General features: G+C 45.2%; 1 long non-coding RNA gene across 2 annotated transcripts; it reads right to left on the bottom strand.

Moving 5' to 3' along the window:
• Nucleotides 1-46,382: 46,382 nt before the first annotated feature.
• LOC115946302 (uncharacterized) lies at nucleotides 46,383-59,959 on the bottom strand. 2 transcript variants are annotated; one of them, XR_004080403.2, is made up of 4 exons: nucleotides 59,838-59,959; nucleotides 47,515-47,611; nucleotides 46,649-47,108; nucleotides 46,383-46,525 (listed from the first exon to the last, which is right to left on the bottom strand). It is a non-coding gene; the product is annotated as an uncharacterized lncRNA (long non-coding RNA). The 2 variants fall into 2 exon arrangements; XR_004080404.2 differs by lacking the exon at nucleotides 59,838-59,959 and adding an exon at nucleotides 54,085-54,185.
• Between the last annotated feature and the right edge of the window lie 12,130 nt (nucleotides 59,960-72,089).

Below are 72,089 nucleotides of genomic sequence, written 5' to 3'. Positions count from 1 at the left end.
CTGGGTGTCAAAAGTGGCTTTGGCAGCAAAACTGATGTGAAACCAGTGCAAGTGAGGAAGGAATCGATAGGGGCTTTAATTGCCCTGGTTATACTGTTGACAGAATGCTTCCCATGTCTGCACCTTCAGTGAGGTAAGGTGAGCGCTCTGTTAGCTCTCCGATAAAGCCTCTGTGTGTTTCGTGTCCTTTGAGTTATCAGGGAGATAAGCCCTGACTGACGAGGTTACAAATATTGGGAAATGCACAAACTGTATTGTAAGTGCTGCTGGAAGGGGGAGGATGAAGACTTGGCAGCGCTGCAGGTTGTTTGGAAAGAGCAGAACGGATTCTCTTCCTCTTTGGAAGACCTGGAATTGGCTGCAGGTACCCGGAGGGGGGGGGGATCTCCTCATTACCGAGTTCATCATACAATTCATCAGTTATTCACTAACAGTAAAGGAGTTGTAAAGTCACCATCCATTCATAAAAATCCACAATAAGCATCTTTTGCCCCCCTCTCCTCCTCCCTCCCCCCCACCCCCCCCGACTTTCTGTGTTTTGTTTTAATTTTCAAAGAAAGATTCTGTACTGAATATTGCATTTTCCACCCTAAAAAGGGTTGAAAAGAAACCAGATTAAACACAGAAGGGTTAAAGCTCCATTCCTGGGAATGTTAATCTTCCACGCACTAACACGATTCCCTTTGAACCAGGACCTTTCGCAGAAAGGAAAGCCTCTCTTCCAGAGTTTTCCTGCTCTCCCCAACCCCATCCTAAGAACACAAGCAGCCCAGAGTCCCCAGGAACACACAAACATTGGCCATGACAATCACCTCTGGATCATCTCTCCAGCACAGCTGGATCTCTGCATGCCAGACCTCAGCATTGGCCAGCACTTTGTACATCATTAACCTTCCTGATGTTGCAACTTCAAGGCAGTTCAATCTGACTGCTGGCAGTAAAACACCCCGAATCTGCTGACACCAACACATTACAGGGTGAAGAAAGCTTCGGGATTTTCGGATCGGCAACAAAGGGTGATTCTTTTCTTCCACCCACACTTTGGAATTCGGATGATGCTGTTGACTCAGTTGCGTTATTCCTGCCCATCCAAGGAGGCTCACACAGGGAGCGTTTCCCGAGGTGCCTTCCCTAAGCAAGCAGGTGCACTGAGAACTTCACAAAGCAAACACAATAGGTAGAAGGTTGAGGCTCAGGTTCTCAGCCCTCTGCTAGGAGTGGCTTCCTATAGATCTTTTCCAACACTCAGCAGCCAGAAAGCCGAGCAACACGAGTGCAATTTGGCATCACCGCCAGGATTCCTAGGACTGAGTCAGCAAAACGGTTTGTGGCAACAAGAAGAACTTGTGTGTTACAGCTCACGCTGCTCTTCTGATCCTTGAGGAAAGGCAAGGCAGGAGAGGAGCGCACGCATGTATGTACGTGTGAGAAAGAGAAAACCTCCTTGACAGCGGTTGCTGTAATTAAGCTGGGGTTTGTTTTACCATGGCACCCCCACCTGCTACCCCTCGGCCACCCAAGTTGCAAGCAGTTTTGTTGACTTGAGGCGTTTCCACTTTGTTTTCATAAGCAGGCTAAATTACAGAGGAATTTTCATAGGAAAATCTTGCATTTGAAGGCATTTCCAGCACCGCAGGGACAGGGGAGTTTGGTGTCTATGAGCAGAACATGGGAACACGTGTGATTTTGAGGGCATATACAGGGTGTTGTTCTGTATGTGTAAGTGGGGGCAATAGACATTTAGGGGACAAAAGCAAGGCAGGAAATTGCATGGCCCACTGGGACTACTCAGACTGCAAGTGTGTTAATTTACATTTCCAGCTCTTTGAAGCATATTCATTTTACATCCAAGACTAAGGAACTGGCACGGATGCAAAGGAGTGGTGCTGCCTCTGTGTTATTTCCTCACGAGCATCCTGAGGCCTCACCGTGGCATCCTTTAGCAGCAGTACTTTCTCCCCAGTGTTATGGCACGATGGAAATGACAGGCCAAAAAGCTCTCATCAAGGGTTCCTAGGATTATCTGATCAAAATTTTCCTATCAAATGAGGGACTTTGCCCTGGCCTTTCTGATACTCCTCCAGCCCTGGATCAGGAGTTGAATTAACGTCACCACACCATAGATGCCCTTGCCCGTCCTCTTTTAATCAGCAATTAAAATCAATCTCAGCTAAGACAGAGGTATCAGGATACCGGTTTTTGCAGCAGCTCTAACTAAACACCCAGATACCTGGAAATACCACAGTGCCATTAAGATCCATCCTTTGGCACACGTCAGATTCAGGACACATGTGCTGCACCTCCAACAGAGCCATCTTAACTGTGTTTACTATGCACACTCCCTTACACAACTGCCTATATGATTGTGTCAGGAAACCCAGGCAGATATACACAAGCACTGGGGTTTATCACTGCTATTCCCAGTGACTTAGTGCAGATGGATCAGGATATTTCAGGCAATTCCAACATGGGAATTCACCTGCTGGCAGCTGGTTTCCAAACTTATGCTCAAGGAAGGACATATCTTGCAAAAACACACACAGACACACGCTCCCTATTGCACAACCTGAACCCTGTACTACACTGTCAACATGATCTGTGTCTTCTTTGGGAATAAGGTATCAACATTTCCAGCAAAACAGCTTTCATTTAAGCTTGTTTACCAGGTGATGCCCGCTCCTTCCTTAAACTTCTGAGAAAACTACACGTAAACAGGAGGAGAATAGAACTGATTTACTGCAGCTTCACTCCATTACCCATGTAACCCTCCAACTCAGGATTCAACACCTCCTAACACATGGGACATGGTAGATCTTGTAAAAATCATGGGCTCAGAGAAAGATGCCAGAGGCAGTTGTTCTATCTCTGTTTACGTGATGTACTTGTTCTGGGGTGTCCTTTCTCTACCTTGGCACCGAAATAGGTAATTTCAAAGCCTTTTGGATTACAGGATGCCCTGCTTCTCCAGATGTTTGAGTATACTATGGCCATGCTGGTTCATGTCATTAAAAATAGCAACCCGCACCCAGCCTGGGAACAACTTCTTTAACTACCAATGCAACTGAGCTTAGGCTAAGGGCAAGGGTGGTCTCAAGGTTTTCCCCTTTGCCTGGGTACCCAAAAGCTCATCACCCCTCTGTTGAGGAGAGCAGCCCATGCTTAGAACACAGCAAGTTTGATCTGAGCACAGGTTTGGATCTGCACACAGGGAATTGCTTGAAAGAGTCCAGCGCAGAGCCACAAAGATGATGAAGGGAGTGGAACACCTCCCTTATGAGGAGAGGCTGAGGGAGCTGGGTCTCTTTAGCTTGGAGAAGAGAAGACTGAGGGGTGACCTCATCAGTGTTTACAGATATGTAAAGGGTGGGTGTCAGGGTCATAGAATCATAGAATCATAGAATAGTTAGGATTGGAAAGGACCTCAAGATCATCTAGTTCCAACCCCCATGCCATGGGCAGGGACACCTCACACTAATCCATATCACCCAAGGCTTCATCCAACCTGGTCTTGAACACTGCCAGGGATAAGACACTGAAGGTTGTCTTGTTTGTAGAAGACAAGAAAAGATAATCTTGTAACAAGCTCATCACAGGAAAGGTAATCTTGCCTGGGAATAAAATTAAAAATAAAGGGAAGAGAGATTTTGAGGTGTAATGTACTTTCATACAATATGGCATTTTCTTCCCAAGTCTCATGAAAAGTGACAATAAATTTCCATCTAATGTGTAATTTATATGCCAAAGGTTAGAGCAATAACATCTGCAAAGAAAATTCCTGCTGAAACACAGTAACTAGTTATTTCCTCAGAGCAGAAAAAATGTATTCGCTTGTCCAAAAATCTCGGCATCAGCTTTATTTCTATACACCCAAAAATGCTATCAACAAAATATTTGAAACACCATCAGAATACAGATTTCAATTCTAATCTTTCCTAATAGTCATAACTATAACTGCAGATAATGACCAAAGTTCACAACACATCACTCAAGGGGTCAGGCCCCATATCTGAGGGGCTCCTTCAGCACCTTGACGGTCCCTAGTTCAACTAACACTGCCTGACCACACAGCGGATGATGGAGCTAGTTTTTTTTCAGTGATATCCAGTGATAGGACAAGGGGCAATGGGTGTAAACTGGAGCATAGGAGGTTCCACGTTAACATCAGGAAGAACTTCTTTACTGTAAGAGTGACAGAGCACTGGAACGGGTTGCCCAGGGAGGTTGTGGAGTCTCCTACGTTGGAGATATTCAAGGCCCGCCTGGACAAGTTCCTGTGTGAGGTACTCTAGGTTACCCTGCTCTTGCAGGGGGGCTGGACTGGATGATCTTTCGAGGTCCCTTCCAACCCTTGTGATTCTGTGTATCCCAAGAGTGACTGGACAGATTTAACACTGTGAAACACCCCCAGCGATATCATTTCATGCAGGTGAATGGTCTGAACATGGGTAATAACTGCAAGGTAGATCCTTACCGCCCCTCAGTTTCTTCTGCTTCATCACCTGATGCTTAGAACCAGGCTTACATGGGTGAGCCTCTCCACGTGAACCACTACATAGTAGTAGCTTGAAGATCAAATCCAAATCTCACCTCTTAGGACCATGGCCATCTGCCTATACCCAACTGCATCCACCTGAGCAAGGCATGGGGTTGCCCTCCAGCCCCAGCTCTTGAAACTGAGCAACGGGTGCTGTTGGATGGAGGCAGAAGCACAAGCAGCATAAGCCAATGGCCATGGTGGCAGGCTGCCTGCATTCATACCATGCCTCTCCCCGGTGCCATGCCAAAACCAGCAGGATCTCTCTCTACAGAGGAGCTATGCCAGAGAAACTCCTCTGTATGTGTAAGATAATGAACAGTTTCAGAGCTCTCAACCCTCAAGACAGGTGTCTGGTGAAAATGGCACACCTCCTGCCATCATAAATGGCAGGCTCCAGCTTCTGGATTTGCTCCTTTTGCTTAGGAAGCCCGGGAAGGGCAAACAGCAGCAGCTCACAATCCCAGCTAACTTGCCTGCACTACCAGTGCACCAAAGGGGTACCTTTCCCATAGGATACATATGATATTGTAAAGGTTTGGAAATAGGCAATAGCAGAGAAAACTGCAAGGAGAAGGTTAACAGACTGCATTCATGCAATCCTTTGCTTGGGAAACTCCATCCCTTCCGCACAGAAGGAGGAACAAACATACAACAAAACACCTTAAAAAGCTGAGACCCAGGATTACCTTGGTTTTATCTTGTTCCAAGTGGGGCTCAGCAGCATCCAAGACACTGCCCAGCATATGTGCTATCAGAGAGAGCTCTTTAGAACTGATCTAGAAGCTCCCTAAAAAGCAAGCTGGTTCAAGAGCATGTTACTTGACAAGCTGTCTTCATGAGCAGCTTTCAACATCAGAAATACTCAACAGCAAACATGAAAAGGCCCTCAGTGTTTCAGGGCTGCTCTTCCATCAGGAACAGAGGGATCCAACACCAGGATTGCAGGGAAGGTTGCTTACAGGGAGTTATTTTCCTCCTGGGCTCCAACAGACCAGAAAACAGTGGAGAGAACCAGCACAAAGTCCTCTTCCATTGGATGAGGACATGAACTACACCTGCCTGCAAGAGATCCCCAACGGGTAAACCCCTTCAAACCATCACTGGGATAAGGCTCGGAGAAAGCAAAGATAATACAAGAATAGAAGGCAAAGCGAAGGCTGCTGCTAGAATAAGCCTGGGGGACCAGCATCCCTGGTGTAAAGCTCAGCTTAAGGACAGGATTAGGTGGGTTCATCCCCTCAAGAACTTTTAAAGACTGATTTTCCCCTCCTGTGGTCAGGGAGGAGGATGCACATGCAGGCTCCCAAGCTGGAGGTATGATACACTGCTCCCACACCATACCCATCTGCACAGGAGAACCTCACCTAGTGGAAAGCATTAGGCCCCCAGACTGAATGATCTGCAAAGGGTGACCAGGCAAAATGCTGCCAACCTTTCTCAAGGGGTAGATCAGAGGCAAAGTGGCTCTTCTGTCCTGGCTGGCAGACATCCCTGGGCCTCTTGAGGCTCCCAGAATAGGCCACAGGTCTAAATCTGGAGTGTTAGTTCAATTCCAGAGATTTTTAGCTGGATAAGGACTGAAGACAAAGCAGCACAAAGGCTCCAAGCTGATGAACTACACTGGGATGCTCCAGCTCAGTTGAGCAGTAGGGTGGAGGCAGCAGGGCCAAGAACCATCTCTGCCCTGACCTTCTGCTCTCATCAGCCTTTTCCACCTCTGTCCCTATGCTAGGAAACAGCCAAGTGACCCTTTTGAGGGATAAACCCCTGGGTTTTATGTCTGAAGGACCATTTCTTTTTCTTTCCCTGCAGTTCCCTCCCACTTCCTCTGTCCTCCCTGACAGATAAATGACTTTGCTGGAGGAAAGGGTGAAATTTCATCCCGGATCAAGCCCCATGAGCAGAATACCCATGTGACGGCTCGCAGAATGTGTTTTGCATGCAAATATCATACATGCAAAGTGAAAATGAGTCATTTCACAGCACCTCTGGCTCTAGGCACTGAGTGACTTCTCCTCTGTGACTCCTACACTTGTCTGCTTCCCCTCATTCACCAGCCCCAGCTCCTGTGGTTTCCTCGCCATGTTTGCCTGCTCCAGTCACTTTAGCTAGGATATTAGCTAGGAAGGAAGGAGGCAGAGGTTTCTTTTTCCCCTGCTTAGATTTGTTTTACGTTCTGGTTTTTACAGCATTGAGGTTTTTGCTCACTGCTTTTGCCATTGGCTTCAGTCACTGTGTGTTGGCTCCCAGAATCCAGAGAGGCCAGCAGTTTCCAAAACACAGCAGTGGTATTTGTATTGGCTTCTGAACTTGCTTGGGCATGGACGTGGCTTGGCTTGCTCTCCCTGCATACATGAGCTGTTTTCTTTCATTATGGCTGTTAATTGTTTGCTTTTGAGATCAAGACATGGGGGCAAATCCATTTTACAGTAGAAGTGATCAAGAAACAGGAGGAAAAGTTCAATTCAGCACCAGGATCTTGAGCTGATCACAAAAGCTCAGAGATCAAGAGCAGAATGAAGCCTCTGCACTCCCAGTAAGCAAGCGATGGAGAGGGGAAGCTGGAGGTTTTGGCTGCTTGGATGGAAAAACAAATACCCTCCCACAAATGAGCTATTCTCACAGCTTTGAACTAGTGCTGGCAAAAACCCCCTAGGAGCAGCCTCACTGAAAGCAATGGGTCTGAAGAGATCAGAGCAAATCTTAATACCTTGAAGACAACCCCTTTGCAGCCGTGGCTGGGCTAAGATGTGCAAGAGCCATAGAGGACAGTGAGAAGGACAACGATGAAGATAAAACACCCCTTTCCCCCCCAAACCAAACCCACATCTTATTTCTCTTAAATCAAACAGTAGCAAAAGGCAACCCAGCTTTCACTTTGAAAAGCAGAACTTTAATATTATGGGGCCATTTTCCCCTGGCAGCGCTGCAAACCCCAAAGCCAGTAAATAGCAGAAGGAATAAAACCCAACTGTAAAAGGGAGCGGCAAGCCTTAGCTCTCACGCAGGCGTCCAGCCTGGCTGAACACAGGGAGAGGTTCCGAGCAGCCATTGCCTTCAACCAAAGAGCTGAAACTATTTGTGTGCTGTTCATCTCCCACCCCATGTGCTCCCCCCTTGCTCCTCCGCACCGATGCCTCCCTACAACTGACCTCCTCCTCCTCATCGCCAATCAGCCAAGCCTGCCAGCATAGGGGTTACAGCATGACATAATTGCAACATGAATAAACAACATTTGCCATTAAGGGATACTTTTAATGAGAAACAGAGCTGCGAAGGGGAAGCATCAAAGTGGCTCACGGAAGGAAACCGCCTGGAACAAAATCCTACTTGATGCCCCAATTAATATGTTCCCTAATTCTATTTCCTGCACTTGTGGTCCCGCAGCCTCCTTGCTTTAATTTCTTTGGGAGAATGGAGAGGAAGGAACCTGGAAATGCAGCGTCTTCATGGCTGACTTGATGTGCAGGCAATGCTCATATTAGAACAAATTAGAGAATTAAAAACTAACCGACGACAGACTGAGGAAATGTCATCCCCAGGATAATAGTATTAATTGAGACCTGGGTTTTGCAGGCCAGGCCAGCTTAAATACAAAACAAAGCTGAAAGCTGGAGTAATAAGACTGGATTAATTACACGGGGAGGTTTTTTACTCCACCCGTGTTCTGCCCAGCTTCGATCTTCAAACTCGGTGACACTGCTGTGTGTTAGCAGCATCTCCTCAGCACAGCAAAGGCAGATGTTTGATCAGCTCAGAGAGGACCACAGAGTTTCTGTGCTGAAGGATGAGCAGGACGGTTGATCCAGACTAGAGCCTACACAAATGCAAGTGCATCCTAAGTGACTTCTCCTGCAGATCTATCTTGTTGTGAATGAAGTGCAGCTGAGCACCTTATGTTCCCCTGACCTTGAGTTTGACTCCAAAGAGAAGAGTCTACTGTTTGCGTTAGTGTTTAACACATGTAGGTTGTATATGGCTGGCAGACTCTACATTCAGAATCTAACCTGGTCCATGCATCAGCTGTCACTCAGGCAGGTCTGTCCAACGATTCCCTGAACCCAGGTGGAGTCACAGAGATATATTCATAATAAATGAAATGAAAACAGCTCATATTGATCAAATACTCCAAAGCTGAGCATGGAAGGAGAGAAAGAAACAACCTTAGGAGAGACAGTTTGGAAGATGAACCATCTGGTGAACATCTCTGTTTAACCTTCACCAACAACTTGAAGCTAAACAGAGGCAAAAGATCAGAAATGATGTAAGCTTCTTTTTGCTTGGATTCCTATGGAGACAAGACTGGTGTGATCAGAGCCTGTCCACCCACAGTTACCTCACCATCTTCGAGTCACACGTCTTTATTTAGTTGAAATACTAACATTTCCAACAGACTAAAGGTCTCCGTTGCATAGCTCAGACAAGCATTGTACTGCAAGAAAGCCAGGCAGAAAAGCATTCCCATAGCAGTCCAAAAGTGGGAAAACCCAAACTCTGTGCAGCCAACAGAGAATCCTACGAGGTGGGAAAAAAATAAAATCACAGCAATTCAGGCCTAATTTGCCCATTAAACAATTTCTTTTAGGAAAACTCTTCCTTTCTTTATGAGTCCAGGCTATTAGTTAGATGAGAGCACCCAAAATTATCCCAAAGACAATTGTTGCCTTTGAAATGCTGGCAAAAAAGGGATGGAAAACTGTGAAATCTCACCCAAACGCTTGCTTTCTGCAAAACCTCAGTCCCCACAAGAGGTACAAAGAGCCTGAATGACTTCAGCTAAAATCCCTAATTATCATCACAGAAATAAGGAATACCTTCTTCCACCTGGGAAACACTGCCTGAATGACAACCAGTTTACAGGATATCCACAAATCTATGTGGCCATCATCACTGGTCAGTGCAGGCTGGGAGAGAAAGCAAGTTGCTTAAGCGCTACTTAAGCATCAATCCTCATGTGCATTTCCAAGGCTTTGGTGCCAGCACTGCAAGTAAGAACATAGGGGGATATTGCCCCCCACATTCCAGGGATACCATCAGCTTGGGTTCAGGCTGAAAGAGGGGAAGAAAAAAAGAAAAGTAATACAGACTGAAGAGGTCAAGGAGCAAAACTCTCCTGGTTTCCAGCTGTTGAGATGTTCCAACAAGGTGCTAAAAGCTCTGCTTATACACTACACTCCTCATTGTCCTCCCCAAGTGAGTGCTTCAGCACAGCTATTGCAAATGAACCTGCTATGGTATGGTCTTGACAGGCTTAAAACACCCATCATAGAATAAGAGAGTCAGAATAGTTTGGGTTGGAAAGGACCTTAAGATCATCCAGTTGCAACCCCCTGCCATGGGCAGGGATACCTCACACTAAACTCTGGCACCCAAGGCTCTGTCCAACACTGCCAGGATGGAGCATTCACAACCTCCCTGGGCAAACCATTCCAGTACCTCACCACCCTTATATCCAATCTAAACTTCCCCTGTTTAAGTTTTAACCCATTACCCCTTATCCTGTCACTACAGTCCCTATTGAAGAGTCCCTCCTCAGCATTATTACAGGCCCCCTTCAGATCTGGAAGGCTGCTCTGATGTCTCCACGCAGCTTTCTCTTCTCCAGGCTGAACAACTCTAACTTTCTCAGCCTGTCTTCATACGGGAGGTGCTCCAGTCCCTGATCATCCCTGTGGCCCTCCTCTGGACTTGTTCCAACAGCTCCATCACCCTGTTCCATCTCCTCTCCTCCTGGATTTTATGAATGGGGATTGACTTCTGCTCCCAAGTGCTCTCACCAGCAGTGTGGACACTGAGGCTTGGGCTGCTCTCCTTCCATCCACTCTAAGGATTTCACAGGAACAGCCCCACATCCACGTCACACTGACTGCGGATGGCACATGCACTGCAGCCACACCAGCCCTTGCTTTCCCCATTCTCATTTTGCTCAGTTGAGATTTGTTAGGGAGACCAAGGCTTTTGTTTATGGATACAAAAAGACAATGACAGCTGGCTTCAATTCTTGGCATGAGAAGTGTTTTATGTTGAAAGCAGCCATTTCCTTTTCAACCCCCAAATTTTTAGCCAGATTTCTCCCTTTACCATCAGCCTTTCATAAAGTTGGTTGGGTCCTTGCAGAATAATTCATCAATATTTTCACTGAACTTCCCCACACTGTTTGCAAACCACCAATGTCTGTTTGCCCCCTTCCCACCGCTGCTGTTCTCAGAAAGCAAAGCTTGCTGCAATCAAAGCTACAGTGGCTGATTTGGGAAATGAGTTTGCTAAAGAGATTAAAACTGGATCTTGCTTTTAGAACGTTTTCAAACCCTCTAAAGCAGAAACAAGCTGAAATGACAGCTTTGGAAATCTTTCTGATGAAATCTGTCACCAGCTCCCACTGCAATTTGTTTTGTTACTGAGGAAAATCCTTCTCCTTGTGGAGTTGCACATTTTAATCTTTTCCACATTGAAAATTGATGGAAATTAAATTTCAAAGTACATTTTACAATCTGGGCTTGAGCCTTTGCAGGGAATCTCAGAACATAACACAGCATTAGATGGAAAAAAAAGTAGTTTCTGAACTCTCGCAAGCTCTGCTATCCAGAAATAATTTCATAATGGCTTTATTAAATATCACGTTCACTAGAAACACTGGATTTCCCACTTACTGAGAAAATATTTAACAGATGGGAAACGATTACAATGGTACACGATAAAGTAAGAATCTGGGCAAGATTTGCCTTTGGTTTAGGTGGAGATGAGGACTATTAAAAGGTGCAACTTCCAGCTGGGCATTGGATGACAGGTCAATCTTAGCCATGTGTATGATGCTCCCCAGGGAGATCACCTGCACCAAAGGTTTGGTACTGCAAAGCTTTCTACAACACCTTGACTTAAGATGCTTCCAGTCCTTGTCAGTCTGCTAGCACTGAAGTCAGCTCCCTGAGGACAGTCAGAACAGTCATCTATCGCTGGCCAGGTCAGCTCAAACACCGTTAGAGTGAGTCTGGAATTGTGCTAGACTCAGTTTTGGAAGAAGATCTGGCCCACCTAAGAAAACCACCACTGGTTTTCACTATGGTTTCCAGATAAACACAAAACTAACAGTCGTTCAACAGGTTCTGTCACTATATAGACCCAAGCAGGGGTAAAACTCACTACTTCTAAGTAAAACTTGAAGTTACTTAGGGGAGTTGAAAACATAATTCACTTTAGGATGAGACACATTTCAACACTTTTTAGACCGGATCTGCTGTTGTTCTGTCAGTCCCCAAACCCTCTCATTCACCTGAGGAGAAACATCAGCAAGTTAAAAGCTTTGGGTATAGAAAAACAGATCAGGAAGGAGGATAAAAAACCCCATAGATGCTTCCACTGCTACATCAGCATTTTCCTTCAGTGATTTTCCCCTACCTTGCCTATTGCTTGACACATCATTACCTGGTAATAGGTCTCTCAGCTCTGGGTGGGAATGGGAGTGCTGGGAACTTAAGTATCATGGCAAACCGTGTGCTTAATAAAACCAGAGATGCATGTCTGGAAAAGGTAGAGCAGACATATAGAATTGCAAAAGAGGCCCTTGCTCACCCGATCTGGGGCTCAGCCCTGCAGAACTGTGCAATACCTCCTGCAAGCAGTGGGAGTGAAAGGTGCTCGCATGGCGTTCCTGGAGCAGCCGCTCATTCATTACTTGACTCCTGGTTTTACTATTCTCCTTAATGGACTCCACTTCCTCTCTTCCCCCCCCCCCCCCCCCCCCCCCCCCCCCCCCTTATGTTTGCATTAAAAGGCTCGGCCCTCCACATGTGCTGACTCTCAATTGAGAAACACCCCATATAATCACAGGGAACTTTATCTCATCTGCAGCCTGCGACACCTTCCCACAAAGGATGTGCTTTGTACTGTCCAGCCTGGCTAACAAAAATCTTGCAAAACACAACAGAAAAAAACCAAAGAGACAATCATTTTCCTTGTTTAGATTTCACTGGAGCTGCCAGAAAATCCAGCTGCTTGAAGCAGACTCAGTGTTTGGGAACTATTTTCCTTCAAGTTGTCTTCTGTGAAGACCTGGGAATGTTTCTGTTACTGCCTTTCCCCAAAATAAACCCAACCCAACAAGACTTCAGAGGGGTTTTGCAGTTGTTTCTCTCTTTCTAAACCTCAGGAAAGTAAAGATCCAAAGCTTTGAACAACTTATGGTTTCATTCCTCACATAGATCTGTGTTTTGACTGATGGGTCAGGGTCTTTTTACAGGTTTTCCTTCTTTAGATTAGTAAAACTTGAATGACAACCTTCAACCAAGTATTGAACTAATGAACTAGTTTATCTGGGTTGCAACCTTCCAAGGCACCAAAGTCACAGCTGAAAACTGGATTGATCTATCCTAACTGAGTTAGGCCACATGGAGAGAAATGGACCACTTGAGATATAAGCAGAGGAATCGCCCTCTTGAGCCACATTCTTCTCTCCATTGGTGCTTGTAGGAGATGACATTGTCTGGGTGACACTTAGCTGTCAACTACTAGTGAATGGAAGTGGGTCAATCCCATTAAACACTCCTGGCACACAGAGAACTCAATATTCAACAGCTGAACAGCTTGCCTTGTTCTTTCTTTACCTCAAGACAGAAAATAGCCACATGGGGTTTCTTCACTTCTTTCCACAGCCCCCAGAAACCTCAGAGGCAAATTTCCAACCTCATAAACTCAGACTTGAGGAGTCACTTCCACAAACCTCCCCCATGTTATCAGCTGCAGGAGCTGTCATCACAGCCTGATTTCACCCAGCAGGCAGCCACACCACCAGTTAAGATTGCTTGTTGCTTTAAGGATCAAATTGACCCTCAAAGAGCACCAAAACTTCACCTTCTCCAAGTGAAGCGCTGCATGCTTCAAGCTTGCTGGGCTGAAGCAGGGATCCATGCTCTCCTCCTTAGTCAGTGTTAATGTGGCTTCATAGAAAGCATTAATATTACAAACAGTGATCCCACAGAATATGGGTATTCAAGTCCAACCGGTTTAATTTGGCAAAGCATCAAGAAGATCCAGGTTATCAGACGCTACTACATCTGGAGTGCAGCAACTCCTTTTGTGCAAGCTTAGCATTTCTAACCCAGCCCCAGTGATATGCGGTGCCCCCTCTTCAATCCCCCCACCCAACAGTTTGTTTATAGTCCATGTATAAGGCAAAAGCTTATTTCAGATGTATGTTTTTAGAAGCCATTTCACCTGTAAGATCTCTGCTGTTCTGTTATGCTAAGAGCTTTGCATGATCAGAAGACCACGGACTTGGGTAGGCTTGGCAAGTGATTGAAAGCATGTTTCTTGAAACAATAGCCCAACTCAACCTCCTTCTGCACTTGAAAGTAATGCAACTCATACAAACTTCCTCCCCAATGCCCATCAAAATCACTCCCAAGTAATAGTGCCATGCCTGGAGATGCTAACAGCTCTTTGAATTTCCACTGTTTCAAACTTGATCCTCCTTTTGGGTGGCCCTCATCACTCACGTGCACTTCAACTGCCAGCTGTTGGAGGCAAAGAGCTGGAACGTGGCCACCCCCTAAAAACTTGCAGGTGATCTAACCACAGTCTGTGCATCTGTGAAGAAGTGAATCACAAATAATAACGGGAAATGAAACATCTCAGCCCTATGTGACTCAGTTTTCCGATCTGAGATCACTTTCTTCGTCCTTTATCCTTTACCAGTTTATAAGACCACACTGGGAACAAGAAAGAGGGATTTGAAGATGGGAGGTTCTGTGTATTCATGCTTTATGGTCACTTGGTGTGTGATGGAGCTGAAAGACCCTTATTCTATCAGCCACACAAGCCAAGCCTCACTGGCTGGAGCCACCATGGGGTGGAAGGCCCCTGCCACCACCCCAGGGCACCTGGCCAGACCCCATCACCACTCAGGAACTTGGCTCCCAAATGGGTTCATTAGATGTGAATGGCTTTCGCATTAGCAGCTATCAGGCCTGCTCCTCCACCCCCCCTCACCCCATGTACCACCCCTGTCACTTCCGTATGCAGCAGCACAAGCCTGGCTTCAAACCTCCAATTTGTCTGTTTAGTGTCTTCATAAAGGAGGTAGATAATGAAAGAAAGAGGCTGGGGGAAGGGGATGGGATGACTAAAGCAGTAACTTGTCTCTTTAATTTCTCTGCCCCCCCCTTCCCATATATCCCCTGGGGACACAGGCTTCAAAGGGAGCTACAAATATTTACTAATTCCATTAACAGGATACAAATTGTTTTCAGGGGAGCATCAACCACACAAAGCCATGTCACCCCCCCCCACCCCCCCGACACAGCCACATGCACTATATAGGCAACGAGTCCTTCCCGCCTCCCCAATTTTTCCCTAAGTTCAAGATGAGTTGAAGGGTCAAAAAGGCAAAGGGTGTTTCAGAAGTTGAGCAGACAGCATTTGGTAACGGGAAGGCAGTGGGAGGGGGTTGGGGGGGAGAGAAGAGAGAAGGAATCTGGCATGCATTAGGCTGAACAGTTCCAAACATCCATCCTCCACAGACTTGTTACTTTCTTTCTTTCTCACAGGATTTTTCTCCTTTTTTGTAATTTGTGGCTTATTTAAGTTTTCAGGGGGTTTTCGTATCGGCCAACAACTGTATTTTAATCTCCTTCCCTCACCCTCCTGTGTTGCCTGCTTGCCCCCAAAAGCACACGCTCACTTGTGATATTCAGGCTGAAGCACTCGGACATATCCTACATCCTTTGCCAAGTAGCTGCTGCAAGGAGCTTGCAATAGTTGCTGGAAGCTTAAAAGGTGAATAAAATGCTCCATCACGAACAAGAAAGGAGTGAGATGGAGTGAGATGCTCCATTCCCCACCAAAACATGGCAGAGAAGGAATGATGCTCACTGGCATGGGCTTGTGTTCCAACATGTAGCCTGCTGCTTAGATGCAACAGGAATGGTGAGCAAAGGGAATAAGGTTGCAGTCAAAGGCCACAGTTGCTGCTGTACAGTTCGATGGAGTATAATTAGAGTTAATACCAGCTAAGCCTTCGGCTCCACGAAGTCTTCCAGGATGTAATTTTCCACAGGACTTAAATGTTGACCCATATCTCGTTATGTTTTATGAGCCCAAAGTAAGAACAGCACAGGCTACATATTTAGAAGAAATAATACTTCCCAAATGTCCAGCTACCTAAAGCAAATCCATCTGGCTGACTGGACACATAACCAAAGCCAACACAGGTATGTCAACATGACATCAGTTGGAACTGTGGGCATAAAGCAGGATGGATCTCACTTCTGCGCTCTACATCCTCAACCTGGAAGGGTCTGGAAAACTCAAAGCCAGGCAAGATAGTGCCGTAGGACAACAGCATGGGAAATGACTTGTAGCAGGTATGTCCCTTTGCTGTCACCAGCTTGTCAGGTGTGACATGAAGAAGATTGTTCTCTCACATCGAAGTGATCTCATGGTGAGGAAAAGGCTGTGCACCACTTCCTTTGTTAACCTTTTCTGGCATGCCAAATATTTCCACTTTTGTTCTCTGTCAAGGAGTACTAAAGATGGAGCAGAGTGTTCAGCACATTGTGGAGGAGCTGTTGAAGAGGACCTGCCTTCTGCCAACCAGATGTTGAGAGCTGAAAGCCGTGGTACGTGGTGATTAAAAGAGAACAAACAACCTGGCCAAAGATCCCCTCAATCTCAGCTACAAATCTTGTTTCTTTCCTTCTCATAGGATATAACCCTGCTGGTCCTCCAGAATCCTCTTTCACCACTAGGAAACAAGAAAAGAGAAATATCCAGCCCCAATCCAACCACCCCCTACTTTTGGGGCAGAGATGGAAGGGCACATGAACACAAAAGCCACAAGTAGAGAGACCAGATGAGAACAGGGAGAGCATTGCACCCTGTTGCATGTCACCTAGCTTCAGGTAGTTCTCTCAGACACACGTATTAGAAGTCACATTGCCCCCCTCTCATCCATGAAAGAAATAGGCACCTCCAGAGGGCAATTTAAATCTCAGGTGGATTAAAGTGCCCTTTGGCATGAAGCAGTTCAATAGTGCCTGAAATTAGCCAGGATGAATCCAGGCCTTAATCAGCAAATGGACTTTTCATTCCATGGGAAGTGTCAAGATTGCAAATTATTTTTCATTCCAAATGAGGACCTAAAAAACCAACCCACCCACCAACATTTCATGTGCCCTGTGATTTATTTTTAAGTTCATTTGAGTTAATCAAAACATATATTTTCAGGCCCTTCAAAATATTCCCATTTCATTTTACACAGCTTTAATTTCTCTAAATATCAACTGCATTTTGGAAATTAAAACTCCCCCCCCGCCCAAGAATAAACTCCTTTGGTTTGCAGCTACTCCAACCTCTGACATTATTTCCCTCTTAAATGATTTAAAACAAAGATTCCTGAAAATGCATCCCATTTGCACATCGAAAACTCATCAGTTTTCATCAAGGTGATGACATTTCCTTAGAAGTAACCAGTCCTGTGGTGTTTTCTGAACCACTTAGGGCTGGCATGACTTAACTACCCTATGGAGAAAGATAAGTCAAGGGCTGGACAGGGCTTTGGCAAGTGACAACTCATCCCAGGGTCCAGAGAAGCTGAACACTGTTTGCTTTTACTCACAGCAAATGATAAGGTACCCGTCTTCGTCTTACTACGTGCTATTGTGTTTGACTCTTGCCTGAATAATGGGTCTCTGTTAGGAATATCAATGTACAGCAAGAGGCTCCTAATGCAGAGTTCAAGAGGGAAGGAAGGAGGAGAGGAAATAAAAAAGCCCACCACCAAATGAGTTCTCTGATAGTTTTCAAATGTTTGGAATGTCAATCTCCTGGCAACATCTGCACGTGGCACATAGACCTTGGCTTTCTGGAGTCCCTGCAGCATCTTTTCAAGTCATCTACAGGAGAATGGAAGGATTTGGCCTTGGAAAAAAAACCCTCTAAGTGCATAAACAGCTGTGGCCACATTTCCTACATCTGACATCTCAAGGTTGCTGCAAGAGGGGAGAATCGGGACAAATCAGGCTCTCCAAAGGAAAGTATTTGCCATGTTTTAGTTACTCATTAAAGTGTTCTGCAAGCAAATGTCTGCAAAGATTTTAGTTGCTTTCTGGTAGCTGCTTTTTGCAACAGCAGAGGTGTAGAGGGTTTCTGTGCTGCCTATCTACAAGTACCTGTGGCTATCTGAGTACACACTATATAGATGTTTGACTAGATAAAGTTATAGATGTGGTAAAATACAAACAACATTACTCATACAAGTGCACTTACGAGGATGATGAGCATTAAACAAAGTGACCACAACAGTCAAAACCATTACTGAAGCGTGGGCATCATGCTGATAGAAGATAATATTGAGGGTAATCGACAGCAGTTTCAGTTACTGCCATAGCTACACCATGTGTAACACTGGTATCACACCAGTATGACTGAGGAAAAACAGTTCCAAACTGGGAATGAAGCATCACTTCTCCTGAGCAGATCTGATGACACCTATGAAACAGTGCAATGAATCCAAGTGGCTGGTGTAGCCATTAGTGCTTTCTGGTTAGCTCATTGTAACACAGCAGACCTGTACAATGCATGCTAGTACTGAATCAAGTCTGCACGAGGGGCTCATCCTAGACCAGGAGTGATCTCCAAAACAAAAGCAATAAGGCCAAGCAGAACACCCTCAGTCCGGAGGGAGCAGAAGGACTGGAGTTCCAGTCTGTGCTTCCTCCATGCCTGGCTGGAGGGGGAAGTGAGAACCATCTATCCACACATCCAACATCCACAGACACTGAGACCTCCAGCCTCCACTGTGGCCTCAGTCAATCCTCAGGCAGCAGAGGAGAGGGAAGCATGGGGAACACATCAGACCGCATTGACCTCCAAGGAGTTGTTGAAGTGAAGGCTCATTCCTTCCCACAGGCTGCAGGGAAGGACAGTGGCAGGCTGGCGGGGAGGGCACCAGAACCAGTGCCTTGAGCTGACACAGCATCTGCCTCCTGAAGGATGAGCTTGGACTGATCGCGTGTGTACCAGTGCAATTGCTCTTCTAATCTGCCTTGCTGCACCCTGCAGAAATCCAAGCTCTGATTTACTCCTTGTGTTCTATGTGACTAAACCCCACACTCCTCACACTCTTAAACCCAGAGATAATATTGGATCTGGGATGCATCTCCTAAGTACAAATGCAAACAAGTCATTTTAATAGAGACAACTTTGAATGCTGTTTGCTGAGCACTTCATCAGGGAGCAGAAGAGCTGCTGTGGCAGGTGAAGCCAGCTGTTGTGGAAAATGAGCAGAGAGCAAGAGGCTGAGTCTCCATCTATTCCCCTTGCTGGGCTCAACTCTCCATAATCCTTAAAAAGGGAGGAAGCAAAACAAAATAAAGCCTCTCTGCATCAGCCTGTTTTGGCCATATATCCTCCCTTACTGCAATGGCACTCAGACCATCACAGCAACCCAATGAAGTGTTGCTGTAATTAAGGTTTAATGGAGCTGCAAGACTGTGTCATAGCAAAGAGCCTTATAACAGAGGTGGAATGCAATTTACTACCCACCAGGTATAGAGCAATAAATCTGCAATATTTATTGGCAAGAGAGAGAAATGTGATCCAGAATTCCATATGCTGGGTTGGGGGAGGAGATGAACATCACTTCCAAGGGGAAAAACTTCCTCTGGCTGCTCTTACCCTCTTACTGTTGTGTCCTGGGATAGTATATCCGTATTCCTGCTGGCAGCCCTTCCCAAGGACCCCACAGCACCTTCCAAGCTGCAGGCAGACAGCACTGAGGGCAGGGAGCAGCAGCTGGTACCCTGTCACTTCAGGAGGGAAGGGGATGCTGTAGCTAGCACATCTGGCCAACCCTGCATTCTTGCAACATGAGCCCCAGGATAATGTGAACACAAAACCTTGGGGCCAGCTCTTACAGCTGGTGCAAGCTAGCAAAGGCATACTGATTTGCACCCACTGACTAGCTGGCTTTGGGGTTTTCTCTCTCCCTTTTCACTTGAAGCTTGCGGGCAGGCAGTAAGCTGAATGTTATTGGATTTATTGCCCTCTGAAGGGGGAAAGGCTGAGCAGAGTGTGTGGAGTTGAGCCCGTTGGTCTTGAGGAATGGAGGCATTCCTAGCCTGCTGCTAGAGCCCATTAAACTCTCCCTTCTGCTGCTGAGACAAGCTGCAGGGAAGCATCTGTTGCACTTCAGTGCACTGGCAAATTTGGATCAGAAAACAACATCACCACACTTCAGTGGTGCATTGAGGACAGTGATGCTGTGGAATTAACGGTGAGAAGATGCCACTGACCAGTCCTCAAGGCACGGAAGTGGTAACTAGAGAAGACTCATCTTTCTGCAAGGCTTTAACCTGCACAAACAGTACCATCAGAAAGCAAGTGTGCACACAGAAAGGAGACCTGCATCCAGCACAAGCAACAGATGGCTTCCTCTATTCATTTTTAAGCTGAGAAGGGATACATGTGTGGGAATGGGGCATACCATATTTTTCACTGTCCTGAGGTGGATGGCCACATGTCAATGTCTGAGAAACCCTACCATTAGATAAAAGCAAAATAAAGAACTACTACTGAGTGGAAAAACCACCAGAGAAAAGCCATAGTGCCCCACTCCAGGAAGGTGCTGAGTACCTGTGCTGGTGACTGTGAGAATGACAAATGGCTAGTCCTCCCCAAGGGACTGGATTAGTTGTTTCCTATGTGTCTAACAGGCATTTTCTCTTCGAGCAAAACAACTATAGCAGGTGGCTAGTCCTGCCTTTCGAATGGGCTGTGGCAGATGCTGAGCTGTGCTGAAGGGGAAGCTAAGGTTTCACATCCTTTAATTCCCTGCTAGCTAACTGGGTTGTCGGAGGGTCACTGAGATCTGTTTGTGTGCATGTGCAAGTGTCAGAGACCAAGCAAGGAACAAGAGGGAGTTTTTCCAGCAAGATTAATCCTCTACCAGAGCTGGCTCTGTCCCAAGAGTGACTCTCAGAAATGCTGGCATAAATCTACAATTAATGCTGTTTGCTTCAATGGAGTTGCTTGGGAAGTAATAGACAGCAATGTTTGGCCCACTTGGTGCTGATCCCATGGCTTATGCTCTCATTTTCCCTCTCTGAATGGATTTCCCCCATGAATTTCCTACTCCTCTCCACAGCTCAAGTATTTACAACCACAGAACTACATCGCTCTCTAGGAGCGATTCCCACTGAAGACCTCAGAGAAGATGGATTGGCAGCAATACAACTCATACCTGGTACCATCTGTAGTAACTCTGCGGTGAGGCACTGGAATGGGTTGCCCAGGGAGGCTGTGAATGCTCCATCCCTAGCGGTGTTCAAGGCCAGGTTGGACAGAGCTTTGGTTGCCATGGTTTATTGTGAGGTGTCCCTGCACATGGCAGGGGGTTGGAACTGGATGAGCTTAAGGTCTGTTCTAACCCAAACCATTCAATGATTCTATGACTCTATGACCCCAGTGCTCTGGCTCCTTTCAGCCAGGAGAAGGCTGAGATGACAAGGACATGGGGCCCTTCATGTGGTTTCAGCATTTCAACATGAGCACGCTGCAGACTGGCAGCTTTCAAGATAGCATCCGAGTTCACTGCAGACGTGCCAGGATGATAAGCTTGGTCATATCTGCAGAGGCAAAGGTTTCAAAGGCTCCTCATGGCTCTGACTTCCAAGTCAAAAAGTCCATTGTTTTTTGACTTAGGGAACCAGCTGGATGTGCACTTGAGAGGCTAAACCCAACAGAGCTACTCAGAATGCAGACCCCTGTCCTAAACAGTGTTGTACCAGCAATTCATCACTTGGCACAGCAGCATGCCTCTGTGCTGTTGGTAGCCATCTCCCAGCCTATGCAGACAGCAAAACCCAACAGCTTAATCTTGTTTCTTAACTCAGAGCAAGTTTAAACTCCCAGTTTGCATATCTAAGTTTCCTTGTGACCCTACTACATTCAAGTACCATATTCACACGGGACAGCAATAGCCTGGATATTGTATTGACAGGCTTAACAGAGGGCAAAATGAGTTGGTGTTCTTTTCCATCCTTCAGTTTAGACCATAATTCCAAGGCAGTGCCAGGTCTCATTTGGATGCCTTGGTGTGCACCCCTAACTGCTGTTGGCTACATAGTTTTGGGAAGCCAGGCTTCTGTGGAAAGCTTGAAGCCTTATTTCCTTGGCAGGTAGGAGAGGAAAACTCAAGGAAGGTGAGACCTGTAACACATTCTTCGCAAGAAATCTCACTGTCTGTCTCAAGCTTTCCACAGTGATCAAGGTCAGGGCATACCAAAGTGGAGAGGGCATGCAGGGACCCCTGCTCAGCTCTCTCAGTGCTACAGTGAACTCACAGGACATGGGGTTTTTGCTATGGCCTATTATGCTCTGCTTCGCTTCCTTCACGGACGGTAAAAAGTGCCAGAGTGCTCTTTTCAGAACCCAAGACCCTTCTTGGAAGTGGCAGAAGACACAAAGAGGCTGTTTGGGATTGTCCCAGCCTCTTCCCACAACTGCCCTGACCTCCCACACTGCACCATCCTCCCTGCTCCTCCCTTTCCAATGGAGCCTGATCATTTTCACTACAGCCACTTTCAGCCTTCAACCCCCTAGGACTTAAACATGGGAAGTTTATATTGGATATAAGAAGGAAGTTCTTTCTGTGAGGGTGCTGAGGTACTGGAATGGGTTGCCCAGGGAGGTTGTGAATGCTCCATCCCTGGCAGTGCTCAAGGCCAGGTTGGATGAAGCCTCGGGTGCCATGGTTTACTGTGAAGTGTCCCTGCCCATGGCAGGGGGATTGGAACTGGATGATCTTAAGGTCCTTCCCAACCCAAACCGTTCCATGATTCTATGACTCCAAAGCTGATACCAGACTGCCCATATTGGTCAGCTCAAAGCCTCCTTTTTGTTGCTCTAGGTTATTCTCCCGGGCACTCTCCTGACTCAAACCTCTTCCATCCCCTGCAGCTCCCACACCAGGGCCTGGCTGAAAAGCTCTGAGGGCCAGTCATCCTGAAATAAGCCATTTCTGCCCCAAGAACAGCTCTGTCTCTGCCCGAGGACACAGCTCCTCCTTCCTGAAGGCACTCTGAAGCCTTCTGCATGCTGCCTAAACAGAGCAAAGATTCTGTTACTGGATTCCTTGTTTTCCTCCCTCCTTCTCCCTGCCTACAGAGCCAAAGGGCCTGTTTGTTTTCCTGCTACTTATCAGAAAGGTTTATTTGCGATTGCTTGAGAGGGGGGAAAAAAACCCTTCTGTAGCCACAGGCAGCCAAGCTCTGTGCTCAGGAACGTAATGGTTGGAGCCCGCAGGCCCATATGCTTGCCATCCTGCAAGGTGGAAGGCCAGCTCTGATCACATCCAGCTGCTCAGGATACAAGTGATCAGGTATGGCTGAATGTCAGGAACACGGGGTCGGGTTGACTGGAGGTTGTGGCAAGGAGCTATCTCAAGTGTGCTGCAGAACTGGGAATTTTCCTGTTTGGAGATGTCAGGGCTGCAAACACAGACACATACACAGGCCCCCTGAAGGGAGGGAGGGAGGGAAGGAGGAGGAGGAGGTTCTATTTTCCCTGTCAGCTGCTATAGCATCCTCTGAGCTTCATGAGAGAAAGAACTAAGCTTTCATACTGCACTGAATAATTCCGGCATTTTTAGGTTCCTATTTCCTCCTCCCCGTTGAATTAAGACCTAGGAATTCAGCTTGTTTGTTGTTGCTTTTGTTACTGAATATCCATGAAAAGCTCAATGTCCCTAGGAACTAATTAGGTATTAACCCTGCATTATTCCTGCATATCAGCCATGGAAACATGCCATTTGGCTAAGTCGCCTTGAAATATGGAAATATCGAAGGATCAGGTGGAATGGCTAAAACATAAGTTGTTAACAAAAATGGGAAGATTGCTGGTACAGGGAAGGAAAGGAAGGAATATTTCGAGCAAAAGCAACTATAGGGTCTTGGTTTCTACAATTTCTATCAAATTCTAAACAAAACTATCAGATAAGAACAAAGCCGCAGGAGAACAATGAGGACTCAGCTACCATGAGGAATTGGGTATGGGGGGAGCTGCTTATATGGGTTCTGCTCTAGCCTAACCTCAACTTCTTTGCTTTGCTCTTAGCACCTCATCACATCCCTGATGTTTTGGGGCAAGATACTTCTGGAACACCTGAAGACCTGAAAAGGTCAAAGACCTGAGCCTGTCATGCATGCTCTTGTGTTTCGGAGTATCTACTTTCATGCCTTGCAACCTTTCCCAGCACACTATTGCCTGACACAGAAGCACAGACCACTAATGGCATGATCTGAATAAATGTGTACATATCTATATTTTATTACTCAAACCACTTCAGGAATGTGCAGATAATTCACTCTGAATACTTACTCATCTATTTTCCCCCCTCAAAACTCTTCCCATTTGACTTAAAACCCTCATTTGTGGGCCAAGCACCAGCACACTTAATCAGACCAAACAGGGCCATACAGAAGCTTTGAAGAGACCTTAAAATATCTCAAGACTCTAAAACTAAGCCATCAGAAATAGGATTGCTCTCATCCAGAGTAAGCTACACCCCTCTTTCTCCTATGTCTTAGGAGAGACAGCAGAGCTCTGACCCCTGCAGTGGCAGGGGATACAGAACCCTCAAACCTGACTGTTTCAACAGCACTGCATCAGCCCAGACAACCACTGACTCCAGTGACTACACTGCTGAACTAAAATATTTGGATTTGATAAAACAAACTCAGCAGCTATTTAGACTTTGGCTGAGCAGCTTCACAATGCAAGCTTCCTTTTCAACTTCCCTATTTAACTCTCCTCCCTGCCATCGTGCAATTTGGTGACCACAGCCAAGTCTACTCCCTTCTTGCCCCTGAATCCCCATCTCATGTGCAGATGGCAATTGTCTCCCAGTGCATGCTTGCAAGAAGCCAGCACAACAGGACTGTACACTTCTTTAGGAAGCCCTGTATGTCTGTAATGAAAAGTTATTATCACAGTTTGTTGCTTGCAGGGTTTGTACAAGCACTTCCCACAAACCCATGATGGAAGTGAAAGGCCCCGTTTTAACTGTTACTGGGTTTACAGAATTCAGTGGACCTCCCAAAACTACCCTTGTCCTCCCTATTCCAATAACATAACCCTGCCTCTGATCACAGCTACACCCAGCTTTCAACTGCCCCAGCACAAACCAGACTCTTGGAGTACTCACACTGGGAGGTCTATTCGCACATCACATTAAAAGCAGACAGAATCAATTAAAGCAAAAAGGATGGGGTCTGCTGAGATGACAGAAGGTATTTGGGGTAAAATCTCCCAGCTGAATTCAGGAGATGCCATTGCCCAGGGCTTTCTTGTTCCTCCGTGGAACCTGGGGCTCAACAACATATCTGCAGATGATTTCTGACTGCCAGTCCTGATTTCTGCTGTAGTTGCTCACAGTGCTAAACAGCAAGGAAGACTGAAGTTAGAGACCGATCGAAGAGGATATGAACATAGGAAGTTATCAGAGGAGGGACTTTTAGTAACTAGGAGAGAGTTGAATAATAGCTGCCCTTCCTTCCATTACTCAGAAATGAGTAACCCCTGGGGAGGCCCTGCGAAAACCAAACTCTGATTTTGTATACTGCACAGATCAAGACACCATTTCTCCTTCTGCAGACTTATTCTCCACCTTATATCCCTTTGCAACCACCACCTCAGGATCGATTCTATGTATTTACACCTCAGAAATGCCCACTGTGCCCATTCCTACCTTTCTCCTCTGGGTGCCCCAAGGCCATTCCCATGTGCTTTCCTGAAGCCAGCCCCGCTTGCCGAGGGGAATGGCAGAGCACAGCAGCCCATACCCTCAGTAACAGATGTTGGCTTTGTAACTTTAACCCCCCTTCAAGCCATTCCCCTCCCTCCTTCCTCATCAGGGATCTTCAGCCTACATGCCATGCAATTTGTTACCTACAAGGAAGGTCAGGGTCCTGCTGGGTGCTGCACATCTCTCAGCTTGGGGCACTTAGTTTCCAATTTTTAACTCACTAAAGATGTTGGAACAGAGAAAGAACAAGACAAAGAAACTGGCATTGAGAGAAGGACTGGTACAGGCCCTGTCTTGTCAGAGAGGATTTTCATTGTTGCCACCTCCCTCTCCCAAATTCTCCAATGTGCTGGTGACAGATACACATTTGCAGGAGGACAAACACCTACGCAAGCTCCCAAGATCTTCAGCTTCCACTGGGAGCAAGTAAGCAACATTAGCTCTTATGTGCTTTCCTTGCTGAGCTCATCTGTGGTGTGAACATCCTCTAATTAGTCATTTAACTTAAGAACTAAGACTCCCAAGAGCAGATTTCAGAGGGGAATTCAGAGCTCTTCCGACTGAAATTCTCAACTGCCTAATGCAATTGTTCTGCATCTTCTTTTCATTATCTCCCTCTCTCTATTTGACTATCCATAAAAAATAGGTGGTATGAACGCTCCCCACGTCACATCAGCATCTCAGCTGGAATCAAAGCCCAGAGAAAAGACTCTGAAGAATGCAGTAAGGCAGTAGTTCACCTCATCTCACTAGGTTACCTGCTCTTCCTGTTCAGTATAGTGCCTATGGGAGCTTAATGAATTCTGTTTGGAGTTCTCCAGGGGTTCTTCCCTCAGGCATAGCACTGGATTTAAAGCGAATGGATAGTACCCACTCACAAGAAGAAGAGGAATCCTTCTATGTCCTTTGAAACATTCTAGTGTCTTATTAATTACCTTGTGTTCTGAGCTTTAGGTTCCCAACACTGCAAGGAGTTGCTAATAGCCATTTACACATCACAGAACACTGTTTAGCTCTTCCCACATCATAGCTCTGGCCACCACAAGGCTGCTACGTTTTCCTGAGAAGCCTAGTGAGAAATAATAAATCATCACCACACAACAACAAGAATTCCAAAGGATATGGGGAGCAAATCTATCTATAAACTAAAAACCAGTGAGCTTTGCCTCAAAGTAGTGTTTTAAGCAAGAATCCCTGTGCTAGAAATACCTAACCTCAGAATTAGGCTGCAGGAGGTTTGCCAGTGAGGAATCCCATCTACCTCTGATAAATGGTCCAGGATTTTCTTTTCTCAAGATTCACATAACATTGAGAAGATGATCCAGTATATGGCAATCCAGGCTCACTGGACAAGAGTCTTCACAAGGCTACAGCAGCCCTCAGCAGCAAACCATGGAAGGTAAGGGTTAGTACAAGGCCCACTGGGATGAGTGGGGGCCCTTTCTAACTCCTTAAAGAGCACTCAGCTCTCCATAGATGCAAATATTGGGTTTCATTTGCAATGCTGACCTGCACTGGTTGGCATAAGGGGGAGCGAGGAAGCTGCCCCCAGCCCTCCACCTGTGGCCACCCAGGACCATGGACAGCACTTTCCCCTGTGAGACCGGGACATGCAGCAATCCCGCTCTTCCTGACAGTGGGAGAAGTACAGCACAGATTTCAGCAAGAGGCTTGGTTTGCTTAGTTACCCTGGACTACGAGTTGAAAACATGAAGTATCATGGCCCAATTCTGCTCATCCCAAGTGCTGGGGTTCTTAGTGAGTGCATATTAATGGAAGGAATGCCATTGTCTCGCAGGTTCTGATGAACACCTTGAAACAGTGAAGACAACTGTTGTAAATGGAAGCCTGTTTACCTGCCCATGTTCTGATAATAACTAGGATGTAATGACAGCAGAAGAACATCTATGAACTTCTCTTTCAGCTTCCTCTATTAAGTGGCCTCTGGCTTTCAAGACACTTAAAGGACTTCAGTGCAAAGCCCATGTTGTTATCCACCTCTGTACTCTATTTACTCCATATGTTCACTCCTGCCACACAAATTCACCAAGCAAGCAAGAGACAGAGTGACAGCATCTCATTCTGTGAGGTGCCAATGCAATTTTACACAACTGAATTTACAACCATGCTACACTGGGTGTATGCATCAGTGGATATACACATCTTCCCAGGAGAAAAGGAATGTATCTCTGCCATAGACCTGCAAATGCTTTTAAGTACCTACACCGGTATATCAAGAACTAATTATTAATCTCCTCACATTTCCAGTTCCACACAGTTGCCTTAAAACAAGCAGACCATGAGCCATGTTTAGCTATCAGCAGTCACTTTGACAAGGAGCACATCAGTAAGATACTACAAGACCAGCACTCTTATAAGGCAGCTTCATTCTCACTCAGCATTCAAAGTTCAACTTGGAGGATAAAGAAAACGAGAGAAATGGCTAGTGACAGTAAGCCTTAATAGGGTTGTGAGCTTTGCAACAGCTTCAACATGTGGGAGAGTGAAAACATCACTCTCAAAGTAAAGGGACAGAGGAAAGAAATAAATACTGGGAAGGGGGAGAGGAAAGAGAAAGGAAAGGTTGATGGACAGTTGAACTTGTTGAGGGTGAAATCAATTAAAGTGCATCAAATCCAGAATTCATGCTTTTTCAAAGTGACAAATATGTGCTGGAAACTGAGAAAGACGAGGGGAAAATAATGTCTTTGACCTCCCGGAGACCGGCTGTTCCTTCCGTCAGAGGAGCCAAAAGTGAAGTGAGATGCGTTCATGATAAATTATAACAGCCAGGCAGCCACCTTAAAAAAGAACGAGGTGAAAAGGTTACAGAAGGGACCCAAAATGCAAAGAATTCAGCCAAACATCAAGATAAATCAACTCAGGCCCTTGTGTATGTGTCCCCAGCCTTCACAGAGCTGCTGCAGCTCATCTCAATTTGTTAGCCTTACTTAAAGGGTAAGAGACACACACGCACACATCTTCTTTACAAAGGGGTTTTAAAACACCGTTACCAAGTATGAACTCACTTCACCCTTCCAATGCTAAGGATGCAGTGACCACACTACCTGCCATCCCCTTTGTGGAACTGTTAGGCAATTAGAGCATTCCTTTGATGCACACATGTATCACTGGCAATCCTGTGCGAGCTCAGTTGAGCTGGGTTTTAGAACACTTTCAAAGAGCTTGACACACCTCTCTCCTAAAGCACATATTAACACTTCAGAAAGCTTCAGAGTCTTAGTATAGCTTAATTTTCTCTTGCACATACATATTCAAAGTATGGTACGAGTATTTATCTGGATGCTGTGACCAGCATGGCAACTTCAGATCTTTTCCCTTACTGACAGCCAGAAAGTATTAGCTCTGATGATCACTTTCATGCAGAAAGCTGAATGCAAAGCTAAAATATATATATTTATATTTATAATTATATTTTTATATAGTTATATTTATAATTATATTTATATTTAAAAGAGTAAGCATATGATATCTACTAACAAAATCTTTGAAACATCCCTTGAAACAGTGTGTCCTGCTGAGAACATACATTTTCAACCCATTAAAATAATAGAATCCCAGCCTGGTTTGGGTTGGAAAGAATTTTATCCAGTTCCACCCCTTTGCCACGGGCAGGGGCACCTTCCACTAGACCAGGTTGCTCCAAACCCCTTCCAACTTGGCTTTGAACACTGCCAGGGGTGGGAAAAATGCCCAAGCAAGCATCTCAGCCAAGGTGAAACTCAGCATTAAAGGATTATGCAACTCCCTCAACAGCTGTGTTTCCCACATATGGGAAGATTTCTCAAGTGGACACTCAGTTGTTTTGGTCACAGTTTCCCTCCTAGACCAATTCTAGCAAAAAGCTTCCTTGGTGGTGCATCCAATGGTTCGTATGAACTGTAGCAAGCAGCATTTTAGGGAACATTTCCTGCAGTTCTGCCCATTTATGCACTTTGCAGGATGCACCCAATAAAACTCCCATTCAAACACTCCCACTTGGGCTTCAGATTGACTCCTCACTTTGGCTCATCAAGTTTTCAAACTCTGGGTGTTTGTGATACATGATCCTTCTTAAACTGTTCATACACAGCGATGGACATCACCCCAAGATCTTCCAGCAAGAGTTGCCTGAGCCTTTCTGACTACTTATGACAACAATATATGGACCTTTGAAGAAGCTACTGAAGAAAGCATGCTTGCTCTCCTTTCATGAGCTACTGCCAGCACTGAGAGACTATATGAAGTAGTCTACAACAGCTCAGCCTGTTCACACCGCTGTTGTGCAGATGGTCATGTTAAGGTAGCCCTAAGCAGGGGAGGTACAGGAGATTCCCAACTGCAGCATGGAATTTGCAGTGCCTGGGATCCCAGCTAGCATTGAGGGCTTAATGTTGCACATGCCTGCACTGAGAGGAAGTTTGCATTGCTGTTGATGCTGCAAGGAAGCTCAGCTATCAAGTCCTAACTGGCATCCTCACAGCCCTCCCTTCAGAAAGCACTGGTGATCATCTCCCAGCTCCTCCCAGCACAGATACCCACCCCACTGCTGTTGCATTCTTCATCACAACAACCTTCCCTGGATGGTCCCTTCCCTGAAACAGCCTGATTCTCTCAGGGAGACACGAGTTCACATCAACAAATCCTTCCCGACACTGCCCTGAAGCACTTTCTCTATGATCAGCTATTCAGAGTGATGGGACACACTAGTTAGATCTCTCTGTGTGTTTATCAATCCCTTCTCAGCCATTTTCCTCTGTAAACCCGTCAAATCTTTTTCTTCAAGCTCTGTGGGAACAGTTAGGAGCTATCTCCTCAGAGGTGCCTGCTCTGCCACTTGGATTTCACCTGCCTCCTGGAGAAGTTGGACATCAGCACTCAGTGACTGGCCCGTACAATGCAGATGCAGCAGCAGTGCTGCTACCAGAGATCTTAGGGTGATGGGATCCTTATGAAAGACCCTTATAAGATCTCTTGTCCCTGCGTGGGGGATGAGGGTCCTCTTAACCTGGGGCAGAGAAGGAAGATGAGGAAAAGCCCAGAGATCAAGTTAAAGGAGAAGCCTGTAACACCCAAACCAGACACAAACAACTTGTTCTGAGTTGAGCCAGGGCAGGGATCAAGCTGTTTCACAGGAACACAGGACCTTAAAGAATTTTAACAACACAGGACAAGTGTAGTGGACTTTACTTGTACCTCAGTATTTCAAGGCTCTAATGCAATGACCCTTGGCCAACATAGTGAAAGACATTTAAATGGTACCAAAAGAAGTAACAGTCTGTTACAACCCTAAGATGAGTGTAAATGAAGCCACATACCACCACCAATATACCTGGACCTTACCAGTTCCCTTTTATTCTTCCAAGGAATTTACTGCCTGAGGTGTCACACGTCTTCTGTTTCACACAGGGAGTATCAGACAGTCTGTGTCCCTTACATTGATGCTTGTAACCTTCGTGGATGGCAGTAAATTGCCAGTCAGTGTAAATCTGCCTAGCTGCTGTCCTATGAAACTACACTCTGCAGCTTACATGCAGTTTGATGGTGCAGATCTAGGTCAGCATCCTGCATCCTGACAAACATCAAATGAGAATGCTTATTTTTCCTTTCACACTTGTCATCAGTTGAACTGGTTATCATCCCTAGTTTGCAGTCAGGGGAATAGAGCACAAAGCAGTGAAGTGACTCGGCTGAGACCAGTGTGCAGACCACTGCCTGATTTAGAAATCAAGCCCAGAGAGCAAGCTTCAGGTCCTCCACATCCCCAACCAGGGCATCATCATGGTCCCAAATCAAACTTGCAATGCTTTTGGAGTAATCTGTAGATAGCACCACTTAGATTTTCCCAATCATCTACCTGATGAGTTTACCAGAAGAGTTTACAACAATCCCTAATGTCTCCCATGTTGGGAGACCTACTCCTTGCTTGCTCACCAATCAGAACAAGCTCTCAGGGATTTGGATCTTTTCCTTCAAGCCCTGCAGGATAGGGCAGGAATCTCACAGAACAACCCTTCATGCTCCATTTCATCAAATGCGCTGGATGCAAGCACAGGGACAAACATGAGATTATAGATATGAAACCAACAGAACATTTTACCATCCAAAACTGGGACTTCTGTCACTATGACTGAATAGCTTCTGCTCCCGCTGCTGATGCCTCATGTCAGAAAGGACACAAGAGAAAGGACCAAGTGGCAGAAACAAAAAGCTTCACTAAAAAGAAACTGGTAGCTCCATATCAGACACATCCATAAAGGATGAAAAGGAAGCAAATAAAGGTTTCAAGGGCCAGACAACAACTCTTTTTTACTCATCTGAACAGCAGCATTACTTTTACTTTGGGTTTGGAGTTCTGCTGACTTTCACTAAACTGCTTTCATTCATTGCATGGAATCTTCCATCTGTGCAGTGTTTTGGTTATTTTTCCCCATCTCTTCAATTCTTTCTCTATTTTCATGGATTTCCAAGGTATCTGCTGCTGAAATATTTTGGGTGAGTTTGGAGATTTTAATTGTTAAAGGAAGAAACTAATCTGTTTTTAAGCTACTGTTTCATGATTGATCATTATAATAATGAACAAAAATTCTAATTTTTTAAAGGAAGACCATCAGTAAAATGTGACTAAATCAAAGTGTCTCTTTGCTTGACATTTGGCTTCACCACAACAGCTGCCACACAAAGCCAGGCTGCAGCTCTGGGATTCTGGCCATGTAGATGGTGAAGGTTTACTTTCAGAGGGACAGTAAAACAGAATGGAAAAATCCCACTTAACACAAAACATCAAACCACAGCCAACCTTTCACCACTTTAAAGACTGCCTGTAGAGAAGGAAGAGAGATGCTTATTGCTTAGAGACCAGCCACAGCATGCCACTGACATACACCACTTGCCTCCACACATGGACAACCAGGGCTGCGGCCTCACTGCTATGAGTTCCTCTGTGCCCTGGGAACTCTCAGCACAGAGCTCCTGCTTTCTTCCATGGGGCAGATCAACACCTTCATAGAACCATAGAATGGTTTGGGTTGGAAAGGACCTTAAGATCATCCAGTTCCAACCCCCTGCCATGGGCAAGGACACCTTCCACTAGACCATGTTGCCTAAGGCTCTGTCCAGCCTGCCCTTGAAACGGCAGTACCACTCCGTCACCTCTCCTGCTTGACCTAAGGAGGCTTCTTGCCAGCACACCTCAAGATGACCTGCTACTGAAGTTGCTCCATTGCTCCAGACTCAAAGATTTAAGACACCCTTAAGTTCCCATTTTCCTTCTCTCTGTGTGACTCCTGCCTCACACCTTGCTTAAACACAAACTAGCGTTTTCCATTGGGATGCAAGCCATGCTAGAGTGTTTAGGCAGTCCTGATAATGTACTTTGCTACTGATACAACACTGTGTGTGTGACTTCTGCATTTGTCGTCTTCTGAGCACAGGCTATAAGTCTGCATCATATCTTAATCCATGCCCTTAGCCCCTTCTACTGTAAGGAGTAGCTTGAGCACAGAAATGCCTTTGAAGGATCTCCAGGTCATCTTTGAAGGACCTGGAAGTCTCCGTCTGTCATCAGCCAACACAGAGTGCAGGCTTTCATCCAAGACATGTAATAGAGGGGTTAAATGCAGCCCCCCTCAAATCCCAATACCCAATGTTTGCTGTAGATACCAACACCTGATCCTAATGTATGACCCCAAAGCAACACAGATGAATCAATGACAGATTTTAGCATAGGATTGTCTTTCCTGATCACAGTGTTCCATACTGTTAAGTGAAATCTATCACCAACTGAAACAAGGCCATGTCCTCCCAACGTAAATCCTAGAATTACTGGTGGGGAAGGGAATTCAGGAAAAATGCTACAACACTGTGCCATGCATGCAATTCAGCTGGTTTAATCCACAGCTTTCCAACCTTTGGCAACCTCGACTTGCATAGATTTGTAAAAGACCTGTAGCTTTAACCCCCACCTTCTTCCCTCTGGTACAACTTCCTACAATAACCCTCTGGGATATTAAATCTTCCACTTGCCATTTTCTCCTAGGCAGAGAGGATATGAATTCCATAACTCCTCAGCTGGGCTGCCATCAAGAGCCATGAAATACGACAGGAAACCAACAGCATGGATTTGGGAGCACTGTGTGCACGCTCACGCGAGCTGCAGGACTGGACAAGCTATTAACAGCAGCACATGGTGCAGCTGCCTGGAGCACAGAGGTCCACAGGGGTGCATAAGGAAGGGCATGCTTACACTTGATCTCATCAGAGAAGGAGCAAATCAGAGCAGCACAAAGCCAACACTTGGGTCAAGGTTGGACATGCACAGGAAAACCTGTGCTTAGCAAGGAGTTACTCCTTACATTTGGCTGACTTCAGGGGTTATGAAGGTACTGAGCTGGCAGCTTAAAAGGGCTGGGAGAGGGAAACAAACCCTTAATTTATGGATGTAACAGCTACAGGAGTAAACCACAGCATATTTCCTACCTGAACTTGTGCCTCTCTGCCATAACCAAGGTGATGGGAACGGGTGACAGCACACTTAGGCTGAAGCAGTCCTGCCTCCCTCACCAAGAGCTCTGCCAACGCAGATGCTTTTCCAGGGGTCACAAAGCCCAGCGTGGATCTCAACAGTGACAAAGTGTTTCCAATGAAAACAATCTGGCTGTGGAGCAGCTTTCCAGAGGTGGCTAGCACAGCGAGCCAGCACCTCACCACCCTGAGGACACAGGCAAGGCTTTCCTCTTCCTGAAGGCTATTTTATTATGAGCAGGAAGTTTATGCAGACACCCCTTCTTTACACAAAGCACTGTGTTATCCACTTCTTTCCATTATTCAGCATCAAATTAAATTAAAGCCAAGCTTTTTTAAGAAGCTAACCCAGTGTCATCCTTAACACAGTTCTCATCCCCTTAAAACAAGAGTTGAATAAGTAAAGAAATCCCAGAAGGAACCCAATGCTGCTGCCAAACAGTTCACTTCTGCAGATGACACAAAGCCCCAAGATGGAGAGCACAGCACAACATGCCCCCTGTACAGATAGAACAGAAGAGGAGGAGAGACTTTGCAGGGGGTTGCAGAGTTTATAAGACAAATGCATCTGAGTACTGTGACCTACAAGACTTCAGCTATGTAAAGCATGCCACTGCAGCTGGAATAACCAATAACTGGGGAAGCCCCTTGTATAGAAACTTGGGTCCTGCAGAAGGAAGAAAGCAGCACAAGATCCTTGTGCTACACAGAGTGCATTATTAAGGACATAAGCATGCGTGAAAATGCATGTAGGGAGAAGGTATTAAGGAACAGCTACATGAGGTTTTATGCAGTACGCATGGACAATGTTCATGATGCACAGGAAATCAACTGCAGCAAAGCATACAGAAAGCCCTTAGCAACACAGACAACCTCTTCCACATCAAGGTTCACTTGTTTGGAGGGCCCTCAGTGGCACTGTCACAATCCACATGTTCATGCCACAGCACACAGAGCAATAACATTCATTAAACAACCCATATCAAAAGCTGTAACAATAGCAGTAATGTTTTATTGCCATAAAGATCCCAGCACTAAAACAGATATGCTTAGTTAAGGAGAAAGAACTAGAGACAAAGAAAGCACGAAACTGATTGTTTGCTGTACCACAATTAGCACAATGATTGCTATTCAGTCTAAGCAGAACCATAATCAGCTCTCCACCTGAACATGTGTGGTGAACCACCAAAAGAACCCCATCAATTTAAAGCAGTATTTGAGAACTACTACATACAAGCATCAGCATATTTGGTCTCTTCTCAGCCAAAACCCACTTGTTCCATACTCCACATTTGGCCAGAAACTGAAGGAAACAGCCAAGTTCAAAGCAACAAAAACCAAAGCTCAGCACAGACAAAACAGCTCCCTGTACACCCTCTCTTCAGCCACAATGCAACCAGAACCAGGTCTACATCTCTCAGTACTTACAAGTTACCAAACTTCTTCTGGAGAGAAGAGCTTAACACATCCATCACCCAACCCAGCAAAGGAACTCCAACACCTCTCTGATGAGGCACCATTCTGCAATCCTGCTGCTCACTACATACATTGCTTCTTATTCCATCTCTGCACACCAAAGTAAAGTTCACTTACAGTTAGGAGCAGATGGTGCCTTTCCTTCCATCCCTTTCTGTCACTCCTGTTTCCCTGGGATCCTTGTGGCAAAGATGGCTTTGGGCAGGCAGTTTATTTCAGCCAGTCAGTTAGGAGACTTTTGTAAAGTCAACCTCACCCTGCAGTAGGTTTTTCTCATGATGCAGGAAAAAGCTGTCCTCATCCTTTAAGGAGGCTCCAAAGTCACTTGTATCCTTCCCACTTGTGATGCTACATGTAGACCGAGAACAATAAAAAGTTCACTTTTCACATATCAGCACAGGTTGGATCCTTTTCCTCTTCTCAAAGCAACATAGGCACCAGATAGCACACCCCAGTTACAGAACCATAGGGTGTGAATTCCAGCATAAAACCACTCAACTTGGATCCTCCCCAAAGACACAAAGAGAAATCCAAACCTAGCATCATGCTTATAAAAGAGAACAAAACTGAGGGACTGAGCTTAAGATCAGTTCCTGAACCAATGAGCAGAGGCTGGGGGACCCAGGTGGGTCAATAAGGTCTTATTGGCTCTATTGGTTCACACAGGTTCTGGCAAGTTTCACTTAACTGCTGCCAAGAGAAGACACTTGCACATGGCCAAGGGACTTTAGAGAGGTTACTTGATTTCTTTAAGAGGATTTTATTCTTGAAACACCAGTGTAGAAGAAATGGGTTGCCTGTCCCTCAAAAGACAGCTTAGTTGGCTATCCTAGGCTCCTGATCAATCCTCATTGCTACCCAGGAGTTCAAACCAAGGAACTGTGCTGAATTTTAATTGGATGAAGCCTATGGACTGGCACATAACTCTGTCCCTGAAAGATCCTAACTACTTTCCCTTACAGTCAAAATGTCTCTTCACACTTTATGGACCCAAACTGGGACTGGCAAAACCCACCTGACAGAGAGCAAAACCCTCCCAGCTCACAGCGTAAACCCAAAGGGGAGCCAAGCCCAGAAGGGCAAGGAGCACAAGAGCCTGAGATTCATGTTCCTCACCAAGGTGATAGCTCTCTAAACCCACCCTTCAGTCGGCTCAGCCTGGCAGGGGGTACCATGCTCCATCTGGGTTGTAAGCTATTTTTTCACTTGCTCTTTGCTTTTCCTTAGCCCTTGACTCCAGGAGATGAGTAAGGAAATGAATAAAAGGAATTGTTTTTTTACAACAGTCTTTTCCTTTCCTTCATACCCATCTTTCTCTGTATGTATTCCTGTGCCCTGCCATCAGTTGTCTGTAGACAATTCCTTGGCACTTCATACTCCTTGCTTTCTCTTCCAAGTCACCAGTAGCATCCTCCCCCCCACCCTGCTGTGGCAGCATTTCTGCACCAGGAAGATAATAAATACATCAAAGCTGTCAAAGTCACATTGTTTTGGCTGGAAAGAGGTGCCCTCCTGCTGGGTGAGATTACTTCCCACAGCGATGTATGGCTTTCCCCTTACTGACAGCTCTCCAACAGGGAGTAATCGGTGTCCAACTGAGAGGAGCAGGCAGCTAACATTGCTAAATGGCACTTAGGACTGATGAGGGCAGGGAGGAGGAAAAAGCAGCTTAGCCTTGCTCATAGACAGCCCTTCTCTTGCTGGTGCAGTGTGTTGACAGAGACACAAACTGGGTCTCCTTGCTTGCTCTGCCTGTGATTTCTTAGGCAGGGGCTGCCAATGAGAAATGGGAAACTAATATTCCTGCTTGAGTCTCAGGGCAAGTGTCAGCCTTAATCCTACAGATGCATGACACCTGGAACCAGTAGCTCCTGGTGCCTAAATGTATTAGTGAAGGTGAAATTAAGAAAGGCATGAAGAAGGACACAGAAGAATACCTCTCTTTGCCCTTGGGTACCGGTGCTCTTCTAGAGGCCCCCAAGGAACAGATGCCCTGGCAAAGACTCACCCTGAGCTGCACTCCCAGCACAGGATGGATTTCTGGGACAAGAGCAAGCAGGAAAGAGGCATTCACTTGGGAAAGAGATTTCCCATGGGGAAAAAAAATATCATAAAGAAAGGGTTTGGTTTGTTTGCATTTTGGAATTGTCTGGGATTTTCTGCAGTCTCTGAGGCATCTAGGTACAGTGAAGGGCAGCTGTTTTCTCACCTGCATCAACTCCCCTCAGAAACCTGCCATCATTGGGCTGTTGTTCTGATTATGCCAGGTGAATTAGCTTTGTATTCTTGGCTTTTTGAATTAAAGAAATAGAAAAGAGTAAAATGATCACTGAGACACTGTGATGAGACTAAACAGTATTATTGTGAGTCATGTGGAGTTTCTCCACCTCTAGACCAGCCCCTTCAAAGACACTTAAGGGAGTCAATTGCCCATATCCCACTAAAATCCTCTCTGTATGTGATTCATGAAGTTTTAAACCCCTTTCCCACCCCCACAACCTCCATCCCTCACCTCTCAAGTCTCTCTAGTCCATTATTCTTGAGGCTGGTTTGTGAACAATGTGTTCACTTTCCGTACTGCCTAATGAAGATGTTCCTGTCCCTGAATATTACATCTGCTGCACACTTAATGGAAAAAATAGCTATTATTATCATTGGTGGTTCAGATGAGTTTCTTGGCAGCGAGGGTGGTACAGTTATGTGGACAATCAAACAAGCCAGTCATGATTGCCAAGGCATTTTTTAGGAAATCATTGCTGTTTAAACTCTAATCACAGCAATACCTCATTTAAAAGCATAAAAGCTTTCACCCAGCAGACCTACCTTTACTTTTTTCTTTAATAGCCAGACAATTAAATAAATCTCCTGACACTTAACCATCATTTACCCAACAGTCAGAAAATGGATTCGATGCTTTTGCATTAGTTAGATTACTCAAGCAAAAAGTGAACAAGTACAAGCAGGTGAAGGAAGGTGTTTGAGATCTTTTGCTGCTCTGCAAGTATAACATGGTATTTTATGCAGGGGATAGGGGGATTTTCTTTTCTTCTCATATTCAGACACCAAGAGAGTTCTTAGCATTACTGTGTTTCCTAGATTTTGATGTATTTGGGAAAAGGAGGTAGTTCTACCCCCTTTTACGAGCTGGAAACTGGATTACAAAACAGATAAAGCCACTTGGAAATTCTGTGTCTGAATCTGGTGAACTGTTTAAAAAGTCACCTTAACTTAACCCTGATCCAACTATTTTGGTAGCATTTCCACTAAAACTGATACCTGGAAACTTCAGTGCAAGTGCGGAATAGATCTCAGCAGGAAAAAAGGCTGAGATCTAGTGCATTTTTTTCTGGCATCTTAGGAAAGGCTGCATTATCTTAAACCACAGCCCCCAAATTAACATTGAAGCAACTGTGAGTGACCCTGTGCTGGTATGAACACCAGCTACTGACAAATGATAGACCTTTTATTATCACTGATCCCAGTGGTCCTCTTAATTCCTTCTCCCACATTAGGTTCCTCATGTGAAGAGCATGTTCTTCTGATATCAGTATTCAGAAGCTGATGCTAAATAACTCCTAAATTTATCATTTTCTGCCAGCTGTCAGCTACCAACAACTGTGATGGGAGCATCTTTCTCCTTGCCAGGTAACAACAAGGATGATACAAAAGTCTTGTCTTCTGAGCAGTGTTTGAGTTCGAGATGGATCATTATATATTCATTAAGCCATGCTGAATTTCACAGTCTCCTTTAGAATATGCTGTTCAGAAACAGAACAGAAAAAAACATTGAAAGGAAGGCAATTGATCCAGACTCTAAGTAACTGACAACTATATAGACAGTGAATTGTTTCCTGAGCTCTGCTTACTCAATTTCTTAAGAGTTCCCACTCTTTACAAAGATGAAATCTTGGTTTTTCCCTGCCTCTCAGCCTTTGTTTTGACAGCAAAAAAAGCCCTTCCCTTTATAAAGATGTGTATGATGGGCTGGAAAGAGTTAAAGCCTCATCTTCCACTCCTCCTTCTTTATCGTTTTAATTGGCTGTTCTGATGACCTGACCACCTCTTTGATAGACATCAAACACCAGCCCGTGAAATACAGAGCATGTCAGCCTGCCGAACAAGGGTCAACCTGATTGTCAATAAGGCCATCCATCAGAGCTGCTGGCACGATGGATCCAACCCAGACCAAAAGGCCCAGCTGGAAATGAAAGAGTCCCGCTGATGATAACACAGTGTGCACCATGCAGCCCGACAGCTCGCAGAAGGGTCACTGGCCCAGAGGCCAGAAGGTGGCAAACTTCAAACTGGAAGAAGGCAGCAGTGAGCAAACAAGAAACCCCCAAAACCAACAGAAAGGAACCCACTTGGCTGACCCAGTGGTGGCTCTGAATCAAAGCAGCTCAGTGAGGAAGGAGAGGTGGGAGGACATGTGGGAAGTCAACAAGGGAAACAGTGAGAGGTGCCCTTAAAGGTAGCACCTATCCTTTCTGTTTCTCCTCCTGAATATCCCCATGGGTGAGGAGTGACACCTCCACAAGGAATCCCACAGTTGCACAAATGGTTTCCATGATGAAGTGAATTAGGGAATAGATCTATGGTAAACCCAACCATAATTCCTTTCGGAGATTGTTGGCTTCCATCATGAGGCTGTAAGAATATGCTATCAAGGGAGGAGAAAGCATGGAAAAGAAACAGCTAAAGAATGGAGGAAAAGGGAAAATATCTGTTTCTAGGGAGAATACTGGCTTACGTCGGCCTCAACAGCTTACAAAATTACTGCTTAATGTGCCCATGGTGTGACTAGCTCTAGCTCTAGCCAATGACCTACTTCTCTTTGGAATTGCACCATCACCACAAGCTGCTGAAGATCTTCTGTTTATAAATGGGGCATAAACTAGGGTTGATATTCTATATAACTTTGTAATAAGAACCAGCTCTAAGATGACACCAGTCACTTCAGATGTGGGGTCTTCTGAAGACAAAACAGCTTCTGAAACACATGACAGGTAGTGGGGAAAAGGGTTCAAATGAAGAGTGTCCTGCAACACTAAGGAGAACCTGAATCTTAACCACTGGGAAACTAAATGGGGCAGAAAGGCCTAAAGATACTACCCACCTTGAGTATTCTTCTGGCTCCATCTCTTCAGGTATCATCATCCCAACAAGGGATGCTCCATCATCCCAACCAGGAGAGGCTGGATGGGGCTTAGAGCAGCCTGCTCCAGTGGAAGGTGTCCCTGCCCATGGTAGGGGTTGGAACTGGATGAGCTTTAAGGTCCCTTCCAAACCAAGATAGTCTGTGGTTCTATGGTTCTGTAAAGGGATAAGGTTAGAGTCCTCAGCAGATACAAGGTGCATCTACAACGGGCAGAAAACTCAAGACAAAATGTTACGCCAATTCACACCGATAGTATACCCATCCCTGTACACCAACATGCTCGCACACACTACACACATAGAAACACAAATGTGTAAACACATAGTGTATGTGTTATTTTGAAACACAGGAGCCTGAAAGCAAGATGGATAAAGACAGAAAATGGCACTTAGCAGGTTCCTGAGGACCTGTTATGTGCTTACATTGGCTGACTGAAGTGAGTGTCACACACACCCCTCACTACTCAGAGCTGTACCCGTTTCCACCTACACCCCCAAAACCAAGTCTGCCTTTCCGTTACTCTGAAGGCGATTGCTTGCTAAATGCTCCAAGCCAACCACCCCGGCTGCTGTGTGCAAGTTTCACACCCTCCAGCTTTCCACCCTTGCCCTCTGTTGCACCTCCCCGTGTCGCTGCTCACGTCTCGGGGCTCAGAGCCTGCTATGGTGCAAATATTTGCTTGCTCCGGGGGAGGAACACAGGGCACTGGCCTCCAGGGGCAGGCGGTCGGCATGTTTATTCTGGAATAGCAAACACCATGGAGAGCAAAGAAGAGAAAAAGCCAGATAAGATAAAAGAGTGTTACCAGATCTAACAACATAAAATCAACAAAGACCACAGAGGAAAAGTTATCTGCAAAGACCAGCAAATCCAGCAGCAAGTGATCCTGACAGAGGAGCCTTTTTGCAGGTTGGATCCCTCAGAAGACTGCTGAGATCACAGAATCATAGAATAGTTTGAGTTGGAAAGGACCTTAAGATCGTCCTGTTCCAACCCCCATGACATTGGCAGGCACACCTCACACTAGATCATGTCACCCAAGGCTCTGTCCAACCTGGCCTTGAATGCTGCCAGGGCTGGAGCATTTACCACTTCTTTGGGCAACCTGTTTCAGTGCCTCACCAAATGATGAGGTTGTTTGTCTCCTGAGTGCCCAGTTTCAAGCCATTGTGAATCACTGTGTCTTGAGATGATTTACATAAAACCATGTTCTCATGGTCTTTGTAGTCCATTTGGAAAACATGCTTAAGGACTTTATGCCCTGCTCTGTTCTGCCCACGTCATGAACCTGTATCTGCAATCAGCATCTTCATAATACAGAACAGAACCAAAAGAGTTGTGCACATTCTAGAAGATAAGATTCTTTCAGAACAAGCCATCAGGCTAGTATCTGTATGAAGAGTGGTGTGAAACACTGCAGCAGTGGGACTGGATATACCTTCCAAAAGATAGATTCACCCAGCTGTGAATCTCTGTCATTTTAGAAATAACCACATTTGCTCAAATTTTAATTCATGCATGTGACTAATTTATAAAGTGAAACAAAGTGTACTTGTAAGACGAACTGTGTAATGATGAATGCAGAGGGAAAAAAATAGAGAGGAGGTACTAGAAGAACCACATGTGAAAACCATATGGAAGGCTGTTCCACCAGCTTGGAACCAGATGGAAGAAAACATTGTCCCTGGACACTGTACAGAGTCCTACTGATAACACATGATAAATCATTACACTGAGTGTAAGCAGGAGGGTGAACATCACCACATACCAAGCTGCGCAGGGACAACAGGACCACGAGCTGGGGGACATTAGATAAAAGACCAGCATTAAAAGCTCAGATGCTACCCTCTTGTGTAGATCTAATCTGGGCAATTATCAGGAGGAACAGCCAGAATACCTGCAGAAAGAAACAAAAGCACAGCAGCAGGGTTTAAATGCATGGAATAAAACCACAACACAGACAAATCTGCAATAATGGGAAGCTGAACAGGGATATTGGAGCACTGTTGAGATATTCATCCCTTCAAAGAAGATACGAACTTAGTCCTGCACCCAAGCAAAAAAATTACCTGTGTGAACTTTGGCAAGTCATTTCAGGCATTCTGAAGTCAAAAGGCATCCTCCCATTCACTCCAAGGCTGTATTCCTCAGAGAGCCTAAGTCCCTTCTTCCACACTCCTGCCTGCTTGACTTGAGGGCTGTCTGTGACAGCATCTTCCTTCTCAGGAAGGACAACTGTTCCTGACCTGGTTTTGACTGGCTCAGGAGACAGGACAGCAAAATACACACAAATGACACTCAGAAGCGGGTTAGACAGAAGGTGGCTGTGCCTAATAATCAAGAATTTATTTATAGTCATCAATATCAAAAAGCACTGATGCCTGCAGTAGTCCTGCTCAAGGTAAATGGGCCATTACATTTACGTGGAGCTGCAGATTGCAGATGGACAGCTAGTTAAAACTTTCCATCCAGCTGAACTTTCCAATACTGTTTATGGCCTGAAAGGTCATTCCCAGCTGTGATTCCTCTTCTCTTGCCAGTCTTTTCATTTCTTGTGTCCCAGGGAATTTTCCTATCACAGGGAGGGGAGCCTAATGATAAATACGACTGCTTCATGCCCCCATGTGCCCAAATAGCTGTGTAAGCACCAAATGACTTCTTGCCCTAAGAAAGGTCTGAAATCTCTCTTCCAAGTGCAGTGATCTTCTTTTTAATGGTATAAGCCTGTATAACAGACCCCAGAGCAGGACCGGTCCTTGTGCACAGACACACACATGGACAAGAAAGCCAACCAAAGCATATCTACGCAGGACCACCAAGGATGACCCTAAATTAGACCACCCAGCCACTTTGTTGGCCTTATTTTGAGGGGCCAGTATCTCAGAGCATAAACCAGTGTCCTTGCACGGGTTCCTTGGCCTGTGTTTTAGACCACTGCATATCTCCAGTTACTTCCTGCTACTGACCTCTCCTAATAAATCAGCCTCCCTCCCTCCTGGCAGCATCCTGTTCCTTCCTCAAAAAAACCTCCCACTCACAATCCCAAGGTTCGATATCAATCTTAAATAAATGCCTCTCTGGGCTCAGCTGCATTCCCTAAGCCACCTTATCTCCTGCCTCTCTATAACGGCTGCAGTTCAAGAAGCATATGCAGAAGCCTCTTAGGCCTGTTTAATTTTAATTCCACCCTTATGTCCTCTTCCTTTTCCCCACATTTGCCTACAGAGAAGGAAAGTTCTCTTCAGGAGAATGTACATTGCTCAGTGTGACTTCCAACGGGAACAATGTTAGCCATAAAAAGAGACAATGCTGCAGTTTTCTGTATGAAATACGGGGAAAAGAGAATCCATGGGAGAGGTTCTGCTCCATCGTCTCCTTTGCTCTGGCTTCTCTCCCTTCACAGTTTAGGTGAAGAAAGGCTTTGTCAATACATCTACCCATTAGAGTCCCTTCTTCAGCATTCAGCACTAGGGGACCAACTGTCTCCTTCATCTGATTTTCCAATTCCCATTCAAAGTCCAGCTTGAACTCATACACTCATAGAATAGTTTGGGTTAGAAGGGACCTTAAACTAGGATATCTGAGTCAGGAAAGCACCACCCTTTGCTTCCTAGATCACCACTGCAGAAAGCACAGGCGCCTACAGCAAGTTAGTCAGGACAATGGGGCTCCTGGTCACATCCTTCAGCTGCAAACCTTCAGCTAAAGTAGGTTGAACCCAAGTCCTGACACCAGTTACGTCTCCGAAAGCCCATGAAAGAACTCGTAGCCAAAAGGAACCACATTTGATCCAGCAGTTTCTCTTTAATTCCCTATGTCTTTACATTTTGACAACCACAGCAAAAAACTGGCTCATGTTGGACTTCATTTAATTTCACTCAGGCATTCTTTCCCCATACATTCTACTACTTCATCACTTCTGTAACCTCTTCTGTCAACATATCTACTCCCACCTTCAATACCTTACACCTGGTGCCTTGCAGGTTACCACATTCTTCCAGATAATGGTATTACTCAAAAGCAATGAGATGTGCCTGCTTAAATTTCACATTTACAAGGTGATACTAGTGCTTTCCTGCTTAAATGCTCTTGTTTTCATTTTCCTTTGCTCTATCCTCATCTTTCCTTGCCTTTCCAGAGTACCAGAATGCCTCGTATCATCTAACCAACTCCATGGAATCCATTTTAAAGAGGAGCTGTTTCTCACTTGAGAAGAACTCCTTGGGTCTCCTCAGACTCGCATCTCTTTTCCTTTAATGTAAGCATAACTAATTCATTAGCAATTCACTTGGTAATGAGCCAATGACCATCATTAAGAAAAGCAGCAGTGAAACAGCAGATTTCCAAGTTGGAAGAAAAAGCTGGAGAAGAAGCAACAAAAGCAGGCTTTAGTCAGAAAACCAAAGTGGGATGAATAAGATGGCATGGCACTCTCCTAAAATGCCCTCAGAGTTTATAAAGTAACCTTATTCCAGCACACACATCCCTCAGATGCCCTCCTTCCCCTTATCATCCGACTCACTCAACCATGTCACTGACATATGTACTTAGCAGCAGTTATCGTCAGTGGCACATAAATAAATGGCAGGTATCAAAGAATCAAGGTCGCCAACTCGTCATGAATATTTCAGAGAGAAGCAACATGAAAAGCTCGAGTGTCTCGGCCTCTCAGATTTCCAACAGAAGGAATAAAACACAAAGCACACACACACAGGGTCTGCTGGCTCGGCCATCACATGCACGTAGCTCATTTCAAGGCACTACTACATATGTTACAAGACAATCTGTCACATTTTAAAAATACATAAATATCTATTCTCTATCTCCTCTGTCTAACGTGCAAACTCTAAGCAGCTGGCAAGAGGGCAGTGGTGATTTAATGCAAGAAAACTGTGCTTTGCTGAAGGGGCTGGGGACGAGATGGCTTGGGTTGTAACAAGAAGCCTCTTTGACAAAGGCGCAGAGTGGCATCTTTTCACACAATTATATGTGGGTCACATTAACCTCTGCTGTGCAGGATTCCCTTGAGCTGCTTCTGTCTGCGTGTCGCTGCAAAGGAATCCAAGCAGAAATTCCCTTCTCCCTCTCTTTCTTTTTTACAGAAGTGGGGAATGCAGTGAAAGGATAGAGAGGGGAAAGGGGTTCCCAACCTGTTACACACAGGCTATAAGTGTGAGTTGCCCAGTGAAGGCAGTAGCAAACTCCACACTTTGGGACCTAGCAGTTCCATTAATGAGCCATGTTAATCAATGGCCAGATCTGAGATTTCAACCTGTGTCAGTGCACTAGAATATTTGTATATATGGCTACTTATAGCCAAAGAGACTTTGTTAAGTTTCCCTTTCAGCTATGGTAGATCGTGTTTCGAAAGGATATGAGTTTTGTTCTGCGGATGGAGAGAGGCTTTGGAGATACAAAGTTTATCCTGTCAAGTACAACTCAAATTTGCAAATGGAAACTTCATCAAAAAACACCATAATTCCTTAAACAAAGCAAGCATTTCTTTAACCTAATCATTTGGATATTCCACTGTTCTGGGTTTGCAGGGAATTTCTTTATCAGACAACACCATTGCTGGGGTGGCCAACTTTCAATGGGATTAATTTACCACTTTCTAGTGCCTTGGAAGTCTGTTCTTTTTATAGATTTTGTCCTTTTTCCAAGGCATCTCACCCTGGTAACTCTGGATTCAGGTGGCTTAATGAGATATATAACAAATGATCTTTACATTCCATAATGGATTTAAATGATGAGATCTGCTCAATAGAAGAATATCACTGTGGAAACCCTGCTTTCCTTTATATTAAAATGGGTTCTTTCTCAATGAACTCATTATGGAAATTAAGGAAAAATCCCTTGCAGTGACAACTGATACTTACACTGTCATTCAACTCCAATGATTTTATTCATTCACACATTTTCAATACCAATGGGCTGCAGGGCCCATTTGCAAAACACGGGAGGCTGGAAAACCTTTGAAGATGGCTGGAAACTGGGAGATAAGGGCATAGATTGGAAGTGTCTGCCAAGACACCTAAAAGCAAAGATGAAGACCAACAATTTTAAAGGTATTTGAGCATTTTTCAGATATTGAGATCAGTTCTAAATCATGGTGAGATAAAAAAGTACACCGTGGCATTACCAGAATTGTGCTCACCTTTCACCCTCTGTCGCTCATTTCCCTCCATGCCAATGTGCTCTTCCCACTCGTTTGTGCCAGGAAAATTTGGTGTGACCAAGTGCTGAAGTAGACAGAGAAACTTTTCCTGCTTTAAACACACAAACACAAACTAAACCTTCCCTCCCTCAAGGTGGATGGCTCCTCCCATCTGGTTCCCAACCACAGGAGTAGTTGTGCCAGCACAGCAGCAAGTACAAGAGGCCAGCAGACAGCAATGTCTTAAACCAATGTTACCACCAAGCAGTTTGTAATAGCAAACCACAGGCTAAATCTCAGCTAAAAGCTTTTCAGGTTCAGAGCGAATACCTCTATTAAGATGAATTAAGCAATTCGCGGTGTTCAGAGCTGCAGATTCAATCTGTATCTTCAACACTCACCCTTGCAGCACAAATGGCCCAACAAGAAACCAGCTAGGAAGACCATTAATTCCAGGGTTCTGTAGAAGAAGGGTTTTGGTGTGCATTTTGTTTAATACAAAAGTGTATCTCTGCAGTGCCGTCAGTACCACAGTGACTTCTCTATATGACAGATACCAGAACTACCTTCAAGTTCACTAGTGCAGGTCCTGATAACCACCTGGTCTCAACAGCACAGGCTCAGCATGGACTCTTTATCCTGCCAAGATTACTTGCAAATTAGGTGAGGAGGTCAGAGAGCTGCCCTATAACCACATTAAAATGTAGCTATAAGTTGGTACCCTCTCTGTTTTTAAAACACTTTCTCACAGGGCATTCACTTCATGTGCCACCTCAGTGCCAAGTTTCACCCAGTCTTAGACCCAGTTTAAGCCAAGAATATCTTTAAATGCTTTGCTCAGGCTGAGACTGCAGGTGTGTACTCACCTAGGTCAGGTGTCTGTCAGCTGGAAGGTATAAAATAGCTCCTCATCCGGGAAGAGTCAAGTGTGGTGATGGTTAATGCCACGCAGAAACTGGATGGCTGCAATTAAACACATGTAAAACTGAGGCGAAGGGGAGCAGGTTTTGCCTTGAACGAACAATAAAGAGGTTTCTAGATGTTTGTACATCATATCCCTGTGCTGGATGTAACACCCTTTCCCATCTGGAGGGCTAAAGCAGTCAGATGAGGTTATTGTGAGAACAATTTTGGATCAGGATCAGAACATCCTCCTCCACCATGCTTTGCAAAGGGTCTGTCTCTAGTTCGTCATGCGGAGGCATGAGCTGCCTGTCAGTGAAATGAGCAGAGTACTGAGGGATTTCCCACTCGAGATGATCCAGACCCCACGGACTCACATGAACCCATTCCAGATGTTTCAACAGTCCATACTGACACGTGGCACGAGCATGCCCAGATGACAGAGGGAGCTGGAAGAGGTTTCACACTTGTCTTTAATACTCAGCTTCGTAGACTATTTGGAAAACACCCTTCTGGAGTTTATGCCAGATCTGGGGAATTTAGGAAACACTAACGAAAACAAGACTGCCTGGTCTGGGCCACTGCATACTCTGTGACACAAAGGCACAGAGCAATACCCTCTTTATCTAATGTGCATGTAGAAATGGTGTTTGACCATAACACATAGCTGCGTCAGACATACCCTACAGAGCAAAGTCTCCACACAGGGCACAAAAGCAGGCATACACTCTAGGCTGACCAAAACCCAGTGTCATCTTCCAGTACTGTCACAAGGGCAAGAAGCAGAAGGACTTAGAACAAGAATAAAACTACCATACTGGGCAAAAAGCAACCTAGCTGGGTACCTGATCTCTACCAGGAGGCATGGGCAGGCTGCTTAAGGGAGAATATAAACCCCAGGTTCTCCTGTGATTGGTCTTTCCCTCTTACACCCAGCTGTCATTTTAGCCATTGATGGAGTCACCTTCCATTTACACATCTAAGTGTTCTCTGAACATATTTGTGCCTTTGGCCATTGTATTCCTTGTCAATGACTTCTGCAATCTGTTTAGCCACTCATGTCATGACTTATTTCCTTTTATTGTCTTAAACTTATTACCTGAAGGATTCTTCTGGTCCTCCTGACTCCAAAGCCTCCTGATGAGAGCTGTTCAGGGAATGTTTCAGTGCAATTACATTGGGAAAGGCCAATTAAATTAAACTGAATTTCTCATAAGAAGAATAGAAGAGTTTCCAAAAGAGTATGTTCTCAGGACCTGCAAGGAATTTCTTCTGCCACTGCACTCCATGTCCTGTTTTTGGTATTACCATGTGTCATGTGGGATACCTGGAGTTTCACGCTACGTGCAAGTATTTAATCATGTGTACAACCTCACATGCTTCCAGAAAGACAAGCTACAGATGCCATCCATTGTATCTGAGTTAGTACACTCAGACCCAGCATGGAAAACCCTGGTTCCAGTCCATGACTTGAATAAGGCAGACTTCAGCTTCGGTTTCCCACCTCACAGCCACATGCCATCAGCATTAGTTTATTGTGAGGTGACCGAAGTCCTTGTTCTGGTTTGGAATAGCCATGTGCTTGTTCTAAACTAGAATAGATATGAAAACCCTTTCCTAGTTCTACTCTCCTATGTGCACTTCCTGTCCACTTGACCTTTACTCTTGAACTTCTACATCCCCAGATATGCCTTTGCTTCTCTAGCTGCCATTCACCTGCCTTCCCCAAACTTACTTCTTCCCTGTGTCTCCATAACTACTGAACAAGCGTTGCCCTATTACCGCAGTGAGGTCTCCCTCATTCGGATCCTAACATTCTCTTTCCCTGATATGCTGGGTCTAATTCTGACAAAGGTGGATGGATACAGTATAGAGCTCCTCATCTCAGCTACTATCATTAGGAAACCTTTACAGTCATAATAAAGAGAAATTTCCAAGGTGTGATTCAGATTGTCTTGAAGTGAATCACTAAACTGGAATATGGAGAGTAAATCGTGTCATCATCTACAGCATAAATACTTAAACTCAGTTAAAAACCCAATATTCACACTTTCTGTCTTTGCTAAGTCTTCTCTTGGCCACAAGAGAACATCATGCAACCCAATTTGTTCCTTGTCACTTTGGGTGCTTTGAAAGGAGCGAATACTTTCTTTCCATTATCCCTAGTTTCAATAGCAATGATGCTCCTTCTTTTCCTCTCCCTTTTGAATGGGCTTGTTTCCCACCAGTTACACCAGCTGGTATCCCACAAACCTCCTACCCTGTAGTCCTGCTGCCGAGCCCCTCTGTGAAACCAGCTAGAGATGTTCTCAGATGACTGCAGTGACAAATACTGCTGTTTGTACAGACAAACCTTTCAGGTACCCCAAATATTAATTCAACTTTCTGGCATAGGCACGACCTCCTGGCACAGAAACATAATGATGCACACAAGTAAGAAATCAACTTCCCACAGCTACATCAAAGCCGTGGAGAAAGGTTTTATTCACCATTTCAGGAATAAGCATTTCTTATAATGCTGCCATATAAGCAGCTTTTGTAAGACTCCTCTTTGCCCTTTCAAAAAGATGAGAGGAAAGAAATGGTAACATCATGGGGCTTCCTCTGAGAACACCCCATCTCACCTATCTGAATAAGAATCTGAACCCCAAATTCATTGCCCTCATGTTAAAATAGCCTGGGACAGTCCCTCAAGCAGGCAAAAGCCATTTAGAACTAGAGTAATTCTAAAAGCTTTTTAGGTTAAGAGCTGAATTGTTTTTTGTCTGGGCAAATCTGATGTATAAAGAGGTAGCCCCATCAGAAGGTGACATAACCCAGATGCCACAGTGACTTGACACTGACTTTACAGCACTCTAGAGAGAGGAAGCAACTTCCCCTTGATCAGGCAACACCCAGGACCTCTCCTGCATCACTGAACACTCAGAAATGCCCCATCCCACTTACCTCCTCCCAGACAAAATGAAATGTTGTCCCCTATGTATCATTCATCAAAGTCAGGCTCCGTAATTAATAGCACCATTTGTTCAGGGGATTTCAACAGGTACTGAAATCCAAAGCATCAAAGCATGGACAGTCTCATCCTGGTCTGGCAGATATAAATATGCCAGGATGACTTGCACAGACACATGACTCAGGAATCACTGTCCTTCCAAAAATGGTTTTAAAGGTCTTTCAAAGCACTGAGATACTGCAAACTGTGTTCTCAGCTCCAGCACAGATGACACTAAGAAAACAGTGTTCCATGTGGAAACACGTTTTGGGGGGGGGGGGGGGGGGGGGGGGGGGGGGGCGGGGGTTGAGGCAAGATTTTTGGCTGGAATTGTCCTCACAAGAAAAGGGAACAGCCACAATTACAACAAATACCAAAGCTCCAACCAAACTTGGAAAAGCAAGGCACAACATAGGCCTGGTTGTGCTGCCTTTTGCTTTGGCAACACCTCCCATCACAGCAGCAGAAACAAGGAAGTGGTTGCTGTGCAAAGACTATTGTCCATATGAGAGGTTCATTCCAGACTTTACCAAGAGACACAAGACCTAGGCAGAAACCTTAGCATTGCAGCACAGAATGGCTCACCCCAGCACAAAATCTGAGCCTCCTTCTTAAAACTCCTCCGCTTCTCTGGGACCATATTTTGGGGCCTGTGGTTTTTCAGCAAAGTGGAGTTTAAAGAAGAAAACCTTGGTTCATTACATCATGGCTCAAGGAATATCTAGGAATGAACATGAGCCAGCTGCGTGCACTTACAGCCCAGAAAGGCAACTGTATTCTGGGCTGCATCAAAAGAAGTGTGACCAGCAGGTCGAAGGAGGTGATTCTGCCCCTCTACTCTGCTCTTGTGAGACCTCACTTGGAGTATTGTGTGCAGTTCTGGTGTCCTCAACATAGAAAGGACATGGAACTGTTGGAACAAGTCCAGAGGAGGTCATGAGGATGATCAGGGGCTGGAGCACCTCCCGTATGGAGACAGGCTGAGAAAGTTGGGGCTGCTCAGCCTGGAGAAGAGAAGGCTGCATGGAGACCTCAGAGCAGCTTCCAGATCTGAAAGGGGCTACAAGGATGCTGGGGAGGGACTATTCATTAGGGATTGTAGTGATAGGACAAGGGGTAACGGGTTGAAAATTACACAGCAGAGGTTTAGATTGGATATAAGGAAAAAGTCCTTTACTGTTAGGGTGGTGAGGCACTGGGAGGGGTTGCCCAGGGAGGTTGTGAATGCTCCAGCCCTGGCAGTGTTCAAGGCCAAGTTGGATGAAGCCTTGGGTGACATGGTTTAGTGTGAGGTGTCCCTGCCCATGACAGGGGGGTTGGAACTGGATCATCTTAAGGTCCTTTCCAACCCAAACTATTCTATGATTCTATGATTTTACATCGGATCACATCTCCCCAGATTACCTTCTGAAAACCTTGAGGTCAAGTCACAGGGCTGGAAACACAAGAGCGATGTGAGTAACCACTGAAAAGCTCTCATGCTAGCAGAGAAACTTGGGAGAGGCATCACTCCCCCTTCAAGGGAAGGTGGTAATTAGCTGAAGGAACTGCTATGCCTATGCAGATACAGGAAGAATGGCCTGGAGTTAATGCATGCTTAATCTCACTTTGAAGGTATTCTGTGTCCAAGGTTGCTTGCAGTGCATGAGTATTGCCCCTCCTTATCTACCCCTCCATGTCTCAGTTTCCTCTGGGTTCCCTCCCACCTCCTGCCTGTGTGGTCTGGAAGGTGTCTGGGGAAAGAAGGAGAAAGACCCATCTTTTGCTGTGAGTTTGGTGCAAGATTTTGCTCCCAGTCCTGGTTCTTTTTAGAGGTGAATCTTCCTTAATGAGAGGGTTCACATCTGAAGCTTGGCTAGACGGTTAGAGTGTATGGGCCTTTCCAGCCTGAAGGGTTCACATATCTTACCTCTTTTAACCCAGAGAAAAACAGAAAAGCACAGGGAGATGGCAAATGCCAATCTGCATGGGGAGAACCTGCGGTAAACTTTTCCAAGAAACCATTATTTTAAGGGGAATCTCTGTTTCATCCTTGTACGTTCTGCCTTCGGGAGACACTTAGTTTCGCAATCTATTATTAGCTGGCTAAGCCCTGTGCTTTGGTGGAGTACTGTACTCTGCCTGTCAGAGACAAAGTGTGAACCTTAAATCTCCAAGTAAAGCCATGTAAGCACAATTAGTGCATTTAACAATGCAAGGATGGGCAGGAGGCAATCTTAAAACTCTGACCTCAGGTGACTTCTCAAGTCAAAGACAAATTGAGACACAAGAAGCAAGAATTCTGACTGTGCTTATAATCACTGGTTCAGGCTGCTTCTCATCGAGCAATGTCACCATGAGACTTTTATTCAACTGAGATAACAGAAGTGACAGGAGCTTTTGTTGGGATTGGCCCTTAAGCTTCCCTTGTCACACCATAATTAGCTGGATTGCTCTATTACAGTTGGGGTATTTCTTTTGCAAGTGCATTTTGATGGCTAATTCAAAGACGAGTCTCAAAAGCAGAGAATACTACAACATTACAAGCTCTAAGAATGAGATGTTTCTCTTAACTAGATGTCTCATCCATTTTGCTTGCTTTCTGTTCCAGACTAAAGTCTTTATTTATGCCTTGAATACTCAAATGAGTTGGAGGTTTTGTTGTAAGCACAAGAGTCAAGGACAGTTCCTGTCCCAGAGGGCTAACTACCTAAAAAAGGTGACAGGTAACACCAACACTGACTCCTCCTCCTTATACAGCAGGAAATGAACCATGAGGAGATGAAATGACTTTGCCTGGTGCCAGTCCAGCTGAATCAGAACTCACAGCACTGCATAATGACTCAACCAGGAGACCACCCTACTCTCAAACAGTAACTGGAGATTCAAATGCCAGTAGCCTGGCAAGGGATTAAGTGGTTCACATAGCTGAAGATCTCTGGATACCCCCAGGCTCTGCCACAAACTACCTCCCTTCCACACCTCGGCACAGGATCTTTGTCAAAGCAGCTCAAGTCTGGTATTGTTCCCAGTGCCCCATCTTGCAAGCTTTGGATTTAACTTCCCGGTAGGTACCTCCCTTTCAAACTGGAATCCAATTTACAAAGCCTTTAATTTTAAACTTTCTCATCACTGACTTAATAAAACTAAATGACAGGTAATGGTCCCAGAAGCCAGGAACTATTAGATCCTTCTCAACACTAATAAGGGCTGATCAGACGCTTGTGTGCTCCTTTTCCAGCTCATGAAAACCCAGCTCCCCAAGGACTCTGCAACCAGGGAAGAAACAGGAAACCAACCAAGGGTAGAAGGAAAAGCAAAGAATAAAGGACAAAAAGGAGGAAAAATCCATGGCTATGTGAACACTTAAACCTGAGAATGACTAGCAGGATCATTGCAGATAATGCCTGCTCTCTTCTCGGAGTTCATCTGGGGCCCACGTGCTTGCTCTATTTCCCTAGCAGGGCACTGGGGGCTCTCAGAGGCACTACAGGCATCGTAGGGACGCAGAGGCATGTAGCAAACCGGCTCTGATTTCTGCCCAAAGGCATCAGTGTCATACCGGTCGGGATGTCAGCTTGGGAGAACGTCAAGGCAGCAGTCACGGTGTGCTGTCGCAAAGAGAAATAGATATCATTTCAAACACACAGCTCGGGAGAGAGGAGGGAGAGGCAGAAAAGTGAATCCCATAATGCACTTTTGGAGGGGAGAGAGGGAAAAGGAGGCTTAACTCTGCTCTGGCCATGCCAAAGGAGGTGGAAGTAGAGGATGCTCCATATCTTTACAGCCAATGTGCTGCAAGGCTGGGAGGGGCAGGTGGGTGCTCCAGAATGGACCCAATTCTTGTTTACTTTATACACTTTTGGTTAGAAAACAGTATATGGAATTGGCCTCCTAAGACTATTCAAGGAATTCCTTGGCCAGCACAAAGCTTTAATCTTTGCCTCTAGCACAAAGGAGAATAACAGTGGTGTGGTTGCAGCAAGTGGGGCTCCCCCAGTGGTTTTCTGTCCTCCTCAACTTATACCTCCACACTTTAGTGATAAATGAGGCTTAAAACCCAATGTCATTGCTACATCTTAGTAAGAATCAGGCCTTACAGTCTTCACATCCTAGGTCTAAAGCAACCCTGGCTTACATACATTGAATTACACCCCTTTCCAGAGTAGGGTGGCTGTTAGGATGGTATTAGATCTGCTGCTACTTCTTCTTCCCAGACTGTACTTTCTTGCTGATTTTCTACCCTTCAGTGGTTGAAAGGGCATTTGCCATCCAATGCACCCAGTTGGAGGGGAAAATCTGCTTTGTTGGAGGGGAAAGACACCTCAGTCCCGTTTCCATGCTAGGAGAACTGAAAAGAGCAGGTTATCCATTGTAAAAGCAAGGAATGAAGGCTGTTATTTCAATTTACATCAGCATCCCTCAGACCAGCTAATATCACTACCCAACAAGGAAAACAAAGTCCACAAGAATACAGAAGCCAGCTGGTGACAGTTCCTGGAAGGAATTTCAGGCCAATCCTTATGGCTAGGACAGAAGAAGAAATTAACACAGCAGGTACTTGGGGTTCAATGCAAATTAGGGCTAAGGATTGAATCTGATAGATGCTGCCATTTTCTCTCTTTAGGTTTTGGGGCTCTGGGTGGTAGTAAACTAATGCAGCTGCTGTCCATCTACTGCTTTGGAAAGATACAGTTCCATGAGATACCTGCCAAGAGTTCTGCCAATGCAAAACTGACAGTGTCAAAACATTCCCAATATCTTCATCTAGGTTTAGGTAACCATCTTTTCAAAGCAAACTCTTCAAATAATACCTTTTAGTGTCACAAAAATGCCATCCAAGACCATTTGTATTGTAGCAGAAGGAGATGGAGTTAATTCTGGGGAGAAACATGACATTTCCAAGAGCTGATTATTCCCTGTTACCCATAAATCATTTGTTTTCTGCCCACGTGCACAAAGGCAACAGCACCAGAGTCTCAGGCTTCATCTTTGAAGGCATCCTAGTGGAAGGCTTGGAGATAACACAGTAAACTTATCTCATTGCCCCCACCACTGATGTCTGTGCTGTGTTTTTGATACACAAAGTCTGTATCACAGAAAGCCCTGGAGCCTGTTGCAGTATAATTAATGTGATAGGAAATCTTGTACTGGAGCACAGCCAGGATTTTCATCACACTCAAGGCTCACTCAGTAACCACTGGACTTTCCATTCCTCCCTCAGCCACCCACCTTATTTGTCTTTGCTTCCCAGTTCCTCTGAAGCACCTTTTAAACCCTATTGACATGATTCTTAGCTATAGTAGCATGCAGGATCTACGAAGTACTCTCTGTCTGGAGCAAATTCCTTGCCTGCTGGCTTGTCTCTAGCCTAAATCAAGGCTCTCTTATCCCCGCATATGACACTAGCTCATATAGCCTTGAAACCTCTCAGTTCCCTATTCCCTTCAGATATTTTTATACTTAAAGTGGTTTTTCCTTACTCACCCCTGTCCTTTTCCTCCCAAGTCTGGCTTTCCACATAAAACTCTTCCAGCTTTTCTGAACAGGGGGAAATCTCCCAAGACCCTGTATTATTCTGGTTATCCTGTACTTTTCCCTGTTCTCTGGATCTCTCTCAGATAATAAGGTGCATACACTGTATATTACAGCTGTAGAAAGAAAGGGGATTTATACATATGGCTTCTTCTACGTGTAATACACAGGCCTGGATCGTCTCCCAACATCTGCTCTTAGTCTGGACTAAGGGAGTAAAAGATGTTACAAGGTTTGTAGCTTGTGTAAGAAAGATCTCATGAAGAATTGCAATAGCATACCCCTAACCCTGGGGAAATGGGTATGGACAGCCTCTTGGAACGAGGTGTAGCCTTGACAGGGATGCTTCATCTTGCAGCACTAGCTTTTTCACTGCACTCCTTACTAGTATATAACAAATAGCATTTGTATTGCTTCCCACAACACTACAGTGTTGGACAGATGGAAATATCTGTAGCCTGTAACAGACAGGATTAGTAAAGAGGCTTGCCACATCCATACAATAGATGGACAGCAGAGTGAAGAGGAGAAGCTGGTGTCTTCCTTTCTGGGGTTACACACTTATCTGAATGTTTTCTTATTCTTTTGGGAAAACACAAACTACCACTTTTGCTCTATTTCTACCTGCTGGTCACCAATGGGTTACACCAAGCTGTCACCCCAAGCAGGGTGCTGGTTCACTTCATCCCGAATCTGTGCCCATAGGGAAATGTAAGCAACCGTTGCTGGCAGTTTTGCTTTAACCTGACTCTGCTCTAGAGTAATGCAATCCCTTTCATTAATTATAGTTCCCTGGCCCCAGATTTAAAGGATTTCCATTCCTTATTGGAACACAAACTTACCTGTGGATTTTCTCACTCTCCATGTAAGGCCCGTTACTTCCATAAACTCAAAGGACTGTTGGGCTTTGTATCCCTGGCTTGGGCACAATCATGTTTTATGTAAATTCTTTAAGTCTGTTAGTCAATTTGCTTTTCACACATGACAACAACACAATATCCACTATAAAGCCACAAGTTTCACAACATCCAGACCCCAAAAGAGCCTTAGATGCCCAGCTCCCATGGAAATCCTGAATGTCAGCCCTCATGCATCTCAGGTGGGGTGCCCAAAAGCCAGGGTTACTCTAAATCTATAGCTGAAAGTTTGGATAACCATCTAATTCTGTTGGAGCTTTATCTGTCTTTGGCATGCCAGGATATGCTCTCTTTGTCTGGCCCATAATTTTGTCCTCATGGGATTTCAATGCTTTAGGCACTCTCTCAGCATTTCAGCTTGTTGGAACAGTATCTGTGATTTGACCTGCATGAAGAGTCCAAGCAAAACCCACTCAAACAGTAAATCTGAGACGTCTGACATGCACTGATATTTCTGGGTCGGAAAATGGAAGTTCTCCCTCTGCAATGTGGCTATGCAGGAGCAAAACCAAGGACAGCAGGACTTCTTTCATAAATACCATTGAGCTTTCAACCAATCCTTTCTCAGCTAGGCTTCAGGTATTTGGTGACAGAGTATAATGGCCAAGAAGGTTGTTTTCTGTCTTGAATGGATAAGAGCTCCCCATCTGCAAAAAAGGGACACAGCACTACAAGTCTCTCCCTCTCCTCCTCTCACTCTTCACTGTCTTTATTCAAGCACTTCACAGAATGAACTAGCTAAGACCTTAGTGTAATGACTTCATTTGGGGTCCTGTAGGAGTGGCAAATAAGAATTACTAAGAGAGGAGCTGTTTGTCCCAACAGATGGAGAACAAAAGATGAGATGCTCTAATGTGGATGAATTTGGAGTAAGACTCACCCCGTACTGGGGCCCACTTGACTTGAAGAGAGCTGAGCAGCACATGCACAACACAGCTGGATTCTGGGTTGGGAAGCCTGATCCTACAAAAACAAGTTTTGCAGTGAATATTAGCAGTGGAATCTCACTGGTTGGTACAAGATGTGAGCTCCTCTTAGACTATTATTTCATTATGGAAAAACACATCTCTTGGAAATCCTCCTCCCTGTTCTCCTGCAACTTTCCTTCTTGTGTTCTCAGCACTGTTTAGGAAGGCATGGCTTTCAAAGAAGCATGGCCAGATGGTGTGATGTTTTGCTAATAAAAAAGGAAACTGGGGATGCATTTGTGTCCCCTCAAAACAACTCTAAATGTGGATTTTGAGATGCAGCATTAAAGGAAAGGCTGAGGGCCTGGATTGCTTTCTAACTGATATCTACCCAGTCACACATATGACAGACACATATCCTTTTCATTGCTTGTTGTCTGTTCAAGCCACACAACAGTGTCATTGTTCAGATGGCAACTTCACAGCAAAAAGGCGATGGGCACATCCCTCAGCTGGAATTGGCTGCAGTTCAGATTTCAAAGCCCACAGCAAGGTTTTTTTCACTGCAGCTTTTCTTCTGGGAGCATGCTGACAAGCTGAATGGCTTACCCTCAAATGTGCCAGCCTGTAATACAATCACCAGTCACCCAGGATCTTCTCCAGACCAGACAAAGGTACTGCAAGGGCAGGCAAAACAGATGCCCTGCAAATACCAGAAATGATGTGGTGTTTACTAGGACTCTCAGCCTTGTTCCTGCCACTCATCTGGACCAGCTCCAGGCGTTCAAGGTTCACACTGGTCTGACTCCACATTAAATGACAATGTAATAATTTATGTGTGTCTCCATGCCTTGGTTTTAAAGCCTGCAATTGAAAGGATACAGGGACATGGTAATTTCCTTGCTGAATCGGACCTGTGGGCCCATTAATGCAGGATCCTATTCATTATGCTGGTGAGTGGATAGTTAACAGCATAGTTCTCTCTGCCCTGGTATTTGGGAAATGGTTGCTTTAAGAAGGATGGCAAAGGAAACCTGAATAGCCTGGAGTTAATAAAGAAAACCTTGTTGAGAGAAACAGGGAACTCCTTCTGCAATACTGCTTCTAGAGTATTTGTATACCATGCACAACTCAGCTTCTGTGTGTAACTGCACTGTTGGGGTGAGGAAAAGAATGGAAGCTCCAGCTGGTGCATAGTTTTGTACTTCTATTAACTACTTATGTTTTGCTTTGGAGAACTCCCCCCCCCAAATCTCACTATACCCTCCACAGTTTCGTTTTGGACACACTGAAATACATTGGAAAGGCCTTAAATACAACTAAGCACAACTAGAAGAAGAAGCAAAAAGCGAAAAGTCTTTTGGAGAGAAAAAGAACACCTAAATATAACCCATGTCTTCAACTCAATCAGCCTCTCCTCTATTATTCCTCTGAAGACAAAAAAAGAGCCAGATCACTGTGATTTCCTCAACCATTTCAGTTTTGCCAAACTGAGATTTTCCAGTGAGAACAAGACTATCAAAGTATTTCTGACCAAACCTCTGTACCATAGTTACAATGAAGTAGCTGTGTGAGCTGCCATAATTAGGATGAAGTCTAAGAAAGAATTAGGTTGCTGTGAGGGAATTCAGTGCTTGGGCATGGAGTATAAGACCATGTGATTCCTACCTCTGTGTTGTCACCTTCAGCTTTCAAACTGTTAGCTAGACAACTACTATCTTATTGTCAGCCAAAAGACTGAGTTTATTATAGAGGAAACATATGTATCCGACAGCATCTGTCATGGAACTTGGTTCTTATTCTGTCTTGTTTAGCTGTTTTCTCTGAAAAAGTCATTATACTGGAAGTAAATGTATCCTTAGTTCATCAGCACAAAGATGACAAGACATGAAGGATGTTTATCTTGTCTAGGTACCATTTTAACTCCTATAAATGTGACCAGAAATTCTTCTTACCAGCTCAGGAGAATCCATGTTGGGGAAGATTTTCAGTGCCAACAGCTCTTGCTTACATGAAGAACACTGCAGAAGTACTTTCTCCAGGTATCATAACACAGCTGCCAACATCAACCAGTCTGAGGAACCTGAGAAGGGAATGAACAAACTGGAAGTGGAAGTGTTCATGCTGGATGGTGAGCTCTGGGACAGCCTAAAAAGTGGTGCTGGCCAGTGCCCTGCCTTTAGCAGGAGCTTTTCCACACAGTGTTTCTTCTACAGCTATTTTCCTACCAGTGGCAAGCTATTCCCTATGAGTGGCAAGCTATTCCTGGCCTGCAGCAGCAGTGAATTGCTTCCTCTCTCCTGTCCTTTCATTGGCTCAGCTTCTTTGCCAGAAAGCAGAGGTATGCTGCTATCTTCTGTCTCTCTTAATCCTTATCCCACCCAGAAGCTTTATAAGCATTCCCACCTACTCCTCCACACTCGGATATAAGGTTAAGATAATATCTGGAGGAGCACACTTGTTATTCCCAACTCCCCAGAGTAGGTGCTTTGCTTTGCTGTTCCTGGAGCACAGGGAGATGTTAACACGTAGAATTCCCACCTCTCCTAGTATGCTCATTTCCAAATTGTCCCAGTCCTTTCAATCCTCTTCAAGCATTTAATTTTGGTCCTATTTACAGCCAGCTCTTTCCCTGAATCCACTCAGCTGGTCTGTTCCTATGAATTACCTCGACACCGTGAGCACAACTGGATGACACGTCTCTCCGCTGGCTGGCAATGGCTTTTATACATGGCTGAGGGTTTGAAAGGTTCTTATCTGCACACTTCAAAGAGCCTCCTCCCATTTGACAACTTGGTGCCTCCCTTGGATGATTTGAAAATCTTATTCTCCACAGTTCTAAGCCTTTTGATCTTTATAAAAGCCAGGTCACAGAACAGCTCATACTCTGTGTCTTGATGGATGCCATAAACCCTGAGCTATGGCCTCATTGGGCCTCAGTACCTCTAATCTTGTAGAGTATCTTTATCAGTACTTTCTTTGAAGGGCCACAATCTACCTTAAAATCTTGTATCAAACTCACAAACATCATTATTGTGCCTGCAATTTACATTAGGAAAGGAGAAATATAATCCACCATCTACTAGTTTTTCTCCCACCAGTCCAACCTTTAGGTCATTCCCATTTGCATCCTCTCCAGCATAAAAGCAGATGAAGGAGTTTGCAACCAGTTTTGCTCTCTGGACAGTGCTGCACATGCCAGTACCACCAACACTGTATCACAACCGTCCCAGGCCAGTATTTTAACCTAAATAAAGACAGTGCCCATTCCAGTGTCTTTAAAATAAATGCATGAGTCTGTTTCTTTTAGTATCATTTTATAAAGGCTGGTTAAAGTGCAGGGCATAAGCTCACTGGTGATTTAAGAAACTTATATTAAGAAAAATTCTTACATTTAAGGAACTGAGAAAATCAAAAGCAGAATGAGAACGATTTGTTTCTACACACTATCACTGCATCTTCTTCTATCTGTCTGTGTGTCACTATTGCTGAAAGGGCTTTTCATCACTTTGCTATCTTAGGGCCTGATCTCCATCCAGGGCACTGAACACCCCTGAGGTGCTGAGGGCCCTCCCAACTTCACTTGGTGATATTTGGAGCCAAGAAAGCTCCTCAGTCCTGAACTGATTTCATCTTTGCCAGGTCTGGCCCCTGTATCAGGGGTACTGTCATCACCTATCACCAAAATGATCTTTCTTCATTTACTAAAGGCAGCCAGGACTCAGAGAGAGAGGCATCATATCCTGAACATGAGACATAGAATGGTTCCTGAGTTGAGGAATTTGCATGGCACACTGAAGGAATGTGCCACAGGTGTGAAATGAAGCTTACAAGATCTCAGAGAAGAGATGGGTCTGTCACCAAAGTCATGCTTCCACTAACTCTAGAAGAACTATGAAAGAAGCTCTTTTGCTTTCCCATCTTTGTTATCAGTGTATTCCTGCATAGACAGAGTAAAGACAGAATTGTGCGGAGATGAAGGAAAGCAAATAAATATCCCTCCTTTACTGGATATGCTACCCATGCAAGATGTGCAGGTATTTCAGCCTTGCTCTTGTCTGTTAGAAGAGCAAGATCGGCCTATGCCTCCCTTTCTCCCCAAAAGAACAGTGATTCATGGAAACTTATGGAATTTTACCATTTAAGTTCAAGCACAACACATATCTTCCTTTACAAACTATGTCATGGAGTAAGTTCCCTCCTTCCCGTTCAATCAATACTTGTACAAGGACACAAGGGTTGATTTATTTTATATGGTGACACTTCACATTTCATGGACTATTCCCCATCCCTCATCCACAAAAGTGACAACAAGCAAGTACATCCCAAGTCATAGGGGAAAAGATGATGAATGCAAAGGGAATCTACTGGAATTATTTTGCATTACAAAATAAGGGAGAAATATTTCCAGTATCATTAAATTTCTCATTTGTCCAGTGCATTTGTCCAGATCAAAAGAATCACATCAAGGAAAACAACAACAAAAACCCAACACAAGATTGAATAGGAAGAGAAGAAGGAAAGCCTGGTAAAATTAACGGTACCTAAGAATTAAGGCTACCCAAGATGTTAAGTCTGACAGTGTCCTTTTCTTCCCTTTTAAAGGGTAGGTCAAGGCAAGGAATGAAATTTTACACACAGCAAAGACAGGCAAAGGACATAAAGAAAAAAATCAAAGGAAAGGAAAAAATCAGAGGGTCTATGGGATGACAGTAGAAAAAAACACAGAAAGGGTAGGAGTTGCCAGAGACATGAAGGCACCTGGTACAACCTTCATCGATAAAGGCTCAGATCCGTATCATCAGGAGACAGCTCCGCAGGTCCAAGGCCTGATTTATGACTTTCAGATTGCCAGCTGTGACATAATTCACTGGGCAGCAAGACTGAGGTCAATATACGTTTAAGTAAAAAGGGTTTTTGTAAGCCTGTGGGGTCAATCAGGAAAAGCTGTCATTACTGGATGGGAGGGAAGAGGGGAGAATGAATGGGCTGGCAGGGAGAGGAGAAGTGACCAAGCAGTCAATTCCCGTTAAGTAACTAAGGCTCTTTTATTGCTAAACAGCAGTCTAGCAACAAAGCACATCCTGGAGCATGTGAGCCAAAGGATCTACCCCTATGGAAAGAAGTATCCCATCCCATCTTCACCTATATCAACCTCCTCCCAGATGCAGCAAGGACTCAGATTCCAATCCTTCTTTCAGAGACAGAAGATCCACAACTGAAAAGACTTAAATCACCTAAGCAGAGTCCAGTTCAAGCAATTTAAGGGCCCTTTGTCAAAAGTATCCTGCATCATGGCTTCAGCATCCTGTCCAACTTGAAAGGTAAGGCCTTCCAGAAGTTCCCAGTTTTATTTACACCTACCTTGTGGGTGCTATGATGTCACTTACTGTAAGACAAAATACATAGCAACCATCTATGTATTTATAGTTAAGCCGTAAGATTCCTTGTGGAGTGTTCTAGGGAAAAAATTCTGGCATCTGAACCAACTGACATAGATTATGTTATGCCCTCAAAGGATAACACTGTCTGGTGTAGACAGGGTTAATGAAATGCTCCCTAGTCAAGTCTGAAACCTTTGATGCACATTTCTGACCCAAGCCAAGCCTGTATATAAGAGAAGACAACTGGTCTCTGTGCTCACTCCCTACTTCCTCCAAACTGGGTCTAGTAGCTCATGTCCCAGATGCCAATATGAGACCTTGGTGATCAAAGCTGGATTTAGGAGATTGAACTGGAGTCTCTCCTCTTCCGCCTGCACCATCTTAAAGCAGCTGAATCCTTTGCTCTATGTGCAAAACTTCAACAGAAAGAGGACAAGGACTACAGAGGAAAAAGTGTCCTGTTTTAGCAAGGAAGGTGGGAAAGGCTGCCAAAGCTAAGTAGTTAAATTTGACAGCTTTTACTACTTGTATGGAAACACAAAATGGAGAGAAGGTTGAGAAACAAAAGATAATCCAGTTGAAAGTGTTCATGGCATGACTACAAACAGAGAAAGTAACTACAGAAATCCATCTTCTCATAGACTGCCCACAGATAGGCCTGGTAGCTGGAACACAGGCTCTGAGTAAGCTCTAGCTGGCTGCCTACACAAAAAAGCCTGGGAAGCTGCTCTCTGGCCAAGCAGGCTTGGAAAGTAGTGTTACTCACCAAGAGTGTACCAGAGCTGTTCCAGAGAGCATGGATGCAACCATCCGGTCCAGCTTGGTTTGGCACAAGAAGGTGGCTGCATAAACAGTGATCAGAATGAGATCCAAAACCAAGAGCACTGAAGCCACAAAGTGAAGATGGCATGAGACAAGAGACAGGCTGCCTTGGACAACTAACTGAGACAGGGCATAGCAAGTTTAGGTTTGCTTTCTAAGTGCAGGCCATGACTGCTGACAGGGCTGGTGTGTCCAAAAGAAGCCCTGAAGAGGAAGCCCAGGTTTCACCCGTGAGCAGAAATGTGTATTATGTCTCCTCAATTCAATGCAAGACCTCACTGACTCATCACATAAACTTGTTACTGCGTACGCAAGGATACTTTCCCTCCAGCAAACTTCCTTATGTTGGCATTAATTTGCCTTCTTTGGCTGCTTGAATTTATCTCTTTAAAGCACAGAACTGACTTATCTTTCCATACTTGGAATGTTCTCTGCTGTGTGCAGGATGGACTTTGGCGTGCCAAGAGCATCCTCTGGAAACCCCTTGCTGCCCACCTCCTTTGCAGTTGCTTGCTGGGGCACTTGTGTTTCTGTTCCAGGTAGCTGGGTCATCTCTGTAACAAGTGAGTGTGGAAAGAAGACTTTTGTCGAACCATTAGGCATCTTAAAGAGATAGATCATAGCACATCCATTTCAGACATAAGCTCTCATGAGAAACTGGTATGAGCTGTCAGTTCAGGCCTCTGCTTTGAATAACTGAAATGTAAAGTAGCAAACAGGGGTTAGAAGCATTTGCTCTCAGTGTGAGACTCAGGAAGCTCTTGCATATCCATGATGATCAGATATACCTCCCATCCTGCTGTTATTGAGCATTTAGGCCACGCTTTAAGAACCTCAGTTGTAAGGTGCACATAAGATACGAGTATTTTCCTCATCATTATTGCAGGGGCCCTAAGTGGCAAAAGCAGCTCCTGGTTTGGAACTTGCGGGAAAGCTCATTATCAGTGGGGCATCCTTGAAACAGCAACCAAGAGCATTAACTTTTAATATTTAATGTAATCCTCAGGCTCTGGGAGAGCAATGTGAGAAATATCCCGTAAAAATCTATTAGTGTTAATAAAATACCACCCAACAGGTTGTCCATTATCAGCAATTAAAGTTTTCAAAGCAGGTCAGAGAACTCCCTGCAATGATTTGTGTGGCCTTTACATCCGCTCTTCTCCTTCTTCCATTTTTTTTTCCTTTATTAAACTTTCTCAACTCTTGTTTTTCTCCCCTCCCTCCCTCCCACAGCACAGTCTGAGCCCTAACCAGTGAATTATAGCACTAATGAGGTGTTTATACTCTCTGCCCATCAATCACAGATGTGTGTGAGTGAAAGCACCAGCCCATAGTCGGGAAGTGCTGCAACCTTCACTGCAGCCAAAGGAGTATTAGACTGTAGCTAGATAAATCCCCTGCTCTTTTCCTTTGTTGCTCTTAGCCTCAGGGCAGGAGCAAATACACTCCATCTGATTTTCTACAGCGCATAAAAACCAGGACATCCTTGTAGCTCACGTACGTAACCTCTGTCCCTCTCATTTGTCTCACTCTACCCCTTAACCCCAGCAATGCAACCTGGAAAGTGATAGCTAAAACAACTGAAGGAGCAGCTAACACAGGGTGCAATGAAGTAAAGCAAGAGCTGTCGTGTGTGTCCCCCCCCTCCCCCCCATCCTTCTGTTTCAATGCTCTTCTCATCTTTTCCTTGGCTGTGTCAGGAAAGGAAGGCAGATCTGCTAAACATGCTGCTGGTGGCACCCTGAAGGACCAACACTCAGAGCATAATTAGAAATCAGTTAATTTAAGACTTGTTTCATTTCCTAAAAAAGCAAAAAAAAAAACCCACCAAAAACAGACTTGGATTTTTTTCATGGTGAGGCTTTGCCTTTCTCACTGGCAACAAATTCATCATAAAGAAAATGAAATCTAAATGAATAAATAAATACCTACATTTATGGAGAACGCAAACAGCTTTACACCTACACACAGAGAGTAACTAAATGAGGTCTTTGTGGTCTCAATTTAGTATCAACTGATAAAGAGTGGGGCAAGTTCAGATGTGATGCTCACCAAGAACTCCTCAAAGTATGTTCAGTACAGCCTCAGAGTCCCTAGGAAGACAAGGAACTTGTGGCTGGTGTCCCAAGCAGCCCCGCACACCAGTTGGAAATCTCCTATGTCATCCTTACGAAAAAGAGTTCTGAGCAAAGAGAAGGAGCTGAGGAGACTCAGCCACAGCTGCAGAGATTAAAATTAGTTCTTCCAAAGCAGCTGCCTCTGTTCTAGGTTGATTCATTCAAACTCAAGTGTACCCCACGTGTATGTGTCTTGGTGGGGGAGCCCAGTGCTGTGTGTGCAGTGCTGGCAGCCTCCTGCCCAAGGAGCTGTGGTTTTAATCTTACCTCAGCACATATTAGGGTGGAACAAGCAGTTTTCCCTCATCCTGATTAGTATATAGGGATTTTATATTCTTCTTGAAGAAAATCGTGTTTTTACTTGAATGGGGTTGATCACTATGATGGTTTTTGGAGCTGTATTTCCCTCTCCTGCTTCTCATCTTCCCCCCAATCCAATGAGAGAAACATTCTCTTATCCTCCTCCCAGTATCCTGATCTATCTTCTAATTCATGCTCTGTTCCTGTAAATACAGCTCTCCATGTATTGCGCTCCCTGCCCACACCCTCAGGTGCAGACCCATCAAAGACGGTCCTTTTGGCTTTATAGCTCTATAGAGGCTCTGGAGCTGAGCGCTCATCACCACATTGCCGCTGGGGACAACGACAGCCTTGGGGCTTGCCATTTCACTTCATCTGGGACAGGAGATCTCTTGTCTTTCCCCAGGTTCATGTCTAGAGCAGAGATTTTTAATGCTTCTCTATGTGTAACCCCACACCACTTTTGGAAGGAAGCTCCAGGTCCTGGTGCAGTGAGTCCACATCTACTGACAAAAGATCATGTTCTCCTTAGTTTCTTTTCATGAACCCCTTCCCAGTCACTCATGGATCCCCTCCGCCTAATGGTAGAAATACTTGGATGACATTTACCAGTGGAAATAAGAGCCTTTTGTCAGCCCAACTACAGGGTCAGATCCCCATGGGAACCTGGCACAGACCAGAGGGACATTTCTACTGCAGATAGGGTTAACTCACCTTCTGGCAACAAGGATAAGCACATTGATAAGTGGCATCAACAACATCACCCTGTGGTCGTACTGCTTTTGGTACTCCAGCAAATGCATCTGAAGGTAGCTCGGGTGCCTCATCCTCCCACTCTGTCTGCTGGAAAGACATTTTGGGAGGGAGGAAGGATGAGAGGGAGAGAGAAGGAGATAAACAAACACTGGTTTTGTGGTAAGCAGAGGGGAAGGGGGACTTGGCAGCACTTTGTAGCACAGAAGGAAGTCTTAATACTTGGAGCCAGTTGACTAACCTCGCTGGTGACCTTCCAGTGCTCTCACACAGGGGAAACAAACAGAAGGAGGGAAAGAAACAGAAGCTGAAAGCAAACGGTGCAAACATCACTGCAACATAGGGATGGATGCTTCTGTCACTTGATAATGATAGCTACAACCATAGGAGGAGGACCAGGAGGGGGAAGCAAACTCACTTCCTGCTCCTAAGGGTTAAATTTCTATTTAAGCACCAAAACAAGTAGCTGGACTTTCTCAGAAACTTGGTACACTGAGAAACTGTGGCTTGGAGTGTCCCAAGGGCTGCATGCAAACCATGGGGTAGGTGTTGTGCAGGCTCAGCCCTGAATCATACAGGCTGGTGACACGACCAGAGCGCGCTGCAGCTCCCTGACTCACATGCCCAGGATTCCTTCCTATGGAAACCAGAGCGTGGGAGGAGAGAAACCGGGAATGGTGCAGAGCCACATCTCACAGCTGGGAAGAGTGGAGACAGTCCTCAACACAGGAGTTGGGAAACACTGAATATCCCACAGTTCAGCTAAAGCCCCTGGGAGCTGCTGGGTGAGAAGTTCCCCAAGAACTCAAGTTCTTATAAAGCTTGTCCTGTCTGACATCCCAGACAACAACAGGACTGAGAGAACAGGGATGCGCTACTCCACCGTGCCCATGAATGAGGCAATCCCTTTGCATACACTTCACATGTTCATTCTGTTGCTAGAACTGAGCACACAAAATCTGAATTGACACTGGAATGTGTTAAAAACCTCTTTTAGCCTCTTTGTCCTGAGAACAAATGATTATTTATAGTTCATACAGAGACCTTAGCAGAGCTAAGCAAATTCTTCCTTCCATCACAGAAATGCAGCCACCTCTGAGGAGGAATAAAGTAACCACTGAAACCCACAGCTTCTACAGTGGAAAACACATATACAAGTGTTGATGATGCCCATGAAGGTTCCAAGACAATAGGTGCAAGCACTTGGGAGACAGACATCCCACCAGCTCCTCTGGCGAACCCTTCTGCCCCACCTGGCTGCCAGAGCACTCCACCTTGGAGCAGGGTCAGTAGGGAAGAACGTGCCTCCATGCACACCACAGGGCCTGGGAAGAAGGGGGGAGAGCGTAGGCAGCATGGTGGTTTATGGGCAGGAATTCCATGTTTAGGACAATCCTTGGAGTCAGCTGAAAATCATTAAGTTTGGTCACTTGAGTGCTTTTGAAATCTGTGCTCCAGCCATGAGTGTGAGGGAGGCCTGCTCCCAGTGACTCATGTGATGAACACGCAAGGATCGTACATGCAAGAGGACCCACACAACTGAACCAGCTGCGTGAGGTGTAAACCAAAGGAAGAAGTCTAATGACACGTGTGGAACTGGTACATTCCACACCATTTCTCCTTGCGCTGCAGCCAGGATGGCAAAACACATACCCTCCAAAGTCAACAAAGGCTTTTGGGCAATGCCCAAGAATCCCTATGCTGGGCTTACTCCAGCAAAGCAAGGGAGAAACGACCAGATCACAGCCAAAGGCTGTATTGCCACAAGAGTGGATGAACATGGAGCCAGCCTGGGCAAGCTGGAGTGACAGACATTGATTCTGTACTGCCAATACAGTATCCGTGAGACCTGTTGAACTTCCTTCCTCTGCCTGTTGGATTAGACTATGTATGGAAATAAGAGCCAGAATGGGAGCAGGGAGAAGAAAATGAGGGGGAAATCACGCCCCATAATTTTAAGCTTCTAAAAGGTAGGGATTCATTCCAAGGTAATTGTTTAAGTTCACTTTACATGCAGTGGAGAGAGAAACTCCTTGCCAGAATGGAATTTCTCTCATCTTAAATTAGGTGGGATACGTGTTCCTCCTTGCTGTTCTCTGTTAACAAGAGAGGAAACCTGGACAATTAGTTTAGTCTGGATACTTTGCTTAACAAGACTAAAATTAAGAGAGAGGAGTCTTACGCTTAATGTCTTACCCTAGCAAAAGCAACAGAGCCAGGACTGCGGCTTCATTCCCTTGTGCCCTGGCAAACCATCTCCTGCTTCTGCCACCTTTACTCACACTGATCATCACCCAAGCCCTTGAGAAATCAAGGCAACTCCTGACACAAGGATGCCAGAAAGTGGCAAATTCTAACTTGCAGGGATAAAGACAGGAATTTGGGGAACACAGGGATGAGAGCTGGTTGGCATCACAGTTACTTCCAGCACCTCAGCCAGTTGCATGAGGAGGTGACAACTTCTCTTTGAACAGCCTATTTGTCATATTTCTGAGCTGCATGAATTAGCAGGTCCTGGCACTTCTCCCAGCTGAGCGCTCTTCCCAGCTTCCTCACACTAATGGGCACAAGAGCTTGAGCCCATGAACCCTTTTCCTCCTTCACCTTCGCTTGCTCTCTGCTTCCCAGCATAAGCAGACCTGTGGTGAGCACAGCTCAGCCATTCTGTGCTGGAAAACAAAGCTGCCAACACGCGGGGCTGCCGTCAATCCCTGAGTGCAAAGGAGGTGCAAGTCACCTCATCTGTGCCAGGTTACACCAGCTTTGCTATCCATGTCATGCCTGGCCTTGCTCAACAGCTTCCAGCAGGCTGCACTGCTACAATCAGTCTGCCTCAGTCCTGGAAAAGGAGAAGCCATGAAAAAGTACCCTGAATCCTGCCTCTTCAAAATGCTGCTCACAGTTCCTTTCTTTACCTCCTTCCTTTTCATTTCTGCAATTTCCTCTTTTTCCCCATCTTTCCCCTTTAACAGAGGGAAAACACAAGAAAGGAAACGCAGGCAGCCAAAAGCTCATTAACATACTTGACCTTTCTGAAAGAAATTAATTCCAAATTCCCACATACCGGCTGTGTTGCTTGGTTTTGTCAAAACGGTGCCATCATTAGGGAGGAGAAGAGATGGCTCAAGGGGACGGGGTGTCTGCCACCTCAATGGAACTTGCACCGAGTTACTGAGTGCTGGCACAAATAAAGCAATGACATGGGCCATTCTGTCAGCTTTTCACATGAAATTAATCTTCGTTTCGTTGGCTGTGTAAATTTTTATCACCATGGAGTGGGGGGTGATGAATATAGCAAAGCATCCTGACAGCTATGGCCTGAAAACTCGAGGTTGTCTCAGCATCTTAACCGCAGTGGTGCTGGAACAATTCTTCTCATGTCGTCCCCGTGTGCATGCACACGTGTATGTGTGTGTGTACATGCGTGTATTTCTGCCTGGACATGGGAGTGATTCACTGATACTCTCTTTGGACCCAAATGTGCTGTGGCCTGGGAAAAGCTTGGGGTTTGGATTTCCTGCCTTGAAGGCAATGGCAAACAAATTAGGGCTTCTCTTTCACTCTCCGAGTCCCAAGCCAAAAGCCAGTTTGGATCCCAGCATGCTCTGCTGGGATTGACAGGATTTCCTCATTGATGATCAAAAGAGCAGCTCTGCCTTATCCTGTGGCTCTGTAGCCTGTGTTGCTGTTGGTTTCAAGGTGTATGTCACGTTGCAGAGCAGGTAAGGACATGACATTGTTTGCTGCTAGCATGGATGTGAGAATAACACACCTCTGCGGTGCTACATGCACCTTCCCTCCTCCCAGACAGCTCTGGAACACACACACGGATGCACTGACACAAAAACACTCTGAGACTGAGCCCAGCTACACACCCACACTAAGAGGCAGGATAAGCATGAAACCATCCTGACTGTACCCTGAGATCCACATCCACAAGCACAGCAACATGTGAACCTGCAGACTTCGCAGGATTGCAGTTTACTATGTGCTCTGTACTTTATCTGAGACAGATGAGAGACTTAAGCCTTGAGTCCCTATAGAGCAGCGATACAGATATCATAAAGAGGTTTGTCTCTGAAGCACTCTGATTGATAATGGCCAGAAACAAAGGCATGGAGGGCTTGGCTGAGATGAGTGACCAGGCCTCTGGCCACTATCACACATGCTGCACTTGGCATCACTTGCTAGTCAAGGGCAACAACTGCTCTTTTCAGAGCAATAAAGAGCAAAGCCAAACACAGCCACCCCCTGCATCCAAGCTGTCAGTCAGAGGTGATATGCTCAGCAGGAATTGTGCTGCTTACACTTACGGCTTCACTGGGAAAAGCAGGACCTGGCTCCTGAATGTAAAGCTTATGTCACTTCCCAAATTAACCAGCGTTCATTCTGTACTAAAGTGCACACATGCCAAACTTTGGTCAATGACAGAGGCGTGTCCTGACAGGAACATCTCCACAGGACTTGCTGGGTGGAAGGATGTACACGCCAAACAAGAAATACCTTTTCAAATGCACATGATGTCTTCATACACATGCCCACTGTGGGCGCACACAGGAAGACATACAGAGATGGATGTTCACATTTGGGTATATTTGGAAGTACCTCACGAATAACTGTTGCTAAAGTCTTAAAAGTAAATGTATGTGGAAACATGTAATAGATGTCAAGAGCTATTTTTTTAGCGAAGATTTTATCAGTCTTAAGCCATTTCATCAAATTCTGCTCCTGAGCAAATCTCTATTTAGTACTGGAGTGCAGCCTCCCTGACACTGAGCCACAGGTAGCTAAAAACCAAAGATATATATAAATATGTCTGACATCCCTGTCT

This window comes from Melopsittacus undulatus, chromosome 12 (assembly GCF_012275295.1).
Source record: "Melopsittacus undulatus isolate bMelUnd1 chromosome 12, bMelUnd1.mat.Z, whole genome shotgun sequence".
In the NCBI taxonomy this organism is placed as follows: Eukaryota; Metazoa; Chordata; class Aves; order Psittaciformes; family Psittaculidae; genus Melopsittacus; species Melopsittacus undulatus.
This window is presented reverse-complemented; position numbering and strand designations above follow the sequence as displayed.